The 65842-nt window shown below is 33.5% G+C and overlaps 5 protein-coding genes and 1 pseudogene across 5 annotated transcripts; 5 read left to right on the top strand and 1 right to left on the bottom strand.

The window, feature by feature from the left end:
- The first annotated feature begins 1252 nt into the window (after positions 1–1252).
- On the top strand, positions 1253–3064 carry LOC107957252 ((+)-neomenthol dehydrogenase-like; annotated as a pseudogene).
- A 149-nt stretch (positions 3065–3213) lies between these two features.
- Positions 3214–6458, top strand: LOC107957251 (putative threonine aspartase). Its single transcript, XM_041080929.1, has 10 exons — positions 3214–3582; positions 3688–3808; positions 3891–3975; positions 4111–4192; positions 4317–4416; positions 4800–4966; positions 5058–5221; positions 5671–5794; positions 5882–5986; positions 6197–6458. Exons 1-10 carry the CDS (start codon positions 3379–3381, stop codon positions 6275–6277), a joined length of 1233 nt encoding a protein of 410 aa, XP_040936863.1. The 5' UTR covers positions 3214–3378; the 3' UTR covers positions 6278–6458.
- A 2373-nt stretch (positions 6459–8831) lies between these two features.
- LOC107961181 (LIM domain-containing protein PLIM2c) lies at positions 8832–10196 on the top strand. Its single transcript, XM_016897393.2, has 5 exons — positions 8832–9121; positions 9210–9309; positions 9414–9439; positions 9514–9603; positions 9679–10196. The coding sequence occupies exons 1-5, from the start codon at positions 8987–8989 to the stop codon at positions 9955–9957; spliced, it is 630 nt and encodes a 209-aa protein (XP_016752882.2). The 5' UTR covers positions 8832–8986; the 3' UTR covers positions 9958–10196.
- A 7855-nt stretch (positions 10197–18051) lies between these two features.
- LOC107957248 (DEAD-box ATP-dependent RNA helicase 8) lies at positions 18052–23885 on the top strand. The gene is made up of 10 exons (XM_016892721.2): positions 18052–18853; positions 19281–19341; positions 20410–20644; positions 21179–21417; positions 22076–22327; positions 22408–22588; positions 22952–23040; positions 23129–23202; positions 23297–23419; positions 23541–23885. The coding sequence occupies exons 1-9, from the start codon at positions 18573–18575 to the stop codon at positions 23373–23375; spliced, it is 1491 nt and encodes a 496-aa protein (XP_016748210.1). The 5' UTR covers positions 18052–18572; the 3' UTR covers positions 23376–23419; positions 23541–23885.
- A 621-nt stretch (positions 23886–24506) lies between these two features.
- Positions 24507–27374, bottom strand: LOC107957249 (remorin). The gene is made up of 5 exons (XM_016892722.2): positions 27036–27374; positions 25540–25590; positions 25334–25421; positions 25011–25092; positions 24507–24864 (listed from the first exon to the last, which is right to left on the bottom strand). Exons 1-5 carry the CDS (start codon positions 27190–27192, stop codon positions 24670–24672), a joined length of 573 nt encoding a protein of 190 aa, XP_016748211.1. The 5' UTR covers positions 27193–27374; the 3' UTR covers positions 24507–24669.
- A 15571-nt stretch (positions 27375–42945) lies between these two features.
- On the top strand, positions 42946–46211 carry LOC107957247 (O-glucosyltransferase rumi homolog). Its single transcript, XM_016892720.2, has 6 exons — positions 42946–43549; positions 43682–44202; positions 44378–44573; positions 44656–44720; positions 44815–45025; positions 45135–46211. The coding sequence occupies exons 1-6, from the start codon at positions 43388–43390 to the stop codon at positions 45489–45491; spliced, it is 1512 nt and encodes a 503-aa protein (XP_016748209.1). The 5' UTR covers positions 42946–43387; the 3' UTR covers positions 45492–46211.
- Positions 46212–65842: the final 19631 nt, after the last annotated feature.

A 65842-nucleotide genomic window follows, 5' to 3' on the forward strand; every position in this document is an offset into this window, starting at 1 on the left:
TAATTGTTCAAACTTTGCTCTATTATTATAATTCATCAAAAATAATAAATTAAAATTTAATTAGCTTTTCAAATTTTATAAAATAGAACAATAAAATTCATAATTAAATCATCTTAAAAAAATTGCTAGTGTGGTAATAAATATCTCAATTGGATATTATTGCCTCCTTCGATCAAGTTTTCTATTTAATGTGAGAAACTATGCTGTTATTAAATACTAATTTAATTAAAGAAGTGATAAAAATTAAGTTAGTGTTGCCATAAATAAATATTTTTTAAAAAATATTCTCCCGTTTAGGTTGTCCATTCAAACAATATTTTTTTAGATTTACAAATACCAAAAATCTTTGTACTCTTTCATACTTTAATTTTAACACATTGAGTTTTATACTTTTTTATTTATTTAAAAATTTCAATCCTTCCATCAGTTTTGTGATTAGAATTGTTGTAATTGTTATAAAATAAAATAAAATAAATCTTTTAAATCTCATGATTTATAGGTCAATTGGTCCAAACCCTTTAAAAGTACATAAATAATTACAAAAAAAATATTTTGAAAATTAATTTTTTTTAAATTTTCAATAAAAATAATAAAAATTGGAAATTGGAAAACTTTTTATAATTAAAAAAATATTTTAAAAAAAATCATTTTAAATAACTTAAAAATATAAAAATTTTCAAAAATTCAAAAGAAATGTTATTTACTAATTTACTCTATGAATGATAATAAGTTCTCTCTAAGCTTTGATTAATTTTAACTTTGTGTAATTCCTAGAATGATTTTTGCTTTCAAACTGGCATAAGTTTGATTATTAATTTTTATTTTTTTATGGATTGATTTTAAAATCTTTGAAGATATGAATATGATTTAGCCTGAAAAAGAAATTGTTTTCAAGGAGATGCAAAGAGAAATACTCAATCCCATTTATCTTCTATTTATTGCATAGTATGCGAGGGTAAATCCAGAACAGGGGAAAGAGAGTTCAAGTTTCAACTTGAAATCTAATGCAAATGCAATTTTTTATTGCTACACCAATGATTAGTTGAGTTGAATATAGTTTATATGACACAAATATAAATAAAAATAATTAAAATATAATACTACATAAAATTAAAATAAATATTAACAGTCAAACTTTTTTAATGTCAATGTAGTGTTGAGATGAAAATGAAAATTTTAAGCTCATAAGTAGATAAATTAATTATGGTTTTAAGATAATTGTTTTTACTTTGGAATACCAGCTCCAACCTTGAACCTGCAAGTCAAATGCCAAAGCACTTAACATTCAAGGACAAGAAAGACAGTTAACTATCTACCTAATTTTTTCCTAATATCAAAACTCATTCTAAACTAACCCATCAAGCTCTCACATTTCTGGTTTTCGAATAAGAATGGCAGAAGCCTCAACCTTTCTTGCTGCCAAAAGGTATCCTTCCCTTTCATGGTTTTTTCTTTATCTATATGTATTTTTTGTCCTAATAATCTTTTACCTCCATCAAAAAAAATCTACCTCTTAGGGTAGCAGTTGTAACAGGAGCAAACAAGGGAATCGGTTTTGAACTATGCAGGAACCTCGCTTCAAAAGTGATCATGGTTGTTTTGACTTCTAGAGATGAGAAAAGGGGACTTGAAGCTTTTGCAAAATTGAAAGATTCTGGTTTGTCTCATCATTTAGTTTTCCATCAACTTGATGTGACGGTCCCTTCTAGCATTGCCTCCCTTGTTGATTATGTCAAATCTAAATTTGGAAAACTTGATCTCTTGGTAAATCAATGCCCACCCATTTCTTCAAAATGTCTGCTCTCCATTTAGATATGAAAAAAAAAAAAAACTCTTGAAATTTGTATTCTCTCATATTTTCTACCAAGATGTTTAGTTTGGAACCACGTGCAGGTTAATAATGCTGGAACTTTTGGAGCTATTCTACATCAACAAGCTTTTGTCAAAGCTACTGAACTTGCTGGATACTTTGTAAGTATTCTGCATTTATGTTAATAATAATTAATTGATTGTCACTTTGATCTGGAATTAGCATATTCATTAGTGGTCTCTTATGATGCAGCCAAGTGAAGAGCAAGCCAGTGAGTATGAGATTGCAACTCAAACTTTTGAGTTGGCGCAAGAATGCTTAGAAACCAACTACTATGGTGCAAAAAGAATGGTTGAAGCATTTGTTCCCCTGCTTCACTTATCTGATTCCCCAGGATTGTCAATGTTTCCTCCATTATGGGGTTATTGAAGGTACACTACAGGATCCTGGTTCCAGATAAATAACTCTAGTTTTTCAACTAACTGATGTACAAATTACTTTAAAGATGAAATGAATTGTTTTTTCCTAGTAAATCCTCTCAAGCTCCTATACAAAATTATGGTAATATTTTCATGTTGAAAATCAGCATGTGGCCGACAGCTCACTTTTCTTTTGGACCCATAGTATCATAAGCAGTAGTTGATAAGGTAAATAATTCTGTAAGGTATGCAAGCAGTTTTAACTATCATCCGTCATGTTTGTTCAGAATATACCCAGTCAATGGGCCAAGGAAGTGTTGAGTGATGCTGAAAGTGTTACAGAAGAGCAAGTGGATGAAGTCCTAAAACAGTTTCTTAAAGTTTTAAAGAGGGGTCACTAAAAGATCAAGGTTGGCCTATTTATTTCTCAGCATATACACTCTCCAAAGCAGCAATGAATGCCTACACAAGGATTGTAGCTAACAAGTACCCAAGTTTCCTTGTCAATTCCATTGGTCCAGGCTTTGTGAAAACTGATATAACTTGCAACACTGGGGTGTTAACTGCCGCTGAAGGTGCTGAAAATGTTGCAAGGCTAGCACTGCTGTCAAATGATGGCCCTTCAGGTCATTTTTTCCTTAGGAAGGAAGTCTCATCTTTTTGATCGAAGATTTTATCAACGAGTGTGTCATAAGATTAATTCTCAATGTTGAGTGATCTTAGAATCAATGATTTAAATTCCACTGGCAATGCAAATTTCCCACGATACTATTTTCTTCTTGCGGTGCAAAGCAAGGTTGCACTTGATATATTCAGTAAGAAGAATTTCCAAGCCGATGCTGGCTCATATATTTGTTTTATATGAATGATTGTGAAAGAAACTAATAATGGTTAGAGGGTTAATTTTAATGATTTCAATCAGCTAATAAAACAACAAGGAGAAGCCAATTAATAAAATGAGACCAAAACCTCTCGTAGAACCCTCAAAACTTCTTTTAAAAGGCGAAAGTGATTATCAATTTATCATGGTCCTGCTTAACAACTAACAAGACTTTGGACTTGGGTCTTTCCCTCTTTTGCCCAAATTACGCTTCATACAATTTACCCTGTAAACCTTACACCGATACCCATTCTTTCAATCCCAAGTTAATGGAGCCATCAATGGGTGGTGAGGAACCCCAAAAGCCTGGGTTTTTTGTAGCCGTCCATGTCGGCGCCGGATACCACGCCCCTTCCAATGAAAAAGCTTTAAGGTCGGCTATGAAACGCGCTTGCCTGGCTGCTGCTTCCGTTCTCCGTAAAGGTCCTGGTGGATCTGTTGATGCTGTTGCAGCGGCTATTCAAGTGCTGGAGGTAGAAACCCAATTTTTCTCTTTCTTTTTCGTTTTCATTTTTATAACTGTATGTTGGTCGTTGGGTAGGATCCTTTGAATTAAAAAGATGTTTTTTTGTTAAAAGGATGATCCCATCACAAATGCTGGCAGAGGCTCTAATTTAACTGAAGATGGTAATGTTGAATGTGATGCAAGTCTTATGGATGGTCAATCTGGAGCTTTTGGGGCTGTTGGAGCTGTGCCTGGTAAATTTTTATATTCCCTTGGATCAAGTTTTGTATTTTTCTTGAAGTTACTTAGTATCCATTTTGTTAAGTTTTAGACCAGGTGTTCCAAATGCTATTCAGATTGCCGCTTTGTTAGTGAAGGAACAAACGAAAGGGTCTTCTTTGTTGGGTCGAATACCCCCCATGTAATAAACAACTGTTTTCCTTGCTTTTATTTGCTATTTTTGAATGACTATAACATTTCTCTTTGTCAAGTTTTTATTTTTATTGTTGCTGCTATTTTTTCCCCCTAACTCTGGCCTTGTATATGATTTTCCAAGGTTCTTGGTTGGTGAAGGTGCACGCCTATGGGCAAAATCTAATGGTATTGCCTTACCTGCATCTATGGTTAAGGCTGATCAGGTTTGGGGTTCTTCTGCAGTGTTCTGTTCATTTTTCCATTTCAAAATAGTTCTTATTCAGTGTAAGATTTCTAGTAGGTCATTCTTATCATTAGTAAAATTTTATTGTTTCTATTTCAAAATAGTGGTTGGTGACACCGAAGGCAAAAGCACAATGGAAACACTACAAAGCAATGCTTCTTGATGCCAAAGCTGAGATTGATATTTCTTCTGAAGGAAATTCTTGTAATGCGCAGCACAATGCATCAATACAAGTTATTTGATTGCATTCAGATATTAAAATTGATTCATTTTGTTCTTGTTTTTGCACCCATTTATATATTTTAAAAATTTTATTAAATCAATTCACAAATCTCAAACTAGTGTTATTTAATGGGTTATTTGATTGCTTAGTGTTTCAACAATCTTGGCTTCTGTACCAGCATTCATGATTTTCTCTTAGCAGTGAGGACTCTGTATATGTTTCTTTGAGTCTCTTCTGCATGTACTTATATTTGATCATTTTCATTTAAGATTTGCCCCCCCCCCCCAACATAATTTTGGAGATATATTTCATATCAATAAGCTTGGACAATATTTTTAACCGAAAGTATGCATCTGTATGTCAGGCTCGCATGCTCAAACTTGTGATACTTTGGAGGACAACAGTGGTGGTCAATCATGTATGCTCAGCCCATCAGCAGAGGACAATATCATGGACACTGTGGGAGTCATTTGTGTTGACACTGAAGGAAATATAGCATCAGGAGCCTCCAGCGGTGGTGTTGCACTGAAGGTGATAATTACTGGATGAAACTGTATTTCTTAGTTCATTCCTCTCTGAGGCTATATAATTTATGAGACACTTTTTCCTACAATTGTGACAGGTCTCTGGTCGTGTGGGATTAGCAGCAATGTATGGTGCAGGCTGTTGGGCATCCTCAAAAGGACCCTTTGGGGCTCCTTTCATAGTTGGTTGTTGTGTTAGCGGTGCTGGAGAACACCTAATGAAAGGATTTGCAGCTCGGGAGTGCTGTGTCTCATCTTCACTGTAAGATTCTTTCAGATTTATATGCCTAACGGGAATTTGTTCCATTTACATAAAGAAAGTTTCAGTTATCCTAAATGGACCTTGTTGAGTTAGGTTGTCTCTGCTTGTATCTCTTTCTATTAATACAAAAGTAGTATAATAGGATACAATCTTTTGAAACATTAATTGTCTACTTGATTCCAAGCATGGATGTTGAAATCGGTAATGGTCTATGCTTGGTGAGAACTAGAAGTGATGAATCATATAATAGAAGTTGAATTTGTTCGATCTTAAATTATTTGCTTAAATTCGAAGATTTATCATCTTTGATCCCATTTAGAATATTTAAGGTAAGCTAAAAAGAGAAATGAAGGACACAAGTAAATAATTTTGGCTGCCTTTGAAACATACATTAGATTCATTGCAATTTGCAATACTTGGGGTACTAATAAGGTCATTTTCATGCTTAGTTCACAGGCAGGTCCTGCCTCTGCTTGCATGAAAGTTCTTCGCTCTGTTGCTCAAGATAGTAATCAAGCTGATACTGATAAAAGTGCTGGGATTTTAATCGTGCAAGCGGATGCTCCTATCAGGGTGAGATCTCGATTAAACCACAATATATCTTTCGAAAAAAAATTACATTTATTGGATTAGTTTTTATATGTGAATTTATTGGTTTAGGTTCCAGGAAATCCTCCAAAACTGAAAGCTATAGAAATTGCAGCTGCGTACTCATCTTTGTCTTTTGGGATAGGATATTTTGGAAGTGGCATGGAAAGGCCTAAGGTATGATGCTTGCAATTAAAACATGTTTTTGGAGTAGATGGTATATTCATTGATGTAGCAAATTATAAGGTGTGGTTAAGATACTGCATTATTAATGTATGGTTATGAAGTTCGATTTATTTCTGGCAATGCTTTGACAGCCATTAGAGATGAAAAGATTTATGTACTCTCCATCTGTTGTTTATGCTTGTTTTTTTTTTCTTGATTCAGGTTTCTATTCTTAGGAGAAGTAAACAGCAGAATAGAAGTGGAATCGATCATTTTGAAGCTCGAGTTGATGTTTCTACATGACTGATTTTTGTTTAACCTGTTTTTTCAAGGATAAATTATCATATCAAATCAAATCTCTCCAATTTACTTAGCTTCTTTGGGACTCTATGTAGTACTATAAAAGAAAGTAACCTGTCCCCCTTAGAGATTGCCATTTAATGGTTACTATCGATGAATAAAAGTTAAAGTGATCAATTCGATATGATCTTAACCTCACCAGTTCCATGGTATTACTATTGAGCCAGAGTCTATAAAATTTATTTTTATTACAGCAAAAGAAACAAGCAACCTTTATGATAGAAAACATATGATAATTATCTTAACACAGCAATATCTTACCCCTAAATGCTTCCCCAATCTGAATGGTTCCTCCAAAACGATATGGTTCCTCCAAAACGATAGTTAGCTCAACCAATACACAGCAATATCTCACCCCTAAATGCTTCCCCAATCTGAATGGTTCCTCCAAAACAATAGTTAGCTCAACCAATACAAAGCTTTCATCATCATTATTGACGGTGAAATTAAATGCATTGTCTCTAATGTTTATGCCTTTTTCCAATGTAATGAATGGTGTTGATTAGTCACCCAACAATAAAGCTCCTATTGGGAACCAAGTTGAAAATTATTTTTTCTTTTCTAGAATATTTCAGTGTTTATTATTGGTCTTCTTTGAACACAAAATAACTAATCCCTAGAGTCAACCATATGCACTTCGATAATTAAGGCAAGTAATGATGGTTCTACATCATATCATTCCGAGCCAAGTTCAGGCTCAAACTCTGTCTCGCTTAGTCCTTCAACCAAGTCAAACGCATATACTGTATCATTACATAAAATCGCACTACAAAGAGAAATCCACTCATCTTGCATATAGTCATAATTGGTCCATTGTTTATGGTTGGAACAACAAAACATAACATGAGATTCCCTCATTAAAGATTTGCTTTTGAAAAACATTTTTGGTGTCAAAAGCATTTTTAGAGTCAATAATATTTTCGAATTGTATTTATACAGGTTTTCAATGTTGAATAAAATAATAGAGATATTTTAGAAGTAATCTTTATTAAAAACTAAATCTCTTAAAGAAATTCAATAAATTGATGCTAAAAATCATTTTAGATATACACGAATTTTTTTTTAGTGAGTTACAATTGACATTACATCTTAAAAGTGCAAATGACATTAAAAAACACCAACTCGATTAAAAAACACCAAATCGAGTCACACAATCTTCAAATTTAAATTCTCACTTATCTTTAGAAATTTCATAAAATACAAAATTACAATTCATAACTCAGTCTTAATCAAACTTTTACTACTAGTCAATACAATATTGCACTAATCTCAATCCAAACAGTATTGCACTAATCCCAATCACACAACAACAAAACCACAACCCACTTTGTAATAATTCCTAACAATCGACTATACCAAAAACAAGGTTAAAATCATAATAGAAAAGCACCAATATATCAATCATCAAGTAACATGTGTAATGAGATTTTCAACAATCAAAATCTTACCTCATATCACCAATACAGAAGTAGTCCTCTTGCCTGTCAAAAACCAAAGTTAAAGCAAGGAAAGAAAATGAAGTAAAACAAAAGAAACAAAATTAGAATAAGAGATAAAAGGAAATCACTATTTCCACCGTATCTTTTAACTAATCGGTCAAGTCGAAGTTTAACTTCCTCCACCTCCTCCTTTTGTTCTTCTTTTTCCCCGTAAAGTTGAATAAGCTCAAGAAAATGTCTAGTTTTCTCTTATATACAACACTAACCGCAATTAATTGCTCATGTAGTTTAAATTCTTAGCTAATGGATAATAGATTGCTAGTTGGATTTAAAAAAAAAATCAATTAAATATTTTGTTGAGTATTTTTCTTTATCTCTCTTATATGATGGTGTTTGTCTATTTATATGATGTGGAGTTGTTCATTAACATGACGTATTGGGTAGGTTCTATGCACATCAACACGTATCTTACCCTCTAACATGTGTTTATGCAGTCTCATGCGTGACTTTGTAGGAGAACATAGGTATCTATAAGGTTGATGTTCGAGCTCGGTTTGCAAACTCAGTCTACAAACTCGATTTGCAAGATCAATCTGTGAGGTCGATGTGTGAGTTTGATGGAAACCAGCCTATCCGACTCGAACACATTCGAATCTTGAGTTAATGATAACAAATATTATAACATATTTCTTTCAACTGAGAATACATAATATAAAATTAAATAAATTTTAGGTTCATTGCTATTATTAATCAATCAAGAAGAGACTACTATAATACGCATTTACATTTCATTTGAATGGTACGAATCCTCAAAATTTAGAATCCAATGAAATATGAATTGTTGGTAACATTAGCACCACTGAGTCCAATAACCAAATAAAAATTAGGGTGGCTCTCATTTGAAGAGGTCAAAAGCTAAAAACCTTGTTTCTCTCCTGTCCAATGATATAGCATCCAAATTTAGTACATTTAACCTTCCAAAGTTTGAGGAGATCCAATCACGTGGGTGTCCAAGTCAAGTACATTATAAGTTGATATATAATAGTTTTTTATAAGATAGAGCAAAGAAATTGTTTTATTATCAGCTCTCATTTGTCAGACGTAAAACCCAGAAAAAGGGCAAGTTGCTTCTTTTTTCTTGTCCAATAGTTCCTTTGTTTGTTCAAAAACATATTCTTTTTTAAGGTTCAAACAAGTTTAAGCTTAAGGGAAAATGGCATTCACGGGAACTTTGGACAAATGCAAGGCTTGTGATAAGACTGTCCATGTGGTTGATATGATGACTCTTGAAGGAGTTCCTTACCATAAAACTTGTTTCAAATGCAGCCATTGCAAGGGAAACCTTGTGGTATGCTTCAATCTTTTTTCCTTACAAAACTTGCTTTTATTTTTTGACTTGTTAACAAATCCAACATCTTTCATTTGTACCTTGATAGATGAACACCTACTCCTCCATGGATGGAGTCCTGTATTGCAAGCCTCATTTTGAGCAACTATTTAAGGAATCTGGCAATTTCAGCAAGAATTTTCAAACAGGTGACATTTATAGGCATTTCTTTTGAATATATGAAATTTATTCATATCCCTTTTCATCTTTATCCTACATGGATGAGGCTAACAATTGGTGATGAATTTTGCAGCGAAGACCGAGAAGCAAAATGACACGGTATGTCCCCTTAAATTTTACTAGTGTTAAAATGGGAAAATATAAATGCTTAAGCTTTCTTTGGTATGTCACAGTCGAGGACTCCCAACAAACTCTCATCCTTATTCTCTGGAACCCAAGATAAATGTGCTGCTTGCGAGAAAACAGTGTACCCATTAGAAAAGGTTGAGCAATATTTATTAAACTTTACTGATTACCTTTTTTAAATTTGTGAGTAATTCAAGATCTGGTTAAAACAGATTACAATGGAAGGGGAATGCTTTCATAAAACATGCTTTAGATGCGCTCATGGAGGGTGCCCTTTGACACACTCATCCTATGCGGCTTTGAATGGTATCCTCTACTGCAAGCATCATTTCGCTCAACTTTTCATGGTGAAAGGGAACTACAACCATGTCCTCCAGGCTGCTACACATAGGAGGAACACCTCCACTGCATCATCCACGGACTTTGCTGAAAACCAAGCTGACCTCGAAACTGCAGCGGCTAATCAAGATGACAATGAAGAACAGTCATAATTTTAAAGAATATTGAAAACAATAAACTTTAGCAATTATCGATCCATTGGATGATTCACTGACTGGTTCTTCATAAAATTCCCTTATATGATCTCTTCTTAGAGCTTTTGCAATTGTACCAGTTTGATTGGCTTGCAGATCATGTCGAAATTAACATTAAATTCTTGTCTGATTGCTCACATTTGATTTTGTATTCGATAATTCATACAAATTGCATGCTTCATATAGACGTTGTATAACTCTTTCCAACTTTCTTTTCCCCAACCTATGTTCCTCAATTTTATGTTGTATTTAATGAATGTCATCCATTATAAATAAAAAAGAATGGTTTAAAATATTTAATGCCTATATTACCATAAAATTTCTGTATCATGAAATAATTTTTTTTAAAAATAAAATATAAAAAAGCCATTTTTTCTTTTGTTTTTTTAAACTACAATTTCCTTTTAAAATCTACCATCCATTTATAATTTTTTTTTACATTCTTTTTTGTAAATATATAATTTTAAATATTTTCCCCTTTCACTGAGGTGCTATATAAAAGACAAATAATATTAGAGAGAAAGGATACACTTACATAAACATATTTTAAGATATATTTTCATAATTTTTCTATAATTATTATTCTAATAAAATAACAATAGGGTTTAGTCATAAAACTGTTACTTGTGGTACTGGTAAAATTTTGAACTCATCTAGTGTTTTTATTATATTAATTTAGGATATTGTTTTTTAAAATATGTATTGAATAGTTAAATTTTTTATTTTAAAAATAAATTAATTTTTTTAAATTTATTCTAAGCTTACACAAATAAACATGAAAGATTTACAACAAACTTCAAATATCTATTCACAAATACAAACTAATTTAAATGTAATTTCTAATCCAAGATTTATCTAAATAAATTCTAATGATATATCATATTATATAAGGGAGGGGTGTTCATAGTTTGGTTAAAATTGAATTAATCGACCAAACCAATTTAATTCGGTTAATTGGCCTATGGTCGAATTTAGTTAGATTGGAACTCGATTAATGATTTTTTAGAATTTTGGTTATCAATTAATTAACTGAATTAATCAATTAACTGTAATAAATAATATATATTATATATAATTGTTAACTTTTTATTTGATTGTTAACTTTCAAGATTTATGTAGTGTTTCTAATGTTTTATTTATTATTTTTACCTCCATTTAAAAATTTTTAAACTATTAAAAAAAGAAAGAAAATGAACATTAACAATGTATTTTTATATGTTTTATACTAATTTTAATTAAAAGATAAAAAAACATAAATTTCAGTTAATTTTGTTAACAGATCGAATTAACCGAAATATTTCGATTCGATTAATATATTTTAAAAAAATTCAATTCGATAAATAATTAAAGATATTTACGTTTTAAATAATTCAGTTGGACTACAGCACTAATATTATACCTATATATGATGTTATTGATGAAGAGTTACAAAAATTATGAATTAGAATTGCATTATCGGTTATCTAGTTCTTTGTTCTCTCTTTTCAAAGAGTATGATTCTCTTAATGTTTCTTTGTTCATCCACCATATCTAGTGGCTCTTCGTGAATTTTCTTGGCTTTGCTTTAGAGATTTGACTCATCCAATTCTTCTCCAATGATTTGGCCAGTCAATTCTATCTCATTCTTGGGTTTCTCTTTTCTCCCATTTTTTTTAATGATTCTAAGGTTTGCCATTCCCATCCCATGCCACTTGGTTTTTTTGTTGTTCTCTAGCTGCTGTTGGAGTGTGTGGGCATGAAGGAAGTTGCATTGTTTTCGCTCCAACTAGAAGTTTCGGCGAGGGACACTCTTTTGAGATCAAAGGTTTTTTCTTTCGCATCTGATTGGTATGTTTCTTCCACTATCATAGACTCCTTTTAGTTTTGACAAGGCAGTGTTAGTCTTTTTATCATTCATCATTGAACCACTCATTAGTGTCGGAAAAAGATCTCATTTGTTGATAATGGTAAGGATCAAAAGGAAATTGGTCCTAAGCCTCCTTTATCAATATAATCAATACTTGAATTTTAGGGTTACATCAAATAATCTTGTTATGTCATTACGAACACATCGAAAGATAAGTATTAGTAGATGAAGCCTTTTACAAATTTTGACAGAGGACATGGCTTAATCCTAAGATAAAGGAATTTTCTTTATTTGGTTCTCTCAACAACTATTGAGCCTTGATGAGTGAAATTTGATCTTCTGTTGATGCTTTCTTTTTTCTACTTCATGTAAGCCCACCATCGTTGTGTAATGATTTTGAAATTAAATGGAACTCTCTTTGGTCAAAATATATACATATAAAGGTAGTGATAACACAGTTTTTTTTTTAATTACTAGATTTGATATGTGCAAGGGACCCGTATGTTTCCTTATACTATTTTGGATTTATCAATATTTTTGAAAAATATTAAATATATTTATACAAAAAATATTTAAAAATATCATATGAATGATTAAATAATTTTAAATATAAAATGTTTATCAATTTTGTAAAATATTCGTAAATAAAATGTATAAATAAAAATTCTATCATTCAATAAATCCAAAATAAACAAAGAATAAGAGATCCTTCCATACATTAAACGACAATATTATTGACAACAAATCATCCTATACTAAGGGTGTGTTTACCATTGAGGTTGAAAAACACTTTTCAACCAAAATCATGGTTTCAAACTAAAAAAATTGGTAAATAGACATCTTTTCGAACCAAAATTTGATTTTAAATTTGAATTTTAAACCAATTTAAGAAGTCATTAAGCTTTTGGCTTTTGCAAAAATTGATTTTCAATAAAATTATCTTTTTTATCCTCTCATTAAACCTTCTGTTTTACAGTATCGTGTCTAAAATAGACATTTTATCTTTCCATAAACACTTATGAACAGTAATAGTAAACACTATTAAATTTTCTTCACAACACTTTTCTGTTATACTTTTTCACATCACTTTTCAACATCAATTTTAAATTGGCCCTAAATGTATGTAATGGAAGTTACATAAAAACATACACATGAAGTTGAGTGAGAGTTTGTTGACCGTCTTCGAGTTGCATATCTAGTTGCAACCTACTTTACTAACATTGTAAGAGTAAAAGATGGACACATAAGTTTTGTTATACAATTCAGAAACTTCTTAAGCATGTAAAGGAGAGCTTTACCTAGAAAGTAATTCACTATAAATTTTCATATACAATGCATGATTTATGTACTATAATATGAAATATAAATATAATTTATATATTCAAATTAAACTTTACAAATAATTTAATTTTTTATTTAAAAAGTATTTGAAATTTATATTTCAAATATCACAATATTAACAATGGGTTACCATAAATTATTTTATTATATTTGTACTATAATATAAATTGAATATTTGTTAATATCAAAATAGTAATAAATTGGCCTTGTGGTAATAATAACACGTGAAAATAATGATACATAACATTTGAGTCAATTATAATTTAAGTTTATATATTGTATATATCATGATAGTAACGAATTTTAGTTTATATATTCCATAACATAATAGAAATTCAATTCCATCATTATTTGATTAATTCATACGATTCGATGAAGAATGAGAAAAGAATGAGATTTTTTTGAGAAATGGGAATTCAAAATGCTCGGGGATGAAAATGGGGAAATGTCTACAATACCTGGGTTGAATCAGATACAATTTGAAGGATTTTGTAGGTTCATGGATCAGAACTTAACAAAGAACTTTATAAATTTCCAAAAATTGAAGATACAGAGCAAGAAATTGAGTTTCAATTATTCTCATAATATTAACAAATTTAAATATCATTTAATATTAATAAACTTGTTATATTATTTTTAATACCTTTATTATAATTTAGGTTTATATATTCTATATATTTTAATATTAAAAAATTTAAATATCAATTAAATACATATTTTTTTACTGTATAACATAATGTCTAAAATAAACATTTTATTTTTTGAAAAGTTTTTTTTGACAACAATAGTAAACATTGTTAAATTAAAAAAAAAGAAGTGATTTTCAACACTTTTTTATTACAATGATAAACTAGTTCTAAGACTTTCCCCTTAAAAGTTATGTCGCGATATAAATAATAAGAACAATTTGCATACAACAAGTATGCACTCAAATAAGTTCTTTATACAAACATGATAAGTGCTTTCACTCTCGTATATAAAAAAGATAACAAGGTTCTTTAAATAAACATACGCTAGCTTACAAAGTCACAATAAATGTAAATTTCTATCTCCTTGAGTTCAACTCAATAAAGCCTTCAACATGGAATAGAATTAACAAAGATTTTCTCGATGTAATCTTTTTTGGAAATCAAATCTTTTAAAAAAAAAACTTTGATAAGTTAAGTTGTATTTTGATAATAATTAAAGTTTATTAAATTTTTTTATTATTTATTACTATAAATGATAGATTTTTTTATATATTTTTAATTTTATTCATTTACTGAACGTTATATTCGAAGGAATTGACGTCAGGCCTAACCCTGAAGTCATCTGGAGGTGCGGCTGCCCATTGCCTAAGGCTAAAAGAAGTCCAAAATATTTGGTTTCCAGTTTTTAAGGGTCCAAATTTTTTTTTACCAACTTTTAAGGGACCTAAAATTTTTTCTCTAACTTTTAAAAAATCTACCCCATTTTATTATTTTATCTAGATTCCAAAAATATAAAAAAATGGGGCATAATTGATGCAAAAGCTCAATTTTCAGTGGTGTCGGAAACAGTGATTCGAGATCACTAAATCCGACGAGTGAGTTTGAAAATTTTATTATTTATTATTTATGAGTTAAATGTAATTTTAGAAAAAAATATAAATTAGTGAATTTTGCTTTAGAAAAATTTATTAGGTTAAGTGGTTCCGAAAATGAGGTATCAAGACCTCGATTTCATAAATCAAGTCGTAAATATTTTTTAAATCTTGAAATTGGATGATTTGGGGGCAAAATGATCATTTGAGAAATTAATGTAAAAATAAAAACAATGACTAAATTGAAATTTAGCCATTTCTTCATCAATCTTCAGCCAAAAACACCATAGGAGAGTCTTTAAAGCTGGTTTTTCATAGCTTTACTCCATGTGTGTTCAATTCTTGTTTATTTCTTGTAAATTTTATGTTTTTGAACTTTTACAATTTAGTCCAACTATCTGTTTCATTAGTTTTTGATTTTATGGGTGGTTTTGAAAGTTACCATTGATAAGTGCTGGATGTTTATGATGAATTAACATGGAATCAAATATCTTAAGATTTAATCTCTTTCACAATTTGGTCCTAAAATCAAATTTTATTGAAATTACTTGATAAAATCATCATACAACAAAATTAAAGCTTCAATTCCATGTTAATTCATCATAAAAATCCAGCACTCATCAATTGTAACTTTCAAAACGACCCATAAAATCAAAAACTAATGAAATAGATAGTTGGACTAAATTGTAAAAGTCTCAAAAACATAAAATTTACTAGAAATAAACAAGAATTGAACTCACATGGAGTAAAGCTATGAAAAACCAGCTTTAAAGACTCTCCCATGGTGTTTTTGGTTAAGGATTGATGAAGAAATGTCTAGATTTCAATTTAGTCATTGTTTTTATTTTTACTTTAATTTCCTAAATGACCGTTTTGTCCCTAAATCATCAAATTTCAAGTTTTTTTTCCTCCACAGGCAGTTTCAGCCTTTTAATAAGTGTCTAATTTCCTTTTTGGTCCTCATTATTCACCACTTAAGCTATTTAATCACTATTACTTTAATTAGCTAATTTTGCATCTTTTTCAATTTAGTCCTTTTTAATTAATTAACTATCAAAACGTTAAAATTTTCTAATGAAACTTTAATACTAACTCAATGACACTCCTTAAATATTTATAAAAATATTTATGGCTCGGTTTATGAAATCGAGGTCTCGATACCTCATTTTTGAAACCACTTAACCTAATAAAATTTTCTAAAACACAATTCACTAATTCCAAAATTTTCCTAAAATCACATTTAGCTCTTAAACACTAAAAATAACATATACGAGCTCACTTGTCAGTTTTGGTGGTCTCGAATCACTGTTTTCGACATCACTGAAAATTGGGCTGTTACAACTTACAAAAGGTAATGAAATATTTGTAATTAGTCCATAAAATCCGATAATGCTCTATAATCCTATTTCGGTGATGGATAAAGGTTAGAGGTGTTACAATTGATATAATGGTTACATGAGAATTGACCATTTCAAATTTCTACATGTTGATATATATATCCAAAGCAAAATAAAGGAGAAAAAGTTTGTAGAATATATAAAAAGGGGATAACAATATGATATTCAATGGGCCTACAATGACAACTACCATTCCAGCAAAAGGCCTTCAATCATAAATGTTATAATTACTGGAAACTCCCTTAGGTTTTGATAAATAATGAATTAATAATTTCCCAAAAGAATAGATAATGCTGCTTTATGCTTTGAATTGAGCTCGCCAACGTTGCCCTGACCCACTCACTCCTGACTCACCAAGCACCTTCCCTCCTAAGTATTCTTATTTATTTATATAAAATCTATATGGATTATTGATTTATGTTACTTAATTCGCTTAATTTATGATTTCATCATTAAAATATATTTGTTTTTTCATTTTTTTATTTCAATTTAGTACGTAGAGTACAATTAAAATTTTAATTTTGTATTTAAAATATACCTTTGTTATATTTTTTAACCTACTTTCTGACATACGTTACAAAAAAATTATAGCCAATTACAAAGCGCCATATAATTTTTTTATGTAAAAAAATAAATATTTTCTTTTTTTAGTCAAAATTGGGGTGTCCATTGCAAGTAATAGTGATTAATCCCGTCATCATGGATGCTCTCCATAGAGGTAAATGGCTAGTTATGAAATGTGATTTATTTTGTTAGGTGAAATCGAACTCCCAACTTTATGGTTACAAATAATTTATTTTTATTAAATGTTTATACACATTAAAAGTATAAATTTTTTTAAAAAATATAGAGGAAAACATATAAATTAAAAAATTATAAAAATAAAATTCACAAAAATATAATAAATTGAAAAGAAATTAGTTGAAATTAATAATATTATTACAATGAATATCAAAATGTAAAAAATTAAAGATAAATCTTTTTATAAAATTCTAAAATTCTAAGAAGATATTTAAATTTCTAAATTTTTTAAATTTTATAATATTTTATTTTGACTTTTTAAAATTTAAAATTATATATTTTAGAATTTTATAAAAAAATATTTTTAAATATTATACATGATTTTTTTATTTTTTGAATCAATATAATATATATTAGTAAAAAATAAAAAGGACAAATGGCGTGTTTTAATAGCGCCATGTAAACGGTCAACACCGTCAGTCAATTTGATCAACGATCGATCAACACCGATCAATAGTTGGTTAATGATCGATCAAAATCAAAAGTGTTTTTTAATATTTAATATTTAATTTTTTATTTTAAATTTAGTATTTTTATTTTAAATAAACTTAATTACCACGTAACACTTTTTCGTTGGTCAAAATTGGCTAGAAATTTTTTCAACATACTTTACAAAATGGGCCGAAAATAGAATAAATTGATACTTTAGATACCAGCTTGAGACAAAGAAAAATTCAAATACCAAAGTGAAAAAATAGATATTCTTTGATAACTAAATAGTAAGTTAAGCCTATTTAATTTAAGTCCTTTTGTGTCCCACTTTGGTGGGGGAATACTTGCAAGCCTCGTTAGATTGTCTTTATCTCTTCTAAAACATAAATAAAAAGAATTAATCGCATTTTTTATTTTATTCAAATAAATATTGATAAAATTAAAATTAAATAATACTAATTTATAATAGTTTTTTTCAGAGATTTTAGATTAAAATTTAATTATTTTATTAGAAAAAATTAGTTTTATTTATTAAAAATAAAATATAAAAAAAATCTGTTTCATATCTTAATAAAAAAAATTAAGATTCTCTTACAAAGTTAATTAGAAAAAAAGAAGTGGGTTAGTTGCTATGGGCAATATATGTAAATATAAAAACCAAGCGGGTTCATACATCAAAATCTAGAAAAGGACAAAAATGAATTATCCATCTGGATGCCCTAATTTTATTTTCATTGATTTTCGTCGCAGGCTCGGCTCAGGAACGACTGTGAACCAACCCGTTCTGTTTTCATTCTAACATCTAACATCTTTTTTCTTTGCCACCAAAAACAAGCCATTTATAAAAACCTTTGCGCTCCCAAAACGCAAATCTTTTGATTTCTTCTCATTGAACAAAAAAAAAATCATTTGATTTCTTGTCCAGGAATCGTTCATTTTTTTGAAAAAAAAACCCAGATCTGTGTAATAGCACCCTCGGTTTTCTCTCAAATTTATGATCTAACCTTCTTCTTTTTTCCCCTTGAGCTACCAGAGACTAGCTTCTTTCTTTTTGTTAGGACGACCCTAGGTTTTGCCACTATTTACGGCGTTACCCCTTTGTAAGAAACCCTAGCTTGCTTTTTTTTTGTAGTTGTGTACAGATTTCGGTTTTCTAGGGTTTCGAATCTGGTTTTTCGGAGTTTAGGGTTGTGATATGAATAGTAGAGGGAGGTATCCACCGGGAATCGGTGTTGGCCGAGGGGGCGGAGTGAACGCGAACCCTAGCTTTCAGTCGAGGCCTTCGCAACAGCACTACGTGCAGAGGAATTTGTTGCAGAATCACCAGCACTTTCAACAACAACAACAACAACACCAGCAACAACAACAGCATCAGCAACAGCTGTGGCTCAGACGAGACCAGTTGCCCGGCGGCAATGACTCCAGTGTGGTCGATGAGGTCGAGAAGACCGTACAATCTGAAGCCGTCGACTCTAGGTCCCTTTCGATTTCTTCTCCTTTTTTATTGTTATTTGTATTTACGACGAATCTCCTTTTCCATTGTATTTTGTTGCATTATCTCTCTATGGAAGACGATTTAACAGGTTTCGAGTATTCTAATCACCTTAAGTAGTCAATTTAGGGTTTGATTTGGTCGCGAAATTTCCATTTGTTAGGAGGAACTCGATTGTACAGAGAAAGGACTTGATGAGGGATGGGCAATTTTAATTTATTTATTGCTTTTTTGGTTACCCTTTACTTTGCTTTTTAACTGTTAAAGTTTTATCTATGAGTTGTGTTCTCTCTTGTATATGCTATAGAGTGAAACTTAATATTTAGGTGATTTTATCAAATTGAATTTTCTGTTTGCTTTATTGTCTATGGTTTCAGTCTTATTTACCTCTTTCCTTACCTCCTCTTTTAGTTCGCAAGATTGGAAGGCAAGGTTGAACGTTCCGCCACCTGATACACGCTACAAAACAGAGGTATTTTTGTAAATGATATTTGGTTCTGGTGTTGAATTTACCATTTCTTTGCTAAGGAGATTGCACGTAAGAGATCTGTCATTTTAAAAATTGCTTGAAAGATTTTATATGTTTTACCATGATAATCATCATTTCATACCTTCATAAAATAAAATAAAAAAATTGGTTAAATTCAGTTATTAGTCCTTGTACTTTATGAAAGTTGATTTAATCCCTGTACTTTAATTTGGTCATTTTTTAGTCCTTGTGCTTTTCAAAATTTAAAATTGCAGTCCTCACCGAACTGTAACTGTTATATTCATTAAATTAAGTTATGCTATTTCCAAAATTTTATGCATTAAACATATTATCATATATGTAATGTCATGGGGCAGCTTGTTATTTCCACATATTACTCACCAAAAATCCTGTTAATGGATTAATGACGGTCATTTGCATCAAAAATGAAATTTCAAAATTCGAAAAATTTAGGGACTTAGAATGATCCAATTGGAGAATATGGCCAAATCTACAATTGTACCATGGTACAGAACTAGTAATTGAATTTAACCAAATAGATTAACTGTCACTGTTTGTGTCAGGGCTAAAATTTCAGATGTCGAAAAATACAGGGGCTAAACTTGACCAATTTGAAAAGTATAGGGACTAAAATTGATCAAATTAAAGTACAAGGATTAAATTCACAACTTCTGCAAAGTATAGGGAGAATTGCAAAATTTAACCTAAAAAATTCTTCCCAGCTCTTTAGAATGGTATAGGACAGATTGCTGTCTTATGTTATTCTGGTGTTGCAAGTGATTATTCTTCTTTAATTCCTATTATCCTATGATATAAACTATAAATGCACTTTATAAAGTTTTTAACTTGGGACACGTATAACCTAGGGTTTTGATGTTGACCTGGTAGTGAAATTTTAGGCTTGTATTATTTCATCCTTGGTAGCATATCATTTTATTTTTGTGACATATATCTCATTACAAGACATGAGGGTAGTTCTTTGTACTTTGAGATATTTGAAAAAGTTTAATTGCATTTTTATGCACCGATCTGCCATTGAATTGCTGCCAGGATGTGACAGCTACCAAAGGAAATGAATTTGAGGACTATTTTCTGAAACGTGAACTTCTTATGGGAATATATGAGAAGGGTTTTGAAAGACCATCTCCTATTCAGGAAGAGAGTATTCCTATTGCTTTAACCGGAAGTGATATTCTTGCTAGAGCCAAAAATGGCACTGGGAAGACAGCAGCATTTTGTATTCCTGCCTTGGAAAAAATTGACCAAGATAACAATGTTATTCAAGGTTAGATCACTATCTACTTCTTCTTTTTTCAATTTTTTTGTTTACCTGTGTATCAGTTATAGGTCCAGTTAATTGGCAATTGGTACTTCATAGCTCTCTCATTTCTATTCTTCATTCTTCTTCTAGTTGCTTGATTTGCTTGTCAATCAGATATTGGCGAAGATGCATGAGAGCTGTTTGCTGCATTTACTATTAACTGAAATCTGAATAATGGGCATTTATATGTATCGGCATAGTCGAGTGAGGGTCAAACTTCTGTACCAGTTTGTGAAATGAGTGCATCAAGACTTCTCGCAAATAGGTGCAACTTTTTGCGTCAGTCCAGGCATAAATTTTGATTCTTCTTACTGAAACTTGCACAAATGAAGTTCTTCATTTGAAACTTTTTTGGCTTAAAATGAAATACCTATCAGTTCCCTCTCTGTTGTGTTACTTTTGGCACAAGAAAGTTATCATTGCCACTCTTGGATTTTTTATTTTTCAATATCTGTTCAATTACTTCTTTTTACTCATGATGCATTTTTTTTTTCGCAGTTGTCATACTTGTTCCAACACGAGAACTGGCTCTTCAGACATCACAAGTGTGCAAGGAGCTCGGGAAGCATTTACAAATTCAAGTCATGGTCACAACTGGAGGTACGAGTCTCAAGGATGATATCATGCGACTGTATCAGCCAGTTCATTTGCTGGTTGGAACTCCTGGCAGAATTCTTGACCTTGCTAAAAAGGGTGTTTGCATTTTGAAAGATTGTTCAATGCTTATTATGGACGAGGTAATAATTTGGTAGTTTCTCTGTATTTTTCTTTCAGTTTGATTTTCTTTTTGCCTTTCAAGTTTAACATGAGAGAATTTGATGAAGTTATCTGGGAATCTTGGCAAACGGTGTTTTATGGGTTTATGCCTTTTTGATTGGGTGGGATGAGGATAGGTTTTGGTCGCCTCATGTTTACAGCTTGGAAATATTTGTGGCAATTGAATTGGCAGAGACAATATGAATTCTCTTCATTTTGTTCTTACAGATTCTTGAAACTATTTTGGCTGCATCATTTGTTCAATTTTCTGCTTAAAGATTTTAAACGTAATTACAAGTACTTACTGTAAGTTGAGGCTGTAGCTAGCTGCATTCTCTTTGTGCTTACTCTCTTCATTAGGTCCATGAGTCCCGATATCTGTTGTCTGTAAAGATTGAGATCTTCTTTCCTCATTTACCACTGATTTTTTTTTTTCAATTTCTTATCTTTATATAATTGCTTGGTTGGAGCTAGATCTCAAGTGTGAGTCAATGATGCATTATAAGTTTCTGTAAAAAGGAAGCAATACAGTTTTTGGATGGAGAAAATATTTGATTATTTTCCTTACCTTGTTTATGCCCGACTTTTTTTAACATTGTACATGCACAATACCATGTTCTCCTTTTTGGTTTCTTTCAGGCAGATAAACTTCTGTCTCCAGAGTTTCAACCTTCTATAGAGCAGTTGATACGATTTCTTCCAGCAAATCGTCAAATTTTGATGTTTTCAGCCACATTTCCTGTTACTGTTAAGGACTTCAAAGACAAATACCTAAAAAAACCTTATATTATTAATCTAATGGATGAGCTTACTCTGAAGGGTATTACACAATATTATGCTTTTGTGGAAGAAAGACAGAAAGTCCATTGCCTGAATACCCTTTTCTCTAAGGTTTGATGTTATAAAAAACTTTATTTAGTTTTCTCTCTTTACCTTTGTTTGGATGAGTGATGGTATTTATTTATCTCCAGCTGCAAATAAACCAATCAATCATTTTCTGCAACTCGGTCAATCGAGTGGAGCTGTTGGCCAAGAAAATTACGGAACTTGGCTATTCTTGCTTTTATATTCATGCGAAAATGCTCCAAGACCATCGTAACAGAGTATTTCATGATTTCCGCAACGGTGCATGCAGGAACCTTGTTTGTACTGGTATGTTATGCCATGGGAGATGAGCTAATCTTCATCTGCAGTTTGATTCTTTACAAGTAAATCAGTGTTGTATAGCTAATAGTTCAAAGTACTTTCTTTTACTGTGTTTTCTGTATTAGGCTGTTGTTTTCTTTTCATCTTCTATTGCTTTTTCTTTTGTTTTGCTAGAAAATAACTACTTATTTGAACTCATGGCTGCTGGCTTTAATTATTTATTTCAAGCAATGTACTTCACATTTTAGTTTCGTTAGAATTGAATTGTGATGCATGTGCAGAAAAAGGTTTTATTATTCTTCATAAGCATTCTATGATAGTCATCATGTAAACAATAATCTCCTAATGATGCATTTATATATTCTGCAGATCTTTTTACAAGGGGTATAGATATCCAAGCTGTGAATGTTGTTATTAACTTCGACTTCCCCAAGAACTCAGAAACATACCTTCATAGAGTATGTTGGTTAAGATATTTTCTCTTGCAAATTGCAACATTTGTACCATTTATTTTGTAATCCTCATGGAATTTTTTTTAATGAGCAGGTTGGTCGATCAGGAAGGTTTGGTCATCTTGGATTGGCTGTGAATTTGATCACTTATGAGGACCGCTTTAACTTGTAAATCATGACGGTTAACCTTTCTGAAGCTATAGTAATATATGCGTTGAGTTTCTCCTGATTCATTGAAAATTTACCTGGTCTTTTGTAACAGGTATAGGATTGAACAAGAACTTGGGACTGAAATTAAGCAAATTCCTCCACACATCGATCAGGCAATTTACTGCCGATGATATATGCAGGATATTTCCTGCTTTGCCTATGGTGGTGAACAACGGTAGCAACCATCCTTGTCTCCAGTCTTAGATTACATGCATGGAGTAATTTCTTTGATGTTTGTACTCGCGATTTACATGCTACAAATATTGATGATGTACAATGGTTTGCATGTTTATTAGGGTCAATGGAGCTGATCTATCAAGGTGTTTGCCCTGGCAAATGGGTGTGCGTTCAAAAAAGTTTGGTGGTGTTGGTGCTGTATGCACGTGTAAGCCTCAATGCTACTAGTAATTTCTCAAAATTCAGTAGTCCTGAAACGTTGACAGGATAGTAGGAGAGAATATAGAAAGTTGTGCTTTTGATTTTGTTAACATATGGTTTGGTACTTCCTACTCTTATGCTAGTCGGATCATGATGGAACTGTTTCAAGGGTTGTAGCTTTGTGCAAGAAATTTATTTTTTGATTATGCTGGCTCATCTTTTGTCATATGAATAAATAAAGGCATCTGACATTTAAAAAGAAATGACTTGTGTATGCTTGCCATCCATTTTAAATTTGTTTAAGACATTGCTAGTTGCTACTCTTGTAATTCATTTGGAGTGTGCAGAAGAACCAATATTCAGACTTTGAGATCCGTCCCTGCCATTGCTGATCAAAGTTTGGCTGGATTTGGGTTGTAAAATTCAGGTATCATCAATGTAACGCCAGGAAACTTGCAAATGGCACATCCAAACCCTGGTCTTGGTTGGATTGGAAATTAATTGTATGCTTCAATGATTAGCCCAAGTTGAATAATATTAGGAACGTGATCTACCGAATTACAGCACTTATCTTTTATTCCACTTTTCTTCAAGAAAAAGCATTTCCAAATAAGCTAAGAGGGAAACAGAGAACGAAGCATTCAATAATTTTGCATGTTGATGAACTGAAAGCTCCTCCCCACCGCCGAAAGCCAACAGTGTATTTCTTTCCTTGAGAGAATCCAAGCACGGGCATGAATGGAATCAGCCTTTCTTTCTTCTCCTTAACAGATAAACGATACATCTTAAAGCAAAGTGAAAGGTTTATATGCTTTAGTCAATTTAATAAGTCCAGATGGAAAACCTCCCAACTTGTGTCTAAAAGAACCAAAACGAAAACTATATCAATCAACAAATACGATGGTAGATTAAATATTTGTGATGTTACTGTTTACACACAAAACAAACATAGAAACCAAGAGATATACAGATGAAAAACGGGAAGCTTCAAACAACACCAGTCAAAATTCACATTTGCTTCAACCTCAGACCCCAAGCTTTTGAACTTCAGAAACACCCAAGGACCTTTTTTGGAGTTTGTCCGGTTGCACGGTATTTTGCAGCCATTTCCTCCGCCTTGAGAACCTCTTCTCCTTGTTTGGCTTCAACCATTGCCCTCTTTTCTTCTGCTTCCTTGTGAAGCAAAGCTACCTTGTTTTTCATTTTCTCTGCATATTCTGCTTTCTTCTTTTCCAATTGTTCCTACCAATATTTGCAGCTCGTTAGAATTAAAACCAATTGATAACAGATCCCCTAAGTAAAATTGATTTAAATCATAAAATGCAAAGCATGGATGCACACACACACACACACAAAAAAAAAAAAAAAGGCAATAGAGAGCCAGTTACCTCAATTTTTTTCAGTTTTGCTTCCAGAGATGCTTTCTTGCTGTTTTCCCATGCTACAATAGCAGAGAGCTTTTTCTGGGACCTGCTCATCGATTTTAAGTCAATAGATTATTTAACAGTTAAAATCCTCGTAGATGGTGATGAGAACCATAAAGATAACTTTCATAGTGATAGAATACTTAGCAATAAATCTCCTCATAGAAGATCATGGAAATTGTAAACTATAAAGAAAATTTTGTATATAGCTACAACGAGTGGAGAACACAACTATTTCATAAGCTTCAGTCTTTTGTGAAAAGATGGCAGAGGGTTTTTGGCCTTACTTATTCTCTGCTTTGGTCTTTTCACTTTCTTCCCATGCCTTGATGAATGACAACCTTTTTGCCTTTTCAACCTCTGCAAGGGCAATATCTGAAAAAATAGAAGCAGTAGATCTTAAACCTCCTCCTTTCATGGATCTTAAATACATTCATCAAATCACCAAGTAGTATCTAATGATAATAAAGCGATAGTATCATTTCATACTTACCTCTATCATGTGATCCACCTGAGATTTTCTTTGGTTCAGGCTCTGGAGCCTCTGTCAAAATGAAAATAATGTTAAAACCACCAGAATAATTTTGAGCAATGACAATGATGACAAACGTCATTAGCCCATGTAAAATATTAAAGATACTACATAAACAAATAAAATTACGCAAATGGATTCTTTAAGTACATTGATAAGATTCAGGTGTAGTAAGACTTGCTCAAAAGCTAGCACCGAATTGAGGATTACCTGGAATTTCTATCAATACAGAAGAATATGACACTAATTCTTCATAAAAAAAGATATACCATAATTGAAGCTTCTTTTTCAATCTTAAAAGCTAGTTAATAAGACAAGATATAGCAACAGTACAAGTCCTGTTGTCAAAGCAACTTTAATCTTTCACCTAAAAATAATGAAAAAAAAGGGGTCCATAATCATATTATTAGATGCCCACGACAATAATTGATGGGCAATATCTACAAATAGTGTTAAGCTAATCGACAATAGGACCTTCAAAAAAAAAAAAAAGAAATCACCAATAGCAACTTTCCAACCTAACCATATTCTTGTAGAATCTTCAGTGTCAAATCGGATAATATATTCTTCACAATATAAAACGTATCATCACATCAGAGTAAAGCTATGTTTCAAATTTGATAAACAGAGAAAAGTATAGGAATGGTATGGCTCAGAAAGGAAAAAGGTCCCACGGAAAACCAGTACAGTTTAACTCTTTATTTTCCTGTAATTTTTCGTGTTTAACATATATTTTCAGATACGAAAAAGAAATTAAAATACATCAGCATAGACATATGGTCGTTTTTAAAGAGAGTTCAATTATTTCATTCAAAAAGTTTAGTCTTTCTCAATAGGGTTCGGAGTTGAAACTCTACTCAGTCCAACAAAGCGATCAAGTAAGTGTTCAGTGTTCATTTAATAAAGGGTAAACAAAAGAAAGACATAGAAAACTCGCACAGAGAAATCTTGAAATGGAAATTTAACTGTTCTTTTTATTTATTTTCCCACTTTTGTGTTAAATTTGATCGTATTCTAAAAGAACATAGCACTAAAACAGCAATTAAAGGTAAAGTTTTATACTAATTGTCTTGAGCTCTGTTTTCCTTAGATCAGTTGATTTAAGAGATTCTAGAAACTAGCTTTATATGAATTTTAACTGAAAAAAAGGATGGAAACTCGAAATCGAAGTTTTGATTATATGAAACTTATCAATATTTTCTTATACAAATTTGAGAGAGAATTTCAGCAAACCATAAATGACAAGTTACTTCACCGAAGAACAAAAAAGAGAGAGATAAATCCATCTGGAGTGAGGAAAAAAATCTGAACAAAATGATTAATCGAAAAAATTTATTCTCAGACTAGTGTTAATTTCCAGTAAATGCTTAAAGCATATAAATTTTCATGATTTAAATGTTGAAAGTTGAGACTATATATGTAAAACAAGCGCGAAATGAGGTAACAGCCAAGCTTACTCTCAACTACAACAAGAGCTTTGGACTCTTCAGGTTTCTCCTCTGCTGGCGGTGGAGATACAGTTTTTTCCTCAGATTCAGCTTTTGGGACCTCCACTGCCGGCGGTGGAGCCGCCGTCGTTTCAGCTTCAGCCTGCTTCTTCACTTCCTCCGCCATAACTTAGATAATTTTATGGGTTTGTGAAAAAATACTCGATAATTTCGTTAGGAATTAACTGATACTCAAGGTTTTGCTGAAATCAAATTATATAGCCAGACACTCATAATAAATCCACTCTGGATTTTGATATCCTACGCTAAGTTCACGCGTAAACACTGTTGATTTTGGATATTATTTTATTATCGTTTGATCCAACGGTTCCCATCTTTTAAACTAGACGATTGAGAGTAGGATGCGGACTCTTTCATGCCGACAGGTAAAACGGTTAAAATGTGTGTGACGTATATCGGCTAGTACGAAACGACGACGTACAGTAGTTAAAACATATGATTATTGCACCACTTGATTGCTTTGACTAATTGATGTGAAAGTAAAAACTGGGGAAAAAGCAAAGGAAATGGGAAATGACAAATAAGATGAGGGTAGGTCTAGGCTGGTGGCCAACTAAGCTAAGCATACAATTAGGGATTGCATTTCAGTTATTTGTGTGAATGATTTGGTACACCGCTGTGCTGCGCTGTTGGTGATTTGAGTGGCCGAATTGCCTTTTGATTATAAACTACTAAACTTTTAATTAAAGTCATGGACTTTAGACATTGCAAGCTTTTTAATCAACATAATTTAATATGAAATGAAAATACAGCATGGGTCGGGGGGGGGATGCTTCAATTTAATACAAGGATGGGCCTGGTCCGTCAGCCTAATATATCCGGATTGTGATCCAATGGCCTTGTTATATGTAAGGCACCTTCTTGCTAACAGGCTTTTCTAAATTCTCAAATTTCCTACTACTACAAACCATATTTCACATCTCTTCTTAATCAGAGCCCATTAGACTGCCTGCCGGTAAATTCATATTTACGCTTGAAAAATGGGCTTGAGCAGAAAAATAAGATATATTTAGAAAATAGGTCGAGCCTTGAGTAAGATTTTTTTAACTTGAGCCTGGCCCAAATATGTAAAAAAAAAAACGTCGCTTTGTTGTTTTTATTGTTTTGTTGCTATTTTCTTGTTTTTTTCAATATTTTGTTACTATTTCACTATTATGTTGTAATTATTTTGTTGTTATTGTTTGAATATTATATAACTCTTGTTTTATTGTTAATTTTGTTACTATTTTAGAAGCATTAGTGTTATATATATTAATTTACTTTAAATTTGTTGGGAGACATTTATTTTAATATTTTTAGTATTTTTGATGTATTATATATATTTTAAAAAATTATATAAAAAATTAATACAAGTAGGCCGAGTTTTAGCATTTTTATCCAGACCGGGCTTAGGCAAAATTCTATACTATTTTTCGAGCTGGGCTTAACAAACGGGTCTAAACTTTTGGTTGGACCCGACCTGGCCAATGAACACCTTTAGTCTAGAGGCAATCATGGACTGGACCAGGTTCAACAGAATTTTAGGTCTATTTTCTAGGCTCAAGTCTAACCCGAATAAATGGGCCTAAAATTTTGTCTAAGCTTGGCTCGACCCGTCTGTATTACAATTTTTTATATTATTATTTTTATATAAAAATAAATTTAAAAATATATAATACATTAAATACACTAAAAACATTAAAATAAATGTTTCCCAACAAATTAAAAATAAATAAAAAAATATTTCTATTTAAATAACACTAAGATATATGTAACTTAACAGGCAAATACCTTTAAAATAATAGTAAAATTAACAATAAAACAAACGTTATACAATATCCAAATAATAACAATAAAACAGTAATAAATAGTGAAATAATAGCAAAACAACAACAGATTTATTTTTTTGCAAATTCGGATTGGCCAGGCTCGGGCAAAAAAAAACTTACCTGGGGCCCTACCCTTTTAGAAAACGAGCCTTATTTTTTTGTCCAAGCCTATTTTTCGGACCTATATTTTTTGCCTAAACCCTCCCACTTTTCAGGTAGGTCAAACAGCTCAGCCATGATCAAGTCTAACACCGTCATAATATGAATGAAAAAAATTATACCAGAATATATTTTCTAAAAAATTATTTTCAATTAAATCAAGTGAGGCTTTGTTTGGTTGAAATAGCAAAATTAAAGCTATAGCTGTTTCGATATTTTAGGTTCAATTCTTACCATCTGTGGATTTATTTTGACTTTATAGATTTAATAAAGTAAAACTGAAGATGAGAGAATAATAAAATTTATGTAAAAGTTTTGAAATTCTTAAAATTAAGATTTTAAAATATTCATTTTTACTTAAAATTTCAATTTAAATTATGCAATATAAAATTTAATATGTTATTTAACAATTAAATTAATGATTTTAGTAACATAAAGACGCAATTATTTCCTTAATAGTTTGGGGGTGTTTAACAACTAAATTAATGATATAACCTTAATAGTTTGGGGATGTTTAAGGATTTAAAGTTTAAGGATTAATTTAGAATGAGGGTCATAATCTGGGGATGTTTACTACAATTAACTCATTATTTTACTCTCTCAAATTTTTTTTCCTATAATTATCTTTTCCTTGTCCCCTCTCTTTTCTTCTTTCTTTGCTTTCTTCTTTCTCATCAACTCCAGATGAAGATTCTATGGTTATTTGCTTAATAGGAATTAATATTGACTTCATTTTTTTATGTTGGGGAGAAAGTTTTTAAGTTGCAGTAATCATTTTGTCATTCATCAAGCTTCTGCCTTATGCACCCTAATATCCAGAAATGGCTCCTTTGATTTCCAAATATTGCTAGCAATACAGCTTCTAGGAAGTTAAAAAGTAGCTTGTGCGATCTTGTTATTTGGCAGTTGTTATGTTTATATTGTTTTGATTTTGGATTCTGTATTTTGTTATTTCGCTAAACATACTTCACTTTGTTTCACACTGATGTGGCTCTCTTTCTCTTCATTTCCATCTATTTACTTTCTTTTTTCCAGAATGTTTATGCATTAAGCATTAGAAGAATCTTACTTTGTTTGAGGCAGCAAAAAGGAATTCACATGTTATATGCTCTTTCTTAGTCTAGAAATATTAAAATTCTATTTCATAATTGTATTATTGTTGATCCTTGAAGTGCTGATGGTAGCCATAATTGATTCCAGTACAAGATAATTGTAAACTAAAGATGGAATCTGTATTCGTAGTTGTTTGCTTTACCTATGGTGGTAGAGTATCTCAAGTGGTCAAGACTAAGAACGTCAATCAAACCAGTGATTGAGAATTCTCTTCCACAATTAATGGAGAAGAAGAAAGAAAGGAGAGAAGAATAGAAGGGGGAAAAAGGAAAAAAAATGTAAAAACACGAAAATGAAATGTGAAAATAAATATTTTAAAGTTTATATGGTCAAAATTTCTTTCAACAAATATAACGCTTGGCTACCAATTCTAATAAAAAAAAATTAAGTACCAATAATAAATTACTATTATCATAATGAAACTCTGTGATTGGCCTGGCCATGTCTCGTAGTCATACAACGATGCAATCCCTTCGCAAAGCCGTCTTGTGAGATTTTTTCAATAAAAACTTCGATTAATGAAGCTATACAAATTACGGAATTTCATAAGTTCATTTGGGATATAATATTGTCATGAAAGGAGGCAACAGCCACCGATACTTTTCTTTGCTATTCAATCAGCAACTTTTTTCTCGGTGCGAGCAACATGTTGGAAACAACTAGAACCAATGTTAGACGTATGGAAAACAATGTCCCTAATGATAGTTGAGACCTCCCACAATATTCTCATCTTTTCGCGGATCATTTTAATGGTTTTGAAGCTGTCAGATTCGATAATGACATTTTGCCATCTGTTGCGATATATCAACAAGAAACCTGACCTTATTGCCAAGGTTTCAGTCACAAACACATTTAACGACCTCGCTTGTGCTTTGGTTCCATCGATAACATCACCGTTGCTACTCCTCGCAATAGCCACATTGGAAACACCCATAAAGGAGGCATCACAATTGATCTTAATAGTGTTAAAAGGAGGAGGAGACCAAAAAACATATTGGTTCCTAGTCCTAATATCAGTCCGGTTAAAGGAATTAGCAGCCTTCGAAAACTCAAGAAAGCTGTCCATGGGTTCATTTCATAACTGACTTGGGTTGACCGATACACCTCGAAAATCTCAATTATTCTGAACCTTCCAAATGTTTCAGCATAACCAGGCAATGATGCTCGTACCGAAAAAAGCACCAAAATTAGTTAGCTCTTGATTGATCTTTATCCACCCATCGACAAAGGAACCCAACCCCATTAAGGCCGGAGGATACTGAAAGGATGAAGCTCTCCAAAGAGCTTGGGTGAAAGGGCAGAAAAATAAGATATGTTCTAAAGATTCACAACCCGCTCTGCATCTCATACATCTTATCGACTCAAAATTTACGGTTATTGGAAAATATATTTTCGGGTTTCTATTTTTGCAAGATAGATTCGCGTAAATATTTATTAAAAATATTTACGAAGTTATTTGTGTGGTTAATTAAGTTTTGGTTAGGTGAATTTATCTAAATTAAGAGTAATTAGATATAAGGACTAGATTGCGAATAGGGCAAAAATTGAATTATATAATAGAAAAAAGTGAAGGGGCTAAATTAGTAATTAAATCATATCTAACAAGTGTATGGTAATAAATGAATACAAATGTACTAATAATATACACATATATAAAAAAATAATAAATAAGTATTACTTAGTATTTAAGTATAAATATATATTATATAATATAATATTATTATATTACATTAGTTTGATAATAATAATAATAATAAAACAAATAAAGTAAATAAAAGAATAAAGAAACAAAAAGAAAAAGAAATAACAGAAGGTTGAAACGAAAAAGGGAGAAAGAAAAGAGAAGGAAAAAAAAAAAGAAAAATTAGGGTTTTGAGGTTTAAATTCAAATTGGTAAGTCAATTTAATCCGTTTTCTTGAAATTTTTACGTTTTTAGAATCCTAGAACAAAATACTACTTGATTTATGTTGAAAATTTAAAAGTTAGTGAATTTTTAGATGTTGTTCATGTTGAATAAATTGAAGTATTAGGGGTTAAATTGATAGAATTTCAAGTTAGAATAGAGAAAAGGATTGAATTGTAAAATAAATTATAAGTTTTGAAGTAATAGGGACTAAATTGTAAAAAAAATAAAATTTAGGGCTTTATGGTGAAATTAGAGAGTTAAGTTTAGTTTTAAGTGGAAATTAAATGAAAATAAAGAATAAATTGTGAAGAAAATGGAGTTAAATTTGATTAAGGACTAAGTTGAAATTTAGACAAAAGTTGAATGAAAATTTAAAATATTCAATGTGAAATGGTGTTGTATTAATGATTTTTAATTGTTTCAATTCTGTAGCTAACATCGTGTCGGAAACACCAGCAAAGAAGGGAAAAGAGAAAGTCGACGAAGAGTGACTTGGAAATTATGGTTTGTATTTCTATAATCCGAACTTAATATATAATTGTTGAATTTATTACTTAATGTGTATGGTAAGTAGATTGGGGTAAGTAATTGATGTTGTGATATTGAATTGAATAGAATTGAATTCTGAACATATGTGATTATTTGAATTGGAATGAATATTGATTGAAATGGAAAAATGTGATTTGAAAACCCTATTAACTGTATCGGGCCGAGTCAGATATAGTTGGCATGCCATAGGATTGGAAGTGTTCAGGGATACTTCGACTTCGAGTCGATGAGACACTGGGTGCCAAACTATTACTTTGAATAATTTCCATGAGGTACTGGATACCAACTTAATTCGACATGGCCGATAAGACACTGGGTGTCAATCTATTACTTCAAATTATCCGATGAGGCACTGGGTGACAAACTGGTGTGTTTTGGTTGGATCCGTGTATCCGCCAAAGTTCGAGTCGTGTTAGTAGGGGTATATAATGAATTGGCAAATTGATCGATACTGAATGATATTGTTAGTGAATTGGAATTGGAATTGAATAGTGAAATTGTAATAACCCGAAATTCACGGGCACCGAAAAAGTGAGTTATAGGGCCTCCGTCTCAGTGAAATAAGTTGGAAAATAATTATTAAAAATATTTATGAGCCTAGTGGTGTGTCTAATTAGGATCTAATTAGGTGAATTTAGTTTAATTTAGAGTAAGTAATAAAAAGGATTAAATTGAATAAAGGGTAAAAGTTTAATTATAAAGCAATAGAAAATAAAAAGGATTAAAATGGCAATTAAGCCATTGACTACAAATGAGGCAGCATATTGTTGAAATAAAATCAAAGATTTTTTTTAGGTTTTATATATTATAATGATTATTATAATGGTTTTATATTAAATTATTATAATTATTAATTAACATTATGGTTTTATATTAGATTATTATTATTAGCATTATTATTAAATAAATTAAATAGTGGATAATTGTATGGTAATAAAAATATAAATGTGTAAAAATTATATTGGTATATTTGTAATTTAAATACTTAATTACTTATAATTTAAGTAAAAAGATATTTATTAATTAAATAATTAAATTATTAAATTATGAGATTTTTGTTTGAGAAACAAATTAAATAATGACAAATGTAATAAAATTATTGGTACAAATGTAGAATTAAATATGTTTACAATTATAAAATATGTAAATGATGTTAAAATAGATATTTAAAATAAATATATTATAATATATGCTAATTAAATAAGTAAAACAAATAAATATAAAAGAGAAATAAAGAAACAAAAGGGAATAGAAACAGAATTGAAAACGGGAAGCAGGGGAGAAAAAGAGAAAGAAAAAGGGAAAGAAAAATAAAAGAGAAAACTAAGGATTTGAAGCTTGGAGTTAATTTGGTAAGTCAATTAAGTCCTTTTTAGTTAATTTTGATGTTTTAGAAGCTTTAAAACAAGATTTTGATGAAATTAAGTTGATAGTTCAAGAGTTCATATGTTTCCAAATATGGTTCATGTTGGATAAATTATGGAATTAGGGATTTAATTGAATGAATTCTAAGTTAGAATTGATTAAGGGATTAAATTGTAAACTAGGCTATAAGTTTTATGTTGAAGGGACTAAATTGAAGAAATTTCGAAATTAGGGAAATATGCTGGAAATTTTATAGTTAAATATAAGTTTAGACAAAATTTGAATAGAAAAAGAGAGTGAATTGGATTAAGAAAATAATTAAGTTTAGTTAGGATTAAATTGGGAATAAGGTAGGAATTGTTTAGAAATTTAATTATTTATTATAATTAATGCTGTAAATAATAATATAAATTACTATTATTTTCGTAGCCAACAAAGAACCTGAAACGTCAGCATCGAAAGGAAAGGAGAAAGTCATCGAGAACTAAAACGGGAGAATTACGGTGTGTATTACTATAATTCAAATTTTAATTATTATTGATTGCTGAAATTTTAATTGTTATGTATGGTAAGTAAGACTTGAGGTAAGTATGTGATTATTTGAAAAGTGTATTGATTGAAAAATAAATAAATGGTGACAATTGTATGGTGTTGATGATATACACTTGTGTGAAAATTAATTTGTATATAAATTAAGATAATAGATATTTGAGTTGAATGAGTATTGAAAATTTTTGTGTAAATGAAATTGAAATTAGAAAAAGTAAAATAATACCCTATTAACTTGTCGGACTAGATTTGATACAAATGGCATGCCATTGGATTTGTGATGTGATGAGAAGATTGTAGTTCGGCCGAGAAGATGTTCCTGTTATTATATACTTCGATTTATCCGAAGAGGCACTTAATGCCTTACTGGTGTGTTATGGAGGATTTAAAATATTCTGGGTGTGTTTGGGTTGGACATTCTGGTGTGTTTGGGTGAAAATCCGCGTATCTGTCATAGTCTGAGCTTTGTTAATAGGGTAAATAATTGAAATGAAATTTTGAAAATGAGATTATTTGTTTTAACACTATTGAAAAGTATGAAAAAGAATGTATGAACTAAATTATGAATTGAGTTAGTATGAGAAAAATGAATTATGAATTTAAGATTTATGAAGTAAAATAATTATATATAAAAGTAGTTTAAATAATTATAAAATTTATGGTTGATGTTTGTAATTTATTAATGTTAAATAGTCTTGATTTATAGTAATACCACTGAGTATATCCATACTCAGCGTACGGTTGTTTCCGTGCACAGGTTAGTAGAAGTCAAGTGTCCCGGCTCAGCATCCAGAACAATCCCGACTCCAACACAAACTTGGTGATGTATATTTTTCTTTTGGATAAAGGTGGCATGTACATAGGTGTTGTTTAATCACTTGAATATGTATATTACTTTGAGTAGTGAAGGATGAATTATAAGATTTAGATGGTTAAATGAAATGGTAAGGAAAGTACATGATATTTTGATACATGAACATTAAGTTGTTAAATGAATGAAGTTTATAATCAATTTTGAATGATGCTATGATAGTTATTAAGTTAAAATTATGTTAATGATATAAATATTAGTTATATGAATGTGAAACATTGGTGTTCGTGATTTTGGTTTGAATTTGCAAGAGGTTTAGGTAAAAATAAGCAGAAATGCTGCCGAAATTTTTTATTACAAAAAAAATTTGGAATACTCGAACAAGTCCCGTTCTACTTTTAATATGTGTTTGAACTTCGAGAGTCCAAGATAGGGACTTAATTATTATATTATACTATGAAAGTTATATTAATTGTAAATTATTCGTAAGTTGTCTGATATGTCCGGTAATGCCTCATAACCTCATTCCGACGACGGTTTGGGGTTAGGGGGTGTTACAGAAATGATTTATGCAAATGATATACATGAACCATGGGTTCATGAATGGAAATTCTTATAGTTGAATGATGTATGACCATAAGGAGAAAAGCTATTTGAGATAGATATTGATGTGAAATAAGTTGTATAAATGATTTATTGAATGATTAATGCTTACGTTAAGTTAAATATGCATGTTATATTATGATATTTTCTTTAAAGTATTTGGATTATAGAAATACCACTGAGTTTATACTCAGTGTACGACTTGTTTTCCGTGCGCAGGTTAGGTTAAAGTCGAATTGCCGAATCAGCATTTAAAACCGATCCCGAACTCAAAACATAGTGATGTATGTTTCTTTTTGGTGATGGCATGTACCTAGGATGTTATGTATGTTATTTTGGAAAAGTAAATGTAATAATGTTAAATGATGATAATGGTTCCTTTTATATACAATTATATGTATTATGATGTCGTTTAATGTGGTAAGTTAAAGTTAATGCATAAATAGTTATGAAATGGGCAAAATTAGGTTAAATGGTATGAAAATTTGAATTAGTTTAAAAGGTGTTTTAATGAATTATTTGGACAATATATGTGAAACACTTATGAGAGTATATTAGTTAGGTCCTTAGATTAATAGTTTCGACATGTTTTAAAGGTGTTTGATTGTGTTTTGGATTGGTTGAGCAATTAGTTATTGAGTTGCTTGTGGTTTAAGTTTGCAGGGTTCGTAAACTTGTTGTTTAAGGTTCATTTTGATTCCACAAGGCTAGATGTACGGGCGTGTGACTGGACCATGTGAGACACACGGCTATCACATGGGAGTGTGGTTAGACCGTGTGTCCCTTGCAACTTTAAATTTTCAAAACAAGATGCTCAGGTATTACCACACGGGCAAAGACATGAGCGTATGTCTCAGTCGTATGAGGAACACGGCCTAGTACACAGGCATGTGCCCTGGCCATGTGAAAGCTGCACTTAATTTTTTAAAAATAAATTTACCACACAGCACACGGGCGTGTAACTTGGCCGTGTGAGATAAGTCAGGGAGTTACACAGGGTAGAACACGGTTTGAAGCACGGACATGTCACACAGGCGTGTCCCTTGGTCACACAGGCGTGTGTGTCTGCACTTAAAAAAATTTAAAATTAAAAAAAAATCTCAGAGAACTCGAATTAATCCCGATTTGTTTTAAATTCGTATTTAGGGTCTCGAAGGCCTATAAAAGGGACAATAATATTAATTTATGATGCGTATGTTTATTGAATTGTTTAATATTGTAATTGTTCTGAAAAGTCTGGTAATGCTCTGTAACCCTGTTTCGACGATGGATAAAGGTTAGGGGGTGTTACATGGTGTCTTTGAACTAAGTTTTCATTGGAGGCTAAGGCATTGTGACGAGTCATCCAAATCAATGTTTTTATCTTTTGTGGAGTCTTGAGATTCCAAATAGTCCTCCAATCGAATTGTAACACCCCTTACCCGAGACCGTCTCCGGAATCGAGTACGAGATGTCATCCAATTTAACTTACCGATTCGGAGCATAAAAATTTGCTTTTAAAATTAAATTCACTGTTCATAACAACACTGTCCACCTGCGCAACTGTCACTAATTTAATTATAACTTGAGTTATGAAACTCAAAATTTAAATCCGTAAATTTTCCGTGAAACTAGACTCATATTCCTACTTAACATAAAATTTTCAGAATTTTTGACTTAGCACATTAGTACAGTTTATTCATTAAAGTATCCCCTGTTTCACAGCTAGACAGATCTGACCTCTTGGCGCTAAAAATCAAATATCTAATTGTACAGAATTCATATAAGGTTACCATTAATTTATTTTGAAAATAGACTCACTAAGGAATCAGAACATATAAATTATGACCTATAATTATTTCTTTACAATTTATAATTATTTTCTAAATTTAGAACAGGGGACTTCAAAAACATTCTAACCCTGTCTCACTAAAATTTAAATATCTCAAAATATAAAATTCCTTTGCCTACACCGTTTCTTTCATGTAAAAATAGACTTGATAATCTTTAATTCTATATATCATTCACCCTCTAATTCCATTTCTACTATTTATGGTTATTTTTCACATTCACGTCACAGCTGCTGTCAAAGAAACTGCTTCTTTGAATTAGTTACCATTTAAACATACATAACTCCAAAACATATTCTTTAATAACTACTTCAATAGCTAACATTAGCCATATCATTTGGACATGCTCAAAATGATTAAGACTCTATACATGCCATAGTTTAAACATTTTGAAAAGCACATAATACCGAGATGGTTATGATAGTGTGATACGAGCTCCGACGGTCCACTATTCGATCAAGTTCAAATCACTATAAAACAAAGGAAAGAAAGAGATGTGTAAGCTATAAATAGCTTAGTAAGTTACATGTAAACAATAATTACTCAATTAATAATTAACACTTTTAACATATAACTAATCAAAACATTTCTTAGCAATTTCAATCACTTACACATACACAATCTTACCAATTCACTTGCATATACATTTTCACACTTAACATTTCATATTCACTTTAATTCATTATTAATCCCGTTGAACACTTGGAATATACACGGATACGTAGAGATTTAGCACATAAGTGCCACACTGATATGTAGCCGAAGCTACCACTGATATGTAGCCGAAGCTACCACTGGATGTAGCCAAAGCTACCACTGAAATGTAGCCGAAGCTACCACTGATCAATAACACTGGAAATGTCCACGAGTCTGCTCACACAAGCTGTCAGGTGTCTGCAACACATGCTAGATCACCCAGCACCCGGGACTCACTGTAACACTGTAACACTGGTCTCTAGTGACATGTCACTTGTATCCAATTCTATTCCTAAGTTCAACCGGGAATTTACACTTAACACTTTATTTTCAACACTTTATCACTTGAATAATTCATGAACAACTTTCATGTTCAACCGGGAATTTACACTTAACACTTTATTTTCAACACTTTATCACTTGAATAATTCATGAACAACTTTCCTTCCACATTCAATATTAATTCACATATCAAATATAATTCACAATTTATACAAATATAACTATTATTTACATATAACTTACCTCGGATGCAAAACGACTATTTTTGTAATTTAGTCGATAACTTTCTCTTTTCCCCGATTACTTGCACTATTTCTTCTTTCTTGATCTATATTAACACAATTTAATACATTTTATCAATATTCCATTCAAATACAATTCATACACAACATTTTGACACATTTACATTTTTCCCCATAACTTTTCAAAAATTCCACTTTTGTCCCTAAGCTCGTAAAAATAAAATTCTCTAAATTCTTAAATTTCAAACTTCACTAAATCATATTTCATGCTCATAACGGGCCTCAATTTCACAAAATCACAACTTTATGCACACTTTACCATCTTTCACAATTTAGCCCTTTTTCAACATTTTTCATTGAAATTCATCTAGTAAAACTTGTAATTAACACTTCAAACATTCATTATCTAACATCACTAATCAATTTACAATTATATCATGAATGGGTCAATTTTTAAACTTTAATTTCATTTAAATTAAATAGTAGAAACATGAAATTCAAGCTTCAATAAGCATAAAAATACGAAAATAATTAAAAACGGGGCAAGAAATCACTTACAATTGAGCTTAGGAAAATCAAAACCCTTAACTATGGTAACCTGAAACTTTCGGCAGCAAGCTTCTGATTTTTTTGAAGAAGATGGACACTTATTTTCTCTTTATTTTGTCTTTTACCCAATTTGGACAAAAATGCCCTTGACCCATTACTTAGATATTTTTCTAGAAATACCCTTTTGTGTCCATAACACTAATTTATGGTTTAATTTCCACATAAACACTTCCAATTTCATGCAATAATTCAATTAAGTCATTTAATCACTAATTAGACACACTTTGCATTTTTCTCAATTTAGTCCTAAAAATTCAATTAAGCACTAAAGCATTAAAATTTCCTATCCATATTTTCACACAATATTTCAATCAATCAGTAACTAATAAAAATTTATAAAATTAAACTATTTCACTTCGGATTTGTGGTTACGAAACCACTATTCCGATTAGGCCCTATTTCGGGCTATCACACGAGTCCCTGAAAGTGATGGCTCGAATTAGAGCCAATTGGTGGAGGATTTCCAACATTGTATATTCCATGAGAAGAATGGTGCCAAATAAGTTAATCTTCTTGATCAACTCCTCCAATCAGGATCATGGAAATGGCCTTTCGTTCATCTTTGTTGAAACAAGCTCGAAGTAATTGAAAGTTCCATTGTTTACCATAAGGTGAAACAAAATGTTTAACAAGCATGGGTCCCTCTCCCTCTGATTGTGGTGTGGAAAGCATGAAGTTTGTTGTTGTTGGGATCCATTTCCCCTCCCAAATTAGAATACTTTCCTCATTGCCAATATTCCACCTCAACCCTTTTTCAAGAAAAACCAACCCTTTGTAAATGCTATTCCACGTCCATGAGTAGCCTCTACCTTTTCAAGTTTTAGCATACGATAAATTCAAAAAATAAATGGCTTTAAGAATCTCAGTCCATCTAGCCTTTGGTTCTTGTAACATTCTCCAAGCTTGTTTTGCAAGAAGTATTGCATTAAAGGCTTGGAAATCTCTAAACCCATCTCGCCTTTCTTCTTTTGAGTTACAAGTTTGTCCTATGACATCCACCGTATTGAGTTCTTCGTGGCATCTAATCCAATCCACCAAAATTTATTAAGCAATACGTTCAGTTCATTACAAAGTAACGGGGACTTTGAAACATTGCATTATGTACATAGCTGACACCACCGATTTGATGAGAACTAGGTATCTCTTTCCTACTACCAATTTTCCTAGAGGGAAGTGAGAGCCTCTTCCCCCCTCCCCAAATGGAAGGCAAACCTAATTACTTGGAATCTTCTAACATTCGATACATATTTTGAGTTCCACAGGTTGAACCGATAGTATCCGAATAAGTGTTAGGGGAGAAGAAAAATGGATGATTTGTCCTGACTCACCATTTGCCCCGTGGCATTTTGGAAAAGAAAAACAATCATGTATGGTTACAACATTGGTGCAATTAGCCTTGCAGAATAATAAACAATCATCCGCAAAGAGGAGAAGAGTAATTGGCAGACATCAGGGTATGATTTGTAGCTTTAGTAATTATAGTTGAGAATCAGTTTGCAATTAAATTGAATAAGCTTGGCAATAGCGAATCTCCCTAGCATATTCCTCTCCTTGGAATAAAAGCTCCAATTTCCTCTCCATCAACCTTAATCGAGAAGGATGTAAATATGACACACATCATAACTCTCTATATCCAAAAGTTATAGAATCGGTTTTAATCTAGTTGCGAGGATGTGAGCAATGATCTTGTAAATTAAGTTGTAACAACCTATAGGTCGGAAATCACTAACATATTCTAGGTTTGTAACTTTCGAAACTAAAACGAGATTGGTAGCATTAACACCTTGTGGAACAGTGTTATGAATGAAGAAATCTCGAACCAAAATACAAACCTCAACTTTGATAACATCTCAATATCATTAAAAAAATATATTGGTAAATTTAAGGGTGTTCAAATTTCGGTTAAAACCAAATTAACCGATCGAATCGACCTAATTCGGTTAATCGGTTGGTGGCCAAACTTAGTTCCAGAGGCGAATTTAGGGGGTTGGCATGGCCTCAACCCCCCTAAAATAGAAAATTATTATTTTGGCCCTCTAGGTTTTTTAAAATTTTAAATTAATAAAGGTAAAATTGCACTTTAGCCCCCCTAAAATTATAAAAATTCGATTTAATTCTTTAAAAATTATAAAGATATAGACTATAAAAAATAAAAATTTCATTCAGCCCCCCTAAAAAATTGTTCTGGCTTCGCCCCTACTTAGTTCGGTCGGAGATAGGTTAATAATTTTTTAAAATTTTAATTATCTATTAATTGGGTTCGAAATCGGATAAACAATCGAATTAACTAAACTTAATAATTAATATTATGTGTTAATTTCAAGATTTATGTAGTATTTTAATATATAAATTTTCGATTAATTCAATCAACTTTCAAGACAAAAATATATATTAGTGAAAGCTTGATTTCCTTTTCAGTCACGTTGGCCTGTAGATTTTCATTCATTCCACTCGTGACTACAGTATCTATTCGCATGTAACTCTTCCACTGTAGATTTTCATTCATTTAACTCGTGACTATAGTATCTATTCAAAATAGTAAGAAATGGCATGTTTGGTTTGGTTTACAACTGGTAAATGGAAATTGGAAATAACTTTATGATAGAATGGGAATCCCAATCACAAAGCAGCCACAAAGGCTTCTTTTCCTTTTTGAAATTAAAGCTTATTCAATGGGGGCGGGGCCCTTGTGCAAAGCCGCCAAGTGTGAAATCCTTGTTCAACGCGGCTAGTGGTTATTGAGCCTATGTCCCTTGTTTGCGGAAATTTTTAGATTCCATTATAATAAAAAGTATGACAAATTGTTATCTTCATAAGGGCAAAAGTTTTCACCACTAAAAACTATCACATATGACTTATAACTAGCACTTTTTGGGGTGTATTTGTATTTTCTCTCATGATGTCAAAATTGTTTTAGCACTCATTTTGACTAAATTGAAATTATTTAGATTGTAAAACAAACTGAATCAACAAAATTATATAGTAAATATACAAAAATTTTGGATCAGGATGCATAAACTTAGTCTCGTCTATTGATTGATTATGTAAAACTAAATTTAAGGTGTATTTAGATTTAAATTTATTTTTAATACAGTGTATTTAGTTTTTTTTTTACTTTATAGTATCATTATAATATTTAATTTTATTATTATTATTTTTCTTACACTAATTTTAAACACACACCGTCGATTCAAAAAGTTCCTAATTTTAAGATAATATCCCGCATTATATATTTTATATATAACATCCTATTTCGTTATTCTCTTGATAGGCCTAAAAATTAATAATTTGAGATAGACCCATATATATATATATATTCTTCAAGTTGCCCCTCCATATGTTTTCAAAGAAAAGTCTTGGTTACTAATTCATCATCATCTTTTTCCCCTATTCGAGAAAAACAAAAAACTTATGGGTTGCTTCAGTGATAAAAATCAAATCTTAACAAACTCAACTCAAGTTGAACCAAAAAAAAAAAAATCTCAAGTAAAGAATCAATTTAGTAGTTTTTAAAATGATAAAAAAAAAATTAACCCCATATTTTCTTCTCAAACGCACGACTTAATGACTATTTCTTGACCCAAAATCCATTTAGCTTAAAATCTCTTCCTTTCCACAACATCAACAACACTTCTGCTTAATTTTGATCTTTGTTTTTCCAAGTTTTTACCAGCTACTCTTCATCTCAGTTTTGCAGCTCCATCTCCAGGAATCCGACGCCCCCACTTTATACGCCTCAATTACTGTACTGTGTGCGTGAGCTCGCGAATACATTTTCCATGGCGGAGCATGTTAAACATGTTCTTGGTGATCAAATAATTCATGGTTGCTTCCCAAAGGTTGGTGTTGCACGCCTCAAGGGATTCGTCTCTACAACTACTATCTTCATATTCTGCTTCTTCCTCCTTGCTATTGCAGCTCTGCTTAATTGGATGGATATTGTAAGTCTCCCTCCAAACCTGTTGCTTACTCCCTCATGTTTAGTGAATTTATATATATTTATATCAAAGGCATTAGATTTCCATATCTTAATAGAAGATTTTTTTTCCCTTTTTGGTATACTTGCTTCTCAGCCTATCATACAGGGTCTTCCACTTGGGCAGGCACGAAGTTCTGAAATTCATCATGAGAGCGTTGAATTTCCTTTCAACTGCTCTAATTTAGTTAATTATCCGTCGGTGTTTGAGCCCAAAGAATCATCGACTAATGGAACTTGCCCAGACTACTTCCGGTGGATCCACCAAGATTTAAAGCAATGGAAGAGTACGGGGATTACAGAAGACATGATTGAAAGGGGAAAACCCAGTGCGGATTTCAGGCTCGTCATTGTCAACGGAACGGCTTATGTGGAGAGGTACAGAATGTCATATCAAACCAGAGATGTATTTACAATATGGGGCATTTTGCAGCTTCTAAGGTTGTACCCTGGAAAAGTACCCGACTTGGACCTTTTGTTCTTTTGTGGAGACGATACTGTGATCAAGAAAAGAAACTACAAAGGACGCTATGCTGTATTAGCACCGCCGGTGTTTCATTATTGTGGAGAGAAGGCAGCACTGGACATTGTGTTCCCTGACTGGACCTTCTGGGGATGGTATAGTATTACTGTTAGATTCTTTGCCCATTTTATTTACATACCCTGTTCATGTTTCTAACTCGTATTACCACAACAGATTTCTAATGCAGAAAAAAAAAAGGGCAAATGTTTGATTTTTTTTTTCACCTGCAATTAGCTAGCTAATCATATTTGCTTTGCTTTGTTGTGGCAGGGGAGAGGTTAATATAAAGCCATGGGAGGAGACGTTGAGAGCAATAAAGAATGGGAATGAGAGGATCAAGTGGGAAAAGAGGGAGCCTTATGCCTACTGGAAGGGTAATCCACTAGTTTCTAGAGATAGGAGGCTAAGTTTTATGAAATGCAACCTTTCAGCTAAACACGACTGGAATGTTCGGCTTTATAAGCAGGTTCTTCCTGAAATATTATGTTTGTTTTTTTTTTCTTATGCCAAGACAAATGGTTAGCTCTGTAACTGACTTGTTAATTCAGGATTGGGGTCAAGAAATCCAAGGAGGTTTCAAGCATTCTAAATTGGAAGATCAATGCACCCATAGGTATATAAGAAACCCTTTTTTCTTCTCATTTCAGTTTTAAACAACTTTCACTCTAATGAGATTTTGAACTTTGCTGTGTGCAATCGATATCAAGATATAAAATTTATATAGAAGGAGTGACATGGTCTGTAAGTGAGAAGTACATACTGGCATGCGACAGCATGACCTTGATGATACAGCCTAAATACTATGATTTCTTCTCGAGAAGCATGGTGCCGATGCAGCATTTCTGGCCTATTCGTCGCAAAAACAGATGCAAACATCTTAAGTTTGCAGTTGAATGGGGCAATAATCACCCTCACGAGGTACTATATGATTCCCAGCAAATGAAAACTTGGATTCCAATGAATTCAATCATTTAGTTCTCATAAGAAATATAGACCCTTGCCTTGATTTCATTCCATAAATTTGCAGGCAGAGGCCATAGGGAAAGCAGGAAGCAAATTTATCGAAGAGGCTTTGACAATGCGAAACGTGTATGATTACATGTTCCATTTGTTGAACGAATACTCTAAACTCTTGAAGTTTAAACCAACAATACCTCCAAATGCCCAAAAGCTCTGCTCCGAAACCACGGAGCAAGGTTTATGGAAGGAATTCATGGTGCAGTCAATTGTGAAGTCTCCTAGTGATAAACCTCCATGTGCATTGCCTCCCCCATTTGAACCTCAAGCCATTCAAGCTTCTCTGGACGTAAAAGAGAATAAAACTAGGCAAACGGAGACGTGGGAAACCGAGTATTGGAAAAAACTAAAACATAAGAAGCATTAGATGGTTAGAAAACAAACCTCTTTAATTAGTTTAGCCAATTAAGAAAATATCAGTATATTCCAGGCTACAGCAGCTAAAGCTTGGTGTTTATATGTTACACATAACAGTCTCAAAGTTCGAAGAGCTATGGGATCATATTAGTGAGTTGAAATCTAGTAGCGAGAGGAGAGGACGGGCAGTTCATAGTTTAATTCTGGAACCTCTGATTTTAATGATTGTATTGATCACTGTGAACTGTTGGATTGGGCAAAAGATTCTCCTGATTTGGTGGATGGCGTCAACCATTTGGAGTGTATGATTAACGAGAAATAAAGCTTTGGAAGGTAGAAGAAATTATTCATTTGGCAATACGTAGAGCTTTCCACTGGATGGGGTGATCTTAGCTGGAACTTGGTGGTGGCAGAGTGTGTAAGGGTTAACTCGATGGGGAGGAGCTCCTCAGTTTGGCTGCTAGAAATTTAAGGTGGATGCGTCGGAGTCATGGAACTAGTTTGTGCAAGGGTAAAAGGTGTACTCCGTCCGTGATCATGTTGTGTGGTTGGCACACTAGAATTTTTTGGTGATTAGCTCCTTGTTTATGGTATTTTTCACTGTTTCTTATCTCTTGTTCAGTTTTCATTTTGCTTGTATAGTTAATAGGTATTCTTTTCAAAGGTTAAAATATAAAATTTTATTGTTTAGTTTACAGAACGTAAAAGGAATGAAAAAAAAGTTGTTAAATTTTACTGAGTTAACTATAGAAAAATAATTAAGAAAAATAATAATATATTAAGTATTAAATTTTGTGAACTAATAAATAGTTAATAATTAAAAATTCACTTATAATAATTAATTGGATAAATCGATATGTTTTAAATTATGTTTTTTCTCAATACACTCTAAAATATTATGATATGGTCACAAACATTATCAATTTGTTATATTTTAAGCATTGAATTATATTAGTGTAACGGAAGATTGACATGATACATCATCATTTTATACGAAAATTTTAAGTTAAATTGCACAATTAGTAAAGCATATTTGTACTCTCATGTAACATAAATTATTATTTTTCACTAAAGTTACTGCGTATTATAATTTTCTAGTAATGGAAAAAAGAGAAGAGGAAAACTTCATTTAAGAAAGCCAAGCACCATAGCAAACTCCTCTTAACCCACACCATCTTACGTTAACTACATTTTCTGTGAATACAAGATGCCTGTTTCATACAATATAACCAGCGATGGAAGTCTATATTAGTAGGTCATGTCGAGGTCCACTGGAAACTCGCACCTGTTCTTGCAGACATTATGAAACTGAGTACATCACTAAATATTTCTATTGAGCAACCTTCACACCACCTCACTCATACAGTACACAGATGATGAGGCAAGTGATCACAGCCACGGGACAACTTGCTAAGGATTGGGAAGCCTAATTACCTAATGTACTACTGTTTGCTAAATTTGCTTCTACCAGAAAAAAAAGAAAGAAGGCCAAGCTCCATGCGTTACATATATAAATAAACTCTATCTAATAATAATAATTGTTATATGATTATTATAAAAATAACTTAATTCAAAATTCAACCTTTATTATATAATAAAATTCTACAAATATCTTAAAAGAAGATCGATTTTTTCTTCTTTATTACTAGACCAAAATTTCTTCTATCACGATTATATAATAAGATTTTATAGACATCTCAAAAGGGAATTAATTTTTTCTTCTTTATTACTAGATGAGAATCTCCTCTACTACGATTCATTGATACAATGTATTAACAATAATAATAATATAGAAGAGAAAAAAGGGACAACAAAAACGATAGTAGAGCATGAGTCATCATCACCACGAAAAGAAAAGTCCTACATGGTCTAGTACTTACGGGGGAAAATGAACATGAGAAAATGGTAATTAATTAATTGATTGGGGACAAATGGCTTGTTATTGGTGATTAAACAAAAATGCATTTACACCCTGTTTTCGTCATCCTTCTTCTAGCAGTCTAATCAACGAATAAAAAAAAAGCGCAGTCATATTCTCTGCTTTTTGTTAAAAATGTTCTAAAACTTTTTATTATTTATAAAAATGATTTATTATTTATAAAAATGATTTATTTTAAAAATTATGTAAGTAAATGACTCATTTTGAATAGTAAATATTTGTGATATCATTTTTATTGGCGTCACCACCTCAAACTTAGAAAAACAACAATTTTTTTGGATGATGCCATTGCCATTGACCATTCTGAAGTGAAGTATAATTTAAAAAAAAATTAAGGGCGTGATGAGATAATTACCCTTTTAGATTTGATGAATATACAGTGGCTCCATCCCTCAAAATTAAATTAAATTAAAATAACCTTTAAAAATATAAAAATAACAAAAATAAACTCTTTTTTTAAATTTTATTATTTTTTACAAACAATAACCTTAAAAAATTATATAAAATTAAATTATCTAAATATATCCCTAAAAAATTTTCTAAAAAAAAGAGAAGAATTTAAAGCTTGAGAAAGATATATTTAAGTAATTTAAATAAAAATTTTATATAATTTTTTAAGTTTATTGTTGTTTCTTTTTCTTCCTCACATGTCTCTGCTTTTTCGTCTAACCAAATCCTTTGACTTTTCCCTTCTAAGAAAAGCTTATTCAACTGTGCAAGTGGCGGTGAGAGTTGTAATTGTAGGTCCACAAAATTTGGGATGAGGATGCATAGTCCCTTCTCGTCCAGTGATTATGCAAAACCAAGTTTGACTGTTAGATAATATCCTATCTCAATTTTCTCTTCATAGGCCTAAAATTAATAATAGCTGAAATTTTAGGTTCATAAAAATTGGGATCATTATGCATAGTCCCTTCTTGTCCAGTGGTAATATGAAAACCAAATTTGACTATTAGATAATATCCTATCTCAATCTTCTCCTCATAGGCCTAAAATTAATAATTGAGACTCCAAAACTATAATAAAATAATTACAAAAGTTTTTATAATTAAGTAATATTTTATATAATTTGTATTACATAAAATATGAGACATTTATTTTTTTTAATTTAATATTATTACGAATATTATAATAATTTATGTAATTGAGTAACGTTTTATCTAATTTTTTATTCGATAATATTTTTTACAATTAAATAATGTCTTGTGTAAGTACTAAAGAATTATAATAATTTGTATAATTGGACCTCCCTAAAATCTCACCCTCTAAATTTTCATCCTTATAATTAAAAACTCGACCTAAAAAGCCAACCCTCTAATTCATCATCCTCATTGCCCTTAAAAAAATATAAAATTTAGATTTTTTTGAAGAAATAAAATTTAGATTTAAATATGATAAAAATGTTTAAAATTATAATTTTTAATTTTGAAATATCTAAGTCTCTATTCTTGTAATGATTTATTAATCTTGATCTAATTATTGATGATACCATCTAAATTTGTAGTTAATAACACTAAAACAGTAACTATAGAAAAGACAAAATAATCTTTTTAGTCTTCAGCATTTCAATTTTTTTTAAAATTTGTTTCTTACATTTTAATATAAGAAATTAAAAACTAAAAAGTTTTAAAAGTTCCATTTTTTAAAAAAAATTATATTTTTTTAATTTTTTTAATTTTTAAAAAAAATTCATGACTTTTGGAGATATAAAAAAATTATGGAAGATTCTTTTTAAAAATTAAAGATTTAAAAACAAGAATTTTCAACAAGTTTTCCATATTTTAAAAAATCCATAAAAAAGTATAATTTTCCAAAACTTATGAAAAATTTTAAAAATATAAATAAAAATATAAATACATATATTTTTAAAAAAATCAAGAAATTAAAAATATATAATAAATTAAAAAATATTTTTTTAAAATTTTAATTTTTAAGATAAAAATTGAGTGCCAAGAAGTTATTTTTACTTTTTATAATTGCCACATGGATAATGAAGTTTTTGGTTGGTGTATTAATGAGACCAAAATTATTAAATCGTTAAAATAATTAAACATTTTAAATTTTATAAATTATATATTTTAGAAAAAAATAAAAATAAAAATAAAAAATAATTAAACATTTTAGAAATTTAAAAATATATAAATTTTAAAAAATAAAAATTATAAAAAATAGTTAATCTTTTAGAAAAAGTTGGTTAACCTTTAGAAAATTCAAAAAACATTGAAAAAGACCACATATATATTCTAAAAAAATTTAAAAATAAATTAAAAATAACTGAGATTGAAAGTTATTCAACATTGACTCATATTGACTAAATGTTGATCGACAATAAATGGTTGTCGATCAAAGTCTAGTAAATATTCAATCAACATTGTACAGGCCAATTTTGGGCCTAGCCCAATACCCAAAACCAACACCAGCCCGAAATAGTGAAGCCCGATAAGCCCAAGTCTCCAAATTTTTTGGAAAGCCAGAAACCCTAAGGTTTCTGGCGCCGTTGCCCATACCCTGCTCCACTATAGCGGCCCCTTACCCCCACGCGTCTGACACCGGCTGCCACCGCCCAAGCATCTGCCACCATGATGCCCATACCGGCCATACCCTGCAAACACATCAAACAAAAAAAGGCAGCCACAACAGAGGAATAACAACATTCTTTATTGTTATTGTAATCCAATATAAAACCGAAAGGAAAGATATTTCAAAAACGGGGAGGAGGGATTGTATTTTGGAAAAGGGGAGGTTCTGATTTCTTTTAAGAAAAAGATCGAAGAAATAAAAAAAAAATCAGTTGAAAGGTAATATTTTTAGTCTTTTTTCCTCTTCGATTCCATTCGGTTTTGCTTTTCTTTTCTTTTACGGTTAATATAAGTCTAAAGGTTAATAAACGAAGCTTACCTGAATCGTCGCGGTTGTAGTGTCGCCGGAGTCCGAGTCGTTGAGAACGGACGAGGAAGGCGTTTCATTTTTGAGATTCCCTCTCTCGGCCTTAGGGCGTTAAGAACTTGATTTTTGAAAGGTTTTCGAAATGGGGTTTTAAAAGACTGACTTTTCGACTTCCGACCGCCGCTCACGGCGGCGCCGGCACCGATAATCGGCGACCGGCACGGTGGTCCACAACTGACCCCTTGGCCGGAAGAGAGGAGAAGAATAGAGAGATTCTCTGTTTTTTTTTTTAAGAAGGAAGAGAAATGATTTTTTTTTAAGATTTTTAGGCTTATATAGCCTTCTGGTACGGCGTCGTTTTGACTAGCAGCAATAGTAAAAAAACGGCGTCGTTTTGGCATGGATCAGGTCGACCCGACCCGACCCGAGGAAGGTCCGCGTGTTTCCATACTGGAGGGGCTATTTGCAACTTTGGTCCTTCTGTATTTATTCGATTTTAAATTAATTCCTTTTGTTCAATATTATTGTCTTTTTAATTCGGCCCTGAACTTTCGCCTGTCTTACGATTTTGTCCCTAACCCTTTGGCGCACTGAGCAACATACACGTGTCCTTATAAGGGTTTTATTACTCTATTGGTCCCTGATATTTGCGCGCATTTCCATTTTGGTCTTTCTTGTTTGTTTTATTGTAGTTTTACCCTGTAATTTCATTTTGCTCTCGATTTCATCCTATATTTTGTTATTTGGTTAATTTACTTTTTTAAGACTCTTATTATTAAACTAACTATTATTATTATATTTGTTATCTTTTATTACTATTTTTATTATATACACTTTTTTAACTTATACACTTGTACCCATTTATATGTATGTTTTATACTTTATAATTTATATATATATACATATAGACCCGTATATATTTCTCTTACGAATACATATATACTAATATATCCTTTTTTATCCTTTTTATACACGCATACATACATATATGTATATACCTATACAAGCTTTTATGTTTAATAGCTTTAAATCACACTTATACATATATATGTTTTCATATTTTTTTTTTATAATTATACATATATAGAAATGTTTTCCTTATATGCGCATGAATATTTTATATTTTATAATTTGGATCAATCTTTTCGTTATTATTTGTTAATTTCAATGTTCATTTACTTATTTATTCATATGTTTATTCTTTAAAATGTTTTAGTTTTTTTATTTACTTGTATAGCGATGATTGATTATTTATTTATTTATTTCATTCTTTACGCATATTATTTTGTGCCCAATATCATATTTGTAATTCTATTATGCATATAAATGCCATATTTCAAAAAAAAAGGGAAAACATTTTCGATGGAGGCAATATTTAGCGTTTGGAAACTCGAGAAAACGTGCCCTAAGGTACTGGGTGTCGATTTTTCTCGTTCAACCAAATAGCTAAATATCCTTTCAAAAATTTCAAAATCAGGCAATATTTCGCGTTTGGAAACTCGAGGAAACGTGCCCTAACGTGCTGGGTTTCGATTTCTCGTTTGACTAAATAGCCAAATATCCTCTTAAAGCTTCAAAGTATGGTTTCATTAAACTATAAGATGATCTTGGTTCCGATGGTTTAGAGTATCGTGTCCTAACGTGCTGGATGTGATATTCCTTCGGAGCAAGAGAATCTTATGTTTCAATTCACGATATCAGATTTTCTTTTAAGGATCGCATTTTTTTTAAACTCTTCGAATTTTCAATTTTCGACACTAAAACACTAATTAATCAACTAGGTACCAATTTTGGGCGTATCGAGGGTGCTAATCCTTCCTCATGCGTAACCGGCTCCCGAACTCATTTTTCTGAATTTCGTAGACCAAAATCGTTGTTTTTATAAAATTAAATCATTTATTAAAAACAACCACTTTTTGAGGTGACCCGATCACACCTCGTCAAAAAAGGATTGGTGGCGACTCCCGTTTTCAATTTTTTTTTAAATCCAAGTCGACCCCGTTTTCATCCAAAAAAAGGTGTCAACAGCTTGGCGACTCCACTGGGGACATAAGAGAGTCAAGCCACGTGTTGATTATTTCTTGTCTTTTGTCGAAAGTTGAAAATTCGATTTAAATTTACGATCCTCTCATCTTTTGTTTTGAGTTACATTTTTATCGTGTTCTGTATTTTATTTTATACCTCCGCACATTCCATTGCATGACCGTTGGTCACACCTTTTAAGTGGGAGTGAGAAACTACGCCTTCGTGAGGTTTTCACCTCCGCATGGGATAGTGAATCGCTTCCGGGATACATCCGTACCTATGTCTTCGTGAGATTTTCATCTCCGCATGGCCATAGGGAAATGTATTCCCCTGAACTGAACTCGGTCCATATGAGCCTATAATGGGTGAGGATCGAGGAATCTGCTGGTTCAGGTACCCTCACTTTAGAACCAAACCACACATAGCGAGCCATAAGAACCCACCGAGATAGAGCTATTCTAGACCCTAGTGCTTACCGAATAGATGCTTTATTTATTATTGTTTATTTTAAATCCTAGATCTAATTTGCTTTGTTTGTGATTGCATGGCATTTCCATTTCAAAAGAGGTGTCGATTCACGTTCAGTATAGATAGAAAGCTTATCATGGAAAAGAGGTTTCTTGATAAAGTAGAAGACAATGCAGCTGTACGATTATGGGCTGAGACGATGTGGAGAGAGAAAGGCGATAGTCTTGCAGAAGGGTACGTATCAGAGTTATGGGACTTCACCCGTATCAGCGTAGTCCAAAATGATCTGCGAGAAATGAAGGAAATATGGGATCAATGGGACGACGGGACCAAGCAGATGTTTTACTGTGATTACGGGGACTTACCTCACCTACTTGGTGTCAAAGTGGACAAGCATTTATTCCGAGCCCTAGCCCAGTTTTGGAATCTTGCTTACAGTTGTTTCACTTTTGGAAGAGTGGACTTGGTGCCCACCGTGGAAGAATATACGACCTTGCTTCGGTGTCCAAAGATTCAAATTGACAAAGCCTATTCTAGAGCTGCTAGTGTCCCGACATTATTAAAAAAATTGATGAGCATTACAGGGATGAGCGAACAGTGGGTCGCTGCCCGGATCCAACAGAAAGGAGACAGTAAATGCGTTCCTTGGAAAAGCTTGCGAGATTTAGTATTAGCACACCCTGATGTGAAGAAAAGAGTGGATGTCTTCGCTCTAGGTATCTATGGTTTGGTAATTTTCCCTAGAGCTTTAGGGCACGTAGATGAGGCCGTCTCTGATTTGTTCGATCGGCTTAGTAAGGAGTCACGCCCATCCCGGCAATCTTAGCAGAAACCTTCAGATCTCTAAGCGCATGTCGAAGAGCAGGGGAGGGAAGGTTCATCGGATGCGCACAGCTACTATTGGTGTGGTTCCATAGTCACTTTTGAAAGGTGGAAAATGTCTCCTATCGAGTCTTCTCAGAAGACTATTCCCCATTGAAGGAACAAGTTGCTACACCAAGACGAGACGACATCACGGAAGAGAAGTGGATGACGATTCTCCAAAATCTTCAGGAGGATGACGTTGAATGGAAAGCTCCTTGGATGGTACCCGACGAGATCCTGTATCGATGTGGGATTTCGACTGGGTCCCTTTACTCGGAATTTGGGGAGCTGTCGGTTATGCCCCTTTACTCGTATTAAGACAATATAGATCGAGACAGTTCATACCAGCAACACAAGGGCTGGCTCAATGTGAGTTTTCTTATAAGGATGAAAACTACAAGAGAAAAACTCGAGAAATATCTAACGCTTGGAAACAGGTTCACCGAATGAAAAGATTCACCGTAGGAGCGATGACAACTTCAGAATATTATGGGTGGTGGAGTAAAAGAGTCAATGACAACATCCCTAAGCCGAGGGAAGATTGCGTTCAGTCTATAGAGGAGCATCTACAAGTAGTTCCGTCAGAATTAGAGATCATCAAACGAGACTTTGAGAAAAGAAATTCTGAGTTGGGAAAGAGGATAGAACAGTTAGAAGAAGAAAGAGTGCATTTGGGATTAGACATCGATATCCACAAGCTAGAAGCCGAGAAATTAAGGAAGGGAAAGAACAAAGCTGAAGAGGATTTGGATAGTCTAAAAACAGATTACAAGAAGCTGCGGTTGTCGATGAGAACTGTCGGTCTGGGTAAAACGTCAGAGCAGTGGCGACAAGAGATCAATGAGGAAAAGAATAGGGCCGATCAGTGGGAAAAGAAATTTCAAGATGCTCGAGCTCGAGAAAACGCTTTGGAAAGGAGTTTGTTAGAGTGCCGAAATGAGAAGGTAGGATTAAAGGCCAAGGTGGCAGAGCTAGAAAAGTCACTTCACTCGTACCGTAGTCGCAACTCCATGATCGAATTAAGAGCAAGTTTAAATAAGATCGAAGAACTGAAAGAAAAGGTAGAGGAGCTTGAGGATGCATTACACAATTCTGAGCTACGAATGGAGCTTCTTGAGAGGAGTAATGATCAATGGCAAGAGCAATTCCATCATTCTCAAAGGCAGATTAGAGATAGAGATTACGTTATGGGCGAAGCTGTGACTCAAGTGCGGGAAGTGGCTGATCATCTGCAAACATTAGCAGTTCAGGCCGATGTATTGAGTTTAAAATATGAGTCAGAATCAAGCCGAGGTCGAGATTTAGCTTGGCTTCTTAGGAAGGTTAAGGCCTTGGGTATAAAGGCGAGGCCGTATATGTAATTTATTTTATGTAAAGAAATTTGCTTTCTAGTTGAGTTTTCTAATGAAATTGAATTCGAATCAATGCCTCTTTTTGCATTCATCTCATACATTTGCATTACATCTCATAAAATGACCCTAATAAAATTAAATTATGACAGTTACCCTGGAAACCAACAAAAATCTAATCAAATATCACTACGGTACTCGTCGCCAAACAAAAGCAATGGATCAAAGGATAGAAAGATTGGAACAGTTGCAACGAGAGATGCAAGATCAGATGCATGAACGACTGGAAAAAATCCAGCAAGACATGTTAGAATCCCAGAACACTGTGATGAACCAATTAAAGCAGTTATTGGCTGAAGGAAATAACAAAGGAAAGGACCCCGTAGTCGATGCTGGGGAGGATCACGATGACCCTGTTTATCCTCCAGGTTTCACCCCAACTAACATCCAGGCACAACCAGAGGTGTACCCACAGAGGGTACCGGTTACCATTAGACCTCAATATCTGGCTAATGCCTCGGTACCAGTGCATTTTCAAATGGGCTAGGTTCTAATCCCGGGGATAATCCCACTAATCCTGTGGTCCCGGACCTCGATGACGTGGTAGAAACAGAAAAAACAAGAATGAACCTGCCAAACAGCTGGAGGACCGATGTAGATGGTTAGAGGAAAAATTTAGAGTCATGGAGAACATCGACTATCATCGCGGGGTTGACGCCAAGGATCTGAGTTTGGTCCCTGATTTAGTACTCCCACCTAAGTTCAAAATGCCGGAATTCGAAAAATATAATGGGACTAGTTGTCCTGAAGCTCATATAACTATGTTCTGTCGAAGAATGACAGGATACGTCAACAATGATCAGCTGTTAATCCACTGCTTCCAGGACAGTTTGATCGGATCTGCAGCCAAATGGTACAACCAACTGAGTCGTGCTAAAGTTAGTTCATGGAGAGACTTGGCGCAAGCTTTTATGAAGCAATACAGTCATGTAACGGATATAACACACGATCGAATTACGTTACAAAACATGGAGAAAAAGCCTAGCGAGAATTTCAGGCAGTACGCCCAACGATGGAGAGAAGTGGCAACACAAGTCCAGCCGCCCCTTTTGGAAAAAGAGGTCACCATGTTGTTTATCAACACTTTGAAAGCCCCGTTCATCAACCACATGTTGGGGAGTGCTACCAAGAGCTTCTCGGATATGGTAATGTCCGGTGAAATGATTGAGAACGCGGTATGGAGCGGTAAAATCGACACGGGAGAAAGCTTCAAAAGACCAGCCCCAAGAAAAAAGGAGGGCGAAGTAAACAACGTAAGCACATATAGCAAGAGCCATTCAAAACCGATTACTGTTGGCCCTCCAAAAATGATAACCACTAGTCACCAAGCCCCCTCGAGGCAGGAACCCAACACAAGGCCCAACACAAGGACTAACACAGAGAGACTTCAGTTCACGCCCATTCCAATAACATACGGGGAACTGTATCAGAAGTTATTTGATGCACACATAGTATCTCCATTTTATCTCGAGCCCATGCAACCTCCATATCCCAAATGGTATGACACGAATGCCCAATGTGAATACCATGCAGGGATACCAGGACACTCAATTGAGAACTGTACTGGGTTTAAAAAGGCAGTGGAAAGGTTCATTAAGATGGGGATTGTGAAGTTTGACGACCCATTAGGACCCAACGTAGCAGCGAATCCGTTACCCAACCATGCTGATAAAGGGGTAAACGCAATAATCGAAGGTGAGGAAAAGAGAATCAAAATCGATATTGCAGAGATAAAAACCCCATTGAGTTGGGTCTGGAGACAAATGATAGAAGGAGGTCTCATCAAACAAGATTCAAAAGAAAGGCCCGAAGGAACGAGACGTACTGCGAGTTTCATGCTGAAGAAGACCATGACATTCGAAACTGCACTGAATTCAAGGCCATGGTGCAAAATTGATGGACAACAAAGAGCTAGAATTTTATGAAGAGATCAAAGGACTTGAAAATGGAGAAGTTTATGCCTCGGAGGAGGGGCCTACGGGAAAGGCCCCAAATCACCCAGTGGTGATTATTTCAAGGCCAACGAGTACAGGATCTGGAATACAACTGGTGCCAAGGGTCATAATCCAAAAACCTGTAGCCTTTCCTTACAAGGATAGCAAAAAGGTTCCTTGGAATTACGACTGCAATGTGATGATCACGGGAGAGGAGAACCCGATAAATGCTTCAGAAGAGGCTAATGACGCAGGTTCTATACGCGTAGTGGAAAACGTTACGACCTGGGAAATACAAAAAGGGAACTTATAAAAGGAAAAGCCTTGGCGGTTGAACAAAATAAAACGAAGACGACCGGAATTGAACCGCAAATTAACACACCGGTGACTGAAAATGAGGCTAGAGAATTCCTAAAATTTTGAAGCATAGCGAGTATAGCGTGGTGGAACAATTGCATAAGCAACCCGCTCGCATCTCAGTGCTCGAGTTACTTCTAAGTTCAGAGATACATCGTAATGCGTTGGTAAAAGTGCTAAATGAGACCTATGTCGCTAAAGATATCTCAGTGAACAAATTGGATCGCCTGGTTAACAATATAAATGCCGATAATTTCATCTTCTTCAACGATGATGAGATCCCGCCAGGTGGTATGGGATCTACCAAGGCCTTGCACATCACTGCCCGTTGCAAGGGTGTATACTACCGGCGGTACTCGTGGACAATGGATCGGCCCTAATGTTCTGCCCCTGTCCACATTAAACAGGCTACCTGTGGATAGTTCTCACATGAAATCATGCCAAAATATAGTGAGAGCATTTGATGGCACTCAGAGAAAGTGATGGGAAGAATCGAGATACCTCTATTGATTGGTCCAAATACATACGAGGTGGATTTTTGGTAATGGATATTAAACCATCTTACAATTGCCTATTGGGGAGGCCTTGGATCCATTCTGCAGGAGCTGTACCATCGTCACTTCACCAAAAGTTAAAATTGGTGATGGAGGGTCGATTGGTGACTATAGATGCAGAAGAAGACATCATTGCATCAGTCACCGATGATATGCCATACATAGAGGCCATAGTGAAGCGATAGAATGTTCATTCCGATCATTGGAGTTCGTAAATGCCACATTTGTCATCGAGATGAGCAAAATCCCAGAGCCTAAGATATCCAAAGCTACGTCAATGAGCTTACAGCTAACGATGGGAAAGGAGCATTGCCTGGAAGAGGATTGGGAAAATACCTCCAGGGAAGGGTCGGAGTACCGATCCTAGTTAACAACAGGACCGTTATGGTTTGGGATATAAGCCTAATGCGAGGGAAAGGAGGAAAGAGATGGAGAAAAAGCAGGAAAAGAGAAGAGCACATTTGGGCGGGATAGAAGTCAAGTGGGGACCGATGACCTTTCCCCATATATCTAAGACTTTTGTTTCAAGGGGAATTGTCTACCCTGAAGAGAAGGATGAGGTTACAGAAGGAAGGATTGAGAGGTTGGACATCAATGCCATATCCGCGGAAGAAATGGTGGAAAGGAATTTATCGGGCATTCGTCCTTGCGAACCTGGAAGTGTTTTGAATAACTGGACTGCAGAAGAGATCCCTGTAACATTTAGAACTAATTCAGAGTAATATTCAAACACTTGTTGCCCTAAGCCTGGGGGTGATAAGAATCTTTTGTAAAAGGCACATGTCCAAAATCTAATTTCAGTGAAAACTTATCATTCAGTTTCATCTTGAGCAAATATTCTTTCTTCTTTTCATTCCCTTTATAATCATAGTATGCATACAAGTATTCTTAGATTCTTTTATTTGGGCCTCCATTTGTTCCAATAACAGGTCTTCAGATATCAACGAGATGAGCGACTCTGTTACTAATTCAGAGTCTCTATTTGGGCAAGACATGAGTATAGATAATCCTCAAGATTTTGAAGGTGACCAAGACAGCGTTTTATCTCCGGATTTGTTAAGAAGATGGAAGAAGAAGAAAAACAAATTCTACCCTATAAGGATCAGTAGAAGTTGTGATCTTAGAAGAGGGCAGAGAGGTAAAAGTTGGCGCTTGCATTGCCAAGGAAACAAGGCGAGACCTTGTTGAGTTGCTTCAAGAGTTTAAAGATGTCTTCGCATGGTCCTACCAAGATATGCCAGGTTTAAGTACTGATATCGTGGTGCACCGATTGCCTATAAAGGAAGAATGCAAACCAGTCCAACAAAAGCTCGAAGGATGAGGCCTGATGTCTTGCTAAAAATAAAGGAAGAAGTCAAGAAGCAATTCGACGCTGGTTTCTTACAGGTGGTCAAGTACTCAGAATGGGTAGCCAATATAGTCCCTGTTCCTAAGAAAGATGGGAAGGTGCGAATGTGTGTGGACTATAGAGACTTGAACAAAGCCAGCCCAAAAGATAATTTCCCACTGCCTCATATCGATACCTTGGTAGACAACACGGCCGGATACTCACTGTTCTCTTTCATGGATGGTTTCTCCGGGTACAACCAAATTAAGATGCTTTCTGAAGACAAGGAAAAGACCACATTCATAACGATGTGGGGGACGTTTTGTTATAAAGTGATGCCTTTTGGATTGAAAAATGCGGGAGCAACGTATCAGAGAGCCATGGTAGCATTATTCCATGATATGATGCATAAAGAGATAGAAGTTTATGTTGATGACATGATCGCAAAATCCAGAACAGAAAGGGAACACGTGCAAGTTCTGAGAAAACTGTTTCTGAGGTTAAGGAAGTTCCAGCTAAAACTTAACCCAGCCAAGTGTACTTTCGGGGCTAGATCAGGAAAACTGCTAGGATTCTTAGTCAGCGAAAAGGAATTGAAATTGACCCAGACAAAGTTAAGGCCATACAAGAATTACCTCCGCCAAGTACTCAAAAAGAAGTTCGGGGTTTCCTAGGAAGACTGAATTACATCGCTCGATTCATTTCACAATTAACTGAGAAATGTGACCCCATATTCCGCCTTCTTAGGAAACACAATCCAGGTGTATGGGATGAGGAGTGCCAGGAAACTTTCGAAAGAGTTAAACATTACTTGTCCAACGCCCCAGTACTGATGCCACCTTGCCCTGACAAACCACTAATACTATACTTGGCAGTATTTGAGAATTCCATGGGGTGCGTGCTCGGCCAACATGATGAGTCAGGACGAAAAGAAAGAGCGATCTATTATCTCAGTAAGAAGTTCACTGAATGCGAAACGAGATATTCGCCAATTGAAAAATTATGTTGCGCATTGGTTTGGACTACTCGGAGATTGAGACAATACATGTTGTACCATACGACTTGGTTAATCTCAAAGTTAGACCCTCTGAAATACATGATGGAGTCAACTGCTCTAAACGGAAGGATGGCCCGATGGCAAATTCTACTATCTGAATTTGACATAACCTATGTGAATCAAAAGGCTGTAAAAGGAGCGCGATAGCAGATTTTCTAGCAAGTAGAGCCCTGGACGATTATGAGCCTTTGAACTTTGACTTCCCAAATGAGGATCTGATGTATGTGGCAACTACTGAAGCGAGCACACAAGAAGGCAATACTTGGAAATTAAATTTTGACGGAGCCTCAAATGCCATGGGCAACGGGATTGGGGCAGTCTTGGTATCTCCAAACGGTGATCATTATCCTTTCACCAGTAAACTAGATTTTGATTGCACAAATAACATGGCGGAATATGAAGCATGTATCATGGGAATCCGCGCGGCTATGGAACGCAAAATCAAGGTACTTGAGGTATATGGGGATTCGCATTGGTAATTTATCAGCTCAAAGGCGAATGGGAAACAAGAGACCCTAAATTGATTAGTTACCGAAGGATAGTCCTAGAATTGATTGAGGAGTTTGACGACATCACTTTTTGTTATCTCCCACGAGACGAGAATCAGATGGCCGACGCTTTAGCTACATTGGCTTCCATGATCAAAGTAAATAGACCAGAGGATGTGAAGCCTATCCAAATGAGCATTTATGATGCTCCAGCCCACTGTTGTAATATTGACGAGGAAGAAGAAAAGGACGACAACCCTTGGTATCAGGACATATTGCGATACGTGAAAAATTGTGAATACCCGAACCAAGCAACTGAGAATGACAAGAGAATGTTGAGGAGGCTGGCCAGTGGTTACGTCTTAGATGGGGAAATCCTGTACAAAAGAGGAAAAGATCAGGTGCTGTTAAGATGTGTAGACGCTGTGGAGGCCAAGCAGATCTTGGAAGAAGTCCATGATGGTATTTGTGGAACACACGCTAACGGTTTCACAATGGCCAGACAGATCATGAGATTTGGATATTATTGGTCTACCATGGAAGGAGACTGCATCAAGTATGCTAAGAATGCCATAAATGCCAGATTTACGGAGACAAAATTCATGTGCCTCCATCACCTCTTCACGTCATGACTTCCCCATGGCCTTTCTCCATGTGGGGCATGGACGTCATTGGGCCGATATCGCCAAAGGCTTCAAACGGACATCGTTTCATTTTTGTAGTGATTGACTACTTTACTAAGTGGGTAGAGGCTACTTCTTACGCCAACGTCACAAAGACAGCTGTCAGCAAGTTTTTAAAGAAGGAAATCATATGTCGGTATGGAATGCCTGAAAGGATCATATCAGACAACGCATTAAATTTGAATAATAGCACGATAGCAGAGGTTTGTAATCAATTCAAGATCAAGCACCACAACTCATCGCCATATCGTCCGAAGATGAATGGTGCGGTGGAGGCAGCCAATAAAAATATCAAAAAGATTGTGGGGAAAATGACTGAGACCTATAGAGATTGGCACGAGAAGTTGCCATTCGCCCTCTATGCTTATCGAACATCCGTCAGGACTTCTACCGGGGCAACACCATTCTCTTTGGTTTATGGAATGGAGGCAGTGCTACCAATTGAGGTTGAAATTCCCTCTCTCCGAGTTTTTTCAGAACTAAAGTTAGACGAAGCAGAATGGGTCCAAGCCCGATATGATCAGCTGAACTTGATTGAAGAAAGGAGGTTAAGAGCTATCCGTCATGGTCAAATGTACCAGAAACGAATGATGCGAGCTTACAATAAGAAAGTTCGTCCTAGAAACTTCCATGAAGGGGACTTGGTACTGAAGAAGATCCTTCCCATACAAAAGGACTTCAGAGGAAAGTGGATGCCAAACTGGGAGGGACCTTATGTAGTAAAAAAGGCTTTTCAGGAGGGGCATTAATTTTAACTGGGATGGATGGCAAAAGCTTGCCCAATCCTGTGAATTCGGATTCAGTGAAGAGGTACTTTGCCTAAAAAAAAAAAAAAAAAAAGGGAGAGGCCAAGGCGAAAACCCGCAAAGGGCACCTTGAGACCAAAGGGGCTTTGAATTGAAAACCCAGGAATGGGCAATTCGAATTTTCGATCAAAGTTGAGGCATAGAGTAGTTTTGTCTTCTCCGAATTAACAAGAAGGAGAGATGCTACATCTTGGGGCATCAACAAAGTCTTTTAGGATTTCTAAACACAGAGTTTGTGCAGAGGAGCTCATGCTGCGATATCTGGAGCACCTTTTTTTTTATCTTAGCAAAATTTGCTATTTGTTCATTTAGAGCTCTGCTCTCAATAAAATTCCATCTTATTCATTGTGATAATCTTTTTCATCATATCTCAGCAAAGTTTGCTATCTTGATTGATTTATTCTTTCGACTTTGCTCTCAGCAAATTTTATTTTGTCCATTTTGATAATCTTTCAAGCATTTTTCCTTGAAATAACGATTAATGGATTGACAATACACATGCAGAAGGAGTTCTGCATATTACTCTGAAAGTTTCTAAATAACACGAGGACCTGAAACAGGACTGTTGTTTAGAGCTGACCAACTTAAGGGTTAGAAGCATTGGAAGAAGAATAGTCCAAATTGCATCTATTTCTTTAGGTTTTCTGTCAAAGGTACTGGCTGAACAAGAAGACATCAGTGATAGAACCTTGATGAACAATGAGGAATGATAACCTGAGCATTAAAAATGACCATTCTCATGACATTCTACAAATATAATACATACACATCTAGTTAGGAGCATTTGATTCATTCTGATCATGTCATCCTAAACACTAGGCATAAATAGGTCCATGAAATGGATTTTGCAGGTCATGTTCCCCAGAGAACAGATCAAAGAAACAAATCCTATACCCTGAAGTTACAGTGGGATAGATTGAAGAAGAAAGCAGATCTTGTCTTCATGTATTGGCGTGAAGTAGATCGAAGATATCAGATCCTATCTTCCTATATTGGTAGGAAGTGGATCGAAGATGCAGATCTTGTCTTCCCATATTGGTGGCGAAGTAGATCAAGAAAGCAGATCTTGTCTTCCCATATTGGTGGCGAAGTAGATCGAAGAAAGCAGATCTTGTCTTCATGTATTGGCGTGAAGTAGATCGAAGATATCAGATCCTATCTTCCTATATTGGTAGGAAGTGGATCGAAGATGCAGATCTTGTCTTCCCATATTGGTGGCGAAGTAGATCGAAGAAAGCAGATCTTGTCTTCATGTATTGGCGTGAAGTAGATCGAAGATATCAGATCCTATCTTCCTATATTGGTAGGAAGTGGATCGAAGATGCAGATCTTGTCTTCCATATTGGTGGCGAAGTAGATCGAAGATGCGATCTTGTCTTCCCATATTGGTGGTGAAGTAGATCGAAGAAAGCAGATCTTGTCTTCATGTATTGGCGTGAAGTAGATCGAAGATATCAGATCCTATCTTCCTATATTGGTAGGAAGTGGACCGGCGATGCAGATTTTGTCTTCCATACTGGAGGAAGTGGATCGAAGATGCAGATCTTGTCTTCCCATACTGGTGGTGAAGAAGATCGAAGAAAGCAGATCGACGATGGGGATTTTACCTCCCTGACTACAGTGGAGTACATCGAAGCCGATAACTCTATCTCCCTGCATTCAACAGTGGAATAGAGTGAAGAGCACAAATCTTATCTCCCTAAGCAATAGTGGAGCAGATCGCATCAAGTCTTATCTCCCTAAGCAGTAGTGGAGCAGACTAAAAACACAAATCTCATCCCCATAGAGTCGTAACAGAGTAGATTGAAGCTTAGATCTTATCTATATGAAGTTACATTGGAGTAGATCGAAGCTACAAGGCATATGTCAGAAAATGTAGTAGATTGAATCTAAAGCTACAAGATGCAGTGATTGGAAGAGATTATCTGAACCAGAAGAACACCAATGAAGTCAAGACCCAGCAAGACCAGGCAAAATTGGCCTTTCATTATGTCTTTGCTCCATTCCCGTTACACGACAATGAGCAAAGAGGGGCAGCTGTACAGGCCAATTTTGGGCCTAGCCCAATACCCAAAACCAACACCAGCCCGAATAGTGAAGCCATAAGCCCAAGTCTCCAAATTTTTTGGAAAGCCAGAACCCTAAGTTTCTGGCGCCGTTGCCATACCTGCTCCACTATAGCCCCTTACCCCACGCGTCTGACACGCTGCCACCGCCCAGCATCTGCACCATGATGCCATACCGGCCATACCTGCAAACATCAAAAAAAAGCAGCAAACAGAGGAATAACAACATTCTTTATTGTTATTGTAATCCAATATAAAACGAAAGGAAAGATTTCAAAGGGGATTGTATTTTGGAAAGGGAGGTTCTGATTTCTTTTAAGAAAAAGATCGAAGAAATAAAAAAAAAATCAGTTGAAAGGTAATATTTTAGTCTTTTTTCCTCTTCGATTCCATTCGGTTTTGCTTTTCTTTTCTTTTACGGTTAATATAAGTCTAAAGGTTAATAAACGAAGCTTACCTGAATCGTCGCGGTTGTAGTGTCGCTGGAGTCCGAGTCGTTGAGAACGGACGAGGAAGGCGTTTCATTTTTGAGATTCCCTCTCTCGGCCTTAGGGCCTTAAGACTTGATTTTTGAAAGGTTTCGAAATGGGGTTTTAAAAGACTGACTTTTCGACTTCCGACCGCCGCTCACGGCGGCGCCGGCACCGATAATCGGCGACCGGCACGGTGGTCCACAACTGACCCTTGCCGGAAGAGAGAGAAGAATAGAGAGATTCTCTGTTTTTTTTTTAAGAGGAAGAAAATGATTTTTTTTAGATTTTTAGGCTTATATAGCCTTCTGGTACGGCGTCGTTTGACTAGCAGCAATAGTCAAAAAACGGCGTCGTTTTGGCATGGATCAGGTCGACCCGACCCGACCCGAGGAAGGTCCGCGTGTTTCCATACTGGAGGGGCTATTTGCAACTTTGGTCCTTCTGTATTTATTCGATTTTAATTAATTCCTTTTGTTCAATATTATTGTCTTTTTAATTCGGCCCTGAACTTTCGCCTGTCTTACGATTTTGTCCCTAACCCTTTGGCGCACTGAGCAACATACACGTGTCCTTATAAGGGTTTTATTACTCTATTGGTCCCTGATATTTGCGCGCATTTCCATTTTGGTCTTTCTTGTTTGTTTTATTGTAGTTTTCCTGTATTTTTTTGCTTCGTTTCATTTATTTTTTTTTTTTTTTTTTTTTCTTATTATTACTAATTTATTTTTTTTTTTTTTTTTATATTTTTATTTTACACTTTTTATTATTTGTCCTTTTTGTATTTTTATATTATTTATATATATATACATATAGACCCGTATATATTTCTCTTACGAAATACATATTACTAATATATCCTTTTTTATCCTTTTTATACACGCATACATACATATATGTATATACCTATACAAGCTTTTATGTTTAATAGCTTTAAATACATTATACATATATATGTTTTCATTTTTTTTTTTATAATTTACATATATAGATGTTTTCCTTATATGGCATGATATTTTATTTTTATT

The sequence above is a fragment of the Gossypium hirsutum genome, chromosome A11, assembly GCF_007990345.1.
Source record: "Gossypium hirsutum isolate 1008001.06 chromosome A11, Gossypium_hirsutum_v2.1, whole genome shotgun sequence".
NCBI lineage: Eukaryota > Viridiplantae > Streptophyta > Magnoliopsida > Malvales > Malvaceae > Gossypium > Gossypium hirsutum.

Coding starts and splice junctions, on each gene's coding strand:
- LOC107961181 (XM_016897393.2), top strand. CDS start 8,987: ATGGCATTCACGGGAACTTTGGACAAATGCAAGGCTTGTGATAAGACT. Junction 9,122..9,209: donor ATTGCAAGGGAAACCTTGTG/GTATGCTTCAAT, acceptor GTACCTTGATAG/ATGAACACCTACTCCTCCAT. Junction 9,440..9,513: donor CCGAGAAGCAAAATGACACG/GTATGTCCCCTT, acceptor GGTATGTCACAG/TCGAGGACTCCCAACAAACT.
- LOC107957248 (XM_016892721.2), top strand. CDS start 18,573: ATGAATAGTAGAGGGAGGTATCCACCGGGAATCGGTGTTGGCCGAGGG. Junction 19,342..20,409: donor ATACACGCTACAAAACAGAG/GTATTTTTGTAA, acceptor AATTGCTGCCAG/GATGTGACAGCTACCAAAGG. Junction 21,418..22,075: donor CAATGCTTATTATGGACGAG/GTAATAATTTGG, acceptor GGTTTCTTTCAG/GCAGATAAACTTCTGTCTCC.
- LOC107957251 (XM_041080929.1), top strand. CDS start 3,379: ATGGAGCCATCAATGGGTGGTGAGGAACCCCAAAAGCCTGGGTTTTTT. Junction 3,583..3,687: donor CGGCTATTCAAGTGCTGGAG/GTAGAAACCCAA, acceptor TTTTGTTAAAAG/GATGATCCCATCACAAATGC. Junction 3,809..3,890: donor GGCTGTTGGAGCTGTGCCTG/GTAAATTTTTAT, acceptor GTTTTAGACCAG/GTGTTCCAAATGCTATTCAG.
- LOC107957247 (XM_016892720.2), top strand. CDS start 43,388: ATGGCGGAGCATGTTAAACATGTTCTTGGTGATCAAATAATTCATGGT. Junction 43,550..43,681: donor TGCTTAATTGGATGGATATT/GTAAGTCTCCCT, acceptor CTTGCTTCTCAG/CCTATCATACAGGGTCTTCC. Junction 44,574..44,655: donor ATGTTCGGCTTTATAAGCAG/GTTCTTCCTGAA, acceptor TTGTTAATTCAG/GATTGGGGTCAAGAAATCCA.
- LOC107957249 (XM_016892722.2), bottom strand. CDS start 27,192: ATGGCGGAGGAAGTGAAGAAGCAGGCTGAAGCTGAAACGACGGCGGCT. Junction 25,591..27,035: donor AGCTCTTGTTGTAGTTGAGA/GTAAGCTTGGCT, acceptor TCATTTTGACAG/AGGCTCCAGAGCCTGAACCA. Junction 25,093..25,333: donor AAGACCAAAGCAGAGAATAA/GTAAGGCCAAAA, acceptor ATCGATGAGCAG/GTCCCAGAAAAAGCTCTCTG.